Source organism: Humulus lupulus, chromosome 3, assembly GCF_963169125.1.
Source record: "Humulus lupulus chromosome 3, drHumLupu1.1, whole genome shotgun sequence".
Classification (NCBI taxonomy): Eukaryota; Viridiplantae; Streptophyta; class Magnoliopsida; order Rosales; family Cannabaceae; genus Humulus; species Humulus lupulus.
Genome location: NC_084795.1, coordinates 38,374,516 through 38,446,604, shown reverse-complemented (window position 1 = coordinate 38,446,604; position 72,089 = coordinate 38,374,516). Strand labels below are relative to the sequence as shown.

Here is a 72,089-nt window from a genome sequence, read left to right as displayed (position 1 = left end):
CACTCATCTAATTAGAGCTATAAGCCCCATCATGGTTAAACAGAACCTTAAAGTGTTATTCACTCATCTGTTTAGGGCTATAAGCTCTGTATGATTATTATGATCATCATTTGATATTATTTACATATAGTAATGAGTTTTCATGCTGAGCCTTGGCTCATTGGTGCTATGTGGTGCAGGTAATGGGAAAGAAAAGCTCACCCAGCCTTGAGTGGAGAGCTTAGATGGTGATGTGTACATATACGGCCGCTTGACCACCACAACTGTAATGCCCCAAATTTCATAATAAGGTTTAGGACCTTGATTAGGAGGCCGGGAGGGCCATAATTGATTTATTATGTTATTAGATGGTTATATGCATGTTTATGTGAATTATATTATTATATGATGATAAATACATGCATATGGGTCCACATTTAATTATAAGGGCATTTTGGTAATTTGGCCCGTTGAGGGTGTGATTGTGCATTTTCATGCATGTGGGTGAATTATAAATAATACCACATTATATGTGGATTTGTTCGAGCCATTCGGCATGAGACGATCATGGAATGCAAGTTATCGGTCTAGTCATAACAGGGTTAGTTTTGGGGCTCGGGGTAAGTCTCGGGGTAATTTGATGACTTGAACGTTGCCGGGAATTAAAGGGTAACGAGATATGAATTATTAACATTTGAGAATTTTGAGAATAGCGGGAATAGGAGGGTGTTAATTATAATTAACGAGATAGGCGGGAAATGACAAATTTACCCTTGGGAGCCTTTAGAAACCTTTATTTGACCTAGGGGTATTTTATTCTTTTCACCCCTAGGATTGATATAAGCCATTAGAAGGCTGTGGAATTGTAAAAAACAAAGCATCATTATCATCCTCATCTCTCTCCCTCGTGTACCTATTCTTCTCTCCTTCTTCCTTTTGATTTTTGAAAGCCAACTTGAAGAAACAAGCTAGGAGATCAAAGGTGGGAGCCTAGAAATTTAGTTCATCCATTGAAGAGGACTCAAATCCAACTTGAGGTAAGATTTCATCCATGAACTTAAGCTTGACCCTGTTTTTCTTATGGTTTTTAGTCAAGAGATTTTGATGTGGTTAGTTGGGAAATAATGGAATTTTTTGGGTAAGATTTCTTGGGTTTTGATGAGGGTGTGATATAGATGAAGTTTTGGGGTTGAATTGGATGTTTGGGATTGGTTTGGAGGTTTGGTTTTAGGGGAAATCGCAAGGAGGGAAACCAAAACATGTTCTGCTTTGAAGATGGCGCCCCAGCGCTAGGCAGGGCAGAAAATCTGGGCTTCTCTGTTTTGGGGCAGCGCCCCAGCACTAGTGCATTATCCAGCAAGCCTATCTTAGGGCTCGGGATGACTTTTAAGGCTCAGGGGTTGGTTCCTTTACCCCGTTTGGGTAGATTGAGATTCCCGAGAGTGCGGGATGGATCCCGAGAGTGAGGTTTTAGATTATGAACCTTTTTATGATTTATTTTATTGATGGGATTCCATATTTGGTTATGACTAGGTGACCGCTAAAGGATCAAATGATTGATCGTTCTCAATGGTCGTTCTTTTACTAATTCTTGCTCGAACTCGAGGTAAGAAAACTGCACCCTATGTATATGACATGCATGGTTATTCTTGATGCATGTTGGGTGTTTAAATGTGACATGCATGGTTATTGTTGAGGCATGTCAAGTGATTAAATGTGATGCATGTGTTGCACGAGAAACATGTGATTAGGGCATGCTATGAATATTGAATATGAGATGGTTCAGAGCTTGAGTCTCTGTGTTTATGCATGATCCTAATTATGCTAGCAATTGTTAAGTAAGCATGCTGAATGCCTTGTATTTGGATATTTGACATATGATATATGTTTGGTAGCATTGCTTACTTATGCATGGCACTGACTAGTCAGGGTCGGCACTGGTCGCGTATTACTGACCTAAGAGCTGGAAAATGGCATAAGCGTCATGAACGCAGGGCCAATAAAAGATTAGATCTAATCGATATCAGCGTTGAATGACTCTAGGAGCATTAATGTTGGACCGACCCGAAGGTCGATGAAAATTCTAAGCGCTTGACTAGTCTAGGACTAGTTACTCAGAGTCAGGGCCAAAGGCCTAGGTGATTGTTTTTCACGTGGTTAGGGAGCGGAATCCCATGGTTGTGACTCTATGGTCATGTGGTAGGTTATATTGGTGACTAGTTCATCGAACATCTATCTTGACAAGCTAGTGAAAGGATCACTTATTCGCAAAGCCCCGGTGATCCTATCGTTGCATGGCTAATGGGAACAGAACCCACCTTAGTGACTATTACAACTGTCACTCTTCTATTTTGGACTAAAAGTCCTAGATGATTATTATGATCATCGGCTGATGTTTTATATTCATCATTACGTGAACTTATTTGCCTGCTTGAACAAGGCTGTATTTGCTAGGCGCGTGCCTTATGATTTGATGATATGTTATTACTGTTCATGAGCATATTGAGTTTTCTTGCTGGGCTTCGGCTCACGAGTGCTTTGTGGTGCAGGTAAAGGAAAAAGAAAGCTGGACCATCCTTGAGTTGGAGAGCTTAGGTGACGATGTGTACATATGCAGCTGCTCGACCGCCACAACCGAGGGTTGAAAGAGGAACTAGGGTTAAACCCTGTTTTGCCGCTTAGATCGGGTGGTCGTAAATATTTTCCTGCAATAGACCTTTAAATTATATTTTTGGAATCCCAATGTATACAGTAAACGTTCTAATGAAACGTTATATCTTAACAAAACTTTTTAATCCCTAAACCGCTAATCATACTTAGTTACACACTTATGGCCAAATGACTCGATTATCGAGTTTAGCACTGTTTATAATGCGCATCGTAACGGTCCCTGGAGTTTAGGGCATTACAACGGCCAAGGATTTTCTCAGAGTGTAATGCCCTAAACTCCAGGGACCGTTACGGTGTGCCTTGTAAACAGTGCTAAACTCGCTAATCGAGACATTTTCCCAAAATCGTGTAGCTAAGTATGATTAGCGGTCTAGGGATTAAAATTTTTGGTTAAGATATAACGTTTCATTAGAACATTTATTATATATATTGGGATCCCAAAAAAAATATAATTTAAAGGTCTATTACAAGAAAATATTTACAACCACTCGGTCTAAGCGGCAAAACAGGGTTAAACCCTAGTTCCTCTTCAAACCTTGGCCGTGGTGGTTGAGCAGCTGCATATGTACACATCGCCACCTAAGCTCTCCAACTCAAGGATGGTCCAACTTTCTTTTGCCTTTACCTGCACCACATAGCACCCGTGAGCCGAAGCCCAGTAAGAAAACTCAATATGCTCATGAACAGTAATAACATGTCATCAAATCATAAGGCACACGCCTAGCAGATATAGCCCTAGTCAAGCAGGCAAAAAATCCACGTAATGATGGGTGTCCAGGATAAGAAATCCTGCCCTCCTAAGTGAATGACTATTAAGTCAATCTAAATCAGATAAGTGATTTAACACTGGTGGTTCCGGTAACCATACCGGGCTGATAGCTCTGAATAAAAGAGTGACAGTGATACAAGTCACTAAGGTGGGTTCCGCTCCCTTTATAAATTAGTGATCCTTTCACTAGCTTAAACAGGTTAGGTGCATGATGATTAGTCACCAACATAACCTTCCTCATGACCCTAGAGTCATAACTATGGAACACTGTTCCCTAGCCATGTGACAAGCAGTCACCTAGGCCTTAGGCCCTGGCTCTGAGTAACTAGTCCTAGACTAGCCAAACGCTTATACTTTTCATCGACTTTCAGGTCGGTCCAGCATTAATACCCCATATGAGTCATTCAACGCTGATATCGATTAGATCTAATCTTCATTCGACCCTGCGTCCTCGACGCTTATGCCATTTCTGACTCTCGGGTCAGTAATACGCGACCAGTGCCGATCCTGAACAGTTGGTGCCACACACACAAGCAAGCAATGCTACCAAACATATATCATATGTCAAATATTCGAATATAGGGCATTCAGCATGCTTACTTAACAACTGCTAGCATAATTAAGACCATGCATAATCACAGAGGCTCAAGCTCTGAACATTTTCATATTCAATATTCATAGTATACCCTAATCACATGTTTCTCGTGCAACACATGCATCACATTTAATCACTTGACATGCCTCAACAATAACCATGCATGTCACACATTTAAGCATCCAACATGCATCAAGAATAACCATGCATGTCACATATACACAGGGTGTTGTTTTCTTACCTTTGGTCCAAGCACAGGTTACCAATAAATGAGCCACAAGCACGATCCCGATTCCAAGCTTCTAGTGATAACCTAGTCACAACTACAAATGGTGATCCAATGATTTCAAGTTCTAAAACCAATCCCGGTACCAAAACCTAGCCTCCGAGACATCAAATTCTACTAAACCGGGTAGTAGGAACGATCTCGAAGCCTAAGGTTTGAGTTCCCTTAACCAAAACATCAATTTGGCCATAACACAGCACAAAGCGCCGCGGCCCTCCCGGCAAGCGCCGCGGCCCTCAGGCTAAACAGAACCTCCATCTACTTCTTCAAGCCTGGGCCGCGGCGCCCAAGAACAGGGTTGCGGCCCAACCTTGGACCAGCCATTTTCCCCCGTTTTCAACCTTTTAAAACCTCCCAAAAACCTATCCAAACATCTCCAAACTCAAAAATCAAAGTTCCCAAACATCCCCATGATCCAAAACCCATAAAACACAAGTCTCAAATCACCCAAAAACTCATCAAAACACAAAGTCCAATTCAAGCTTAAAAAACTTAAAACTTGAATTACCTCTGATTGAGTTGTTTCCAACTAAATCCTCTAGCTAATAAGCTTCTAATCTTTCCTAGGATCGCTATGCCTCGATCCTCGCTTAAATCCGAATCCTAGAACTCAAGTTATCCTTGAAAATGCGATCGGGAGACAAAAATGGAACTTTGAGGGAGAGAGAGCGTACAGAACGTTCTTTTATTCTTTTAAAAGATTACTTCAAGCTTAAGTAGCTTCAACCAAATCCTAACGCTCGGGGTCTCGAAAACCCTCCCGGGGGCAAAATAGTCAAAACCTCCAGAATTTCCCCCTGATCTTACTAACTCCCAATTTATCACCAAATATTCATTCCCATTACCCAATAACACGGTAATGCTCTAAATACCCCTTGACTCACTCTGAGTCAAGAATAAATCCCGTTGTGACTTTCCCACTAGCTTACCTCCTAGGATCATCTCGTGCTGGGTAACCTTGGCATAACTAAATAATAATAGATCACCACACACATATCACATATATGCCAAATATTCCCGAAATGGCCAAAATACGAAAATCACCCAATTACTCAAAAATGAGTTCACATGCATATTTAATACACATAAACATGCATATTATCATTTAATGACACAATAAATCAATTATGGCCCTCTCGGCCTCCTAATCAAGGTCTTAAACCTCATTAGGAAATTTGAGACATTACACAGAGGAACTAGGGGGTTAAACCTCATTGTCAATAACTTGTAAACGTTTTTATGGGCCCATAAACAGTTTTATGTTTTAAATAAAATATATCCTTTCCTTTTGATTGGTTTTCTACCTTAACCTATTAATAACAACTAGATGCACGTTTATAACCAAAGAACTCGATTAGCGAGTTAATCATGGTTCACAGCTCACAGTAACGATCTTGGAGTAACCAGGGCGTTACATTCCCAAGATGTAATTATGGGCTAGTTCGTAGGGTAAGCTGGTAACGAACAAGTCAAAGAACTCAAATAATAAAATCAGTTAGAATACTAACCACTTAGAATTGAGATTGAATTGACCTATGGTCAACCATATGATATGACTATAATAGATAATAACAATATGTTTACTTATCCTGTCTACTGTCAATATCGGTCCAGTCCGATGCAACATATACATCCGATCTTATATACTTTGCTAATGTTCTGGAAAGAACATAACATTACAATGTCTAAGTAGATCATATCATAGATTGGCAAGTCGATGTAAATCTTGTGCCCTGACTAATCTTAGGAGTAACTTATTTTGAACATATAATCATATCTATATTCCACTATGACTACGTCACTATAAATACGATTTGCTATATGATCGGTATTTAATAAAAGTTTATATTAAAAAAATAATCACGAAAATAAAACATGTGAGCAAAGTGATCCTCGCGGGCCTATACATCCTGTACAGGAGGAGGAACTAGCCCGTGCCTTCTCCAGCCGAAATCCTATACTTGTACAGCTTTTAGGTCGTACTGAAGAAGAAGCAGGGAAACCTCAATGGGTACTATACCCTGATGAAGTACACCAACCTAACCCTGGTGTATAAGGCTCCCCATCACAATGAGAGCCACACAAAGGATTATAAATACCATTTTTTCTTCACAAATGGTTTCCTGATGCAAACCAACCCTACCCTTATCCTCGAGTTGTCCAAGGTTGGTAAGTATCTCTATCCTCTCTCACTCTCGTCCTTCGATGCTAGTTATCCTTCCAATATTTAGCAATTCCTTTTTGTTAGGTCCTTACGATGAACTCCCTTCGTCCAAGTCTACGACGACCGCTTGCAGGCAAAGAAGCATCTTCCAGACGCAGAGCTAGAGCTGAGCTAGCTGGTCACGAATGAGAACTTAATTGTTGTTGGTCTTCTTCAACGAGGACATCACATAGGCAACATTGACCTGTCTCAGTATCAAAAATCCAAGCATTCACGGGATGTGGCTTCTCACCACATAAATTATGTTGATGGACTGGTTCACGCCCAATATAAGCAGGGTTTACTGAAGGAGAGTTTTGAGAACGCTCAAGCCACTCAAGCAGGTGAAGAAGCTCAGGAGGACCAAGAGCTTGAGGAAGAGCTCCAAGCAGGGATCGAGCCTTCCTCAAGTGAGATTGTCCTTCACTTGTTGATACTTTACCACCCTAAAAATAAGACAATAAGTTATATTTTGACTTAAAATAATGATAGAAAAAATTTAAACATGGATAAGTGAGAGTTTTTACATTTTCCTTAAAAAGTTTGAGCAATTCAACAAGTCGCTTCTTCATGTTGTGTCGTTCTTTTTCAAGTACTTCAATCTTGTCTTGACACATATGAACAAAAATTGATTTTGATTTTGACATCCCTCTTCCTTGGCCAATTTGACGACCAGATTTCGGTTCACCGAACAATATTGTTAGTGCATCCTATTCGATATTGTTTGCATTTCAAAATTTGGGTTTTCACGTATAATGTCATCTACTTGTCCCTACATATCATTTTATAAAGTGAAAGTACAAGAGTAAAATTAAGAATAAACATCCAAAATTATGAGTAAGAAGTACTCACCAAAAATTCAAAAGTTGTTGAGTTGATTGGCTCACCATTCTTCCTAGTATGAGCTTTCTGAAATGTCTGAACCCTAGTTATTTTGCCACCTTGATTTTTTTTAGTCTGCATATTACATAGAATATCATGGAGCAAGTTAATTAATGAAATTAGATGAACTTAAGTTAACATATCTTTTTCTAGTTTATGAAATACCATATCATCAATTGTTTGAGCATATCCTTTTTTGCTTAAGGAGTGTGGAATAGTTTTCTTTCTTCTATCTGGGAATTTAGCCCGTAAAGCCTACTTAAGAGGGGTGTTGGCTCAGCAGTGATAAAAAAACTAAGTTGACATTGAATTAATTAGTTATATACATACCATATGCTCTTTAATAGTTTTCAGTTTAATAAAGGCCCTCCACTCTACGCCGCTCTTGATGCAATCTGGTTTTAGTGTTTGTCATTCACTTTCAGTTTTAACGCTGATAATGTCTTTGACAAGCCTAGATTTTGAGGCTCTCCATAGGTCAACCATCATTTGAAAGCAATACTTGTTTTCCCAATCTTGATGTAAATCATACTTGGCCTACAATAATATATAGAGATTAAACTTATACATAATATATTTAGGAAGTAAATTATCTAAAATTAAATGGTAAGGTTACCTTAATAGATTCCCAAAGAACATCTCTCATGATTGATGTCATTTTCCTCCAATCAGAAAAAGTGTAAGGAACAATCTCTCTCACAAGACTACAAACAAAAGATGCAAATTGTATTGAATTATCACCAATTGGTTGGCAATTAATGTTCCAATTGATTTTTATCAATTCACCATTCCTTCTAGTAAGATTAGCTAGGATAGTTCTACCTCTAGTCTTCTTGGTAATCATCTTCAATTCTTCATTTGCATTATCATATTGAGGTGTTGCTTCAAATTCCTTTTGAATTGTAGCACTTTTATTTTGTAATCAAGCTGATTTTCTACAAGTGTCTAGCTTTTGTTAACTTACAATAGGAGAGTTAGTTATGCTTTGGTCAAAATGTGCCTCTATCACTTCAGGTGAGTCAATTAGAATCATGCGATGAGTTGTTGTAATGACCCAAATTTCCTAATAAGACTTAGGGCCTTGATTAGGAGGCTGGGAGGGCCATAATTAATTTATTATTCCATTAAATGATTATATGCATGATTATGTGAGTTATATTAATATATGATGATAAATGCATGCATATGGGTCAACTTTTCATTATAAGGGCATTTTGGTAATTTGGCCTATTGAGGGCATATTTGTATATTTTCATGCATGTTGGTGAATTATGAATGAGGCCACATTATAATGTGGATTTGTTCGAGCTATTCGGCATGAGACGATCTGTGAATGCAAGTTAGCGGTTGGGTCATAACGGTGTTAATTTCGGGGCTCGGGGTGAGTCTCGAGGTAATTTGATGATTAGTACATTACCGAGAATTATAGGGTAATGGGATATGATTTATTAGTATTTAAGAATATTGGGAATAACGGAAATTGGAGGACGTTAATTATAATTAATAAGATAAACAAGAAATGACAATTTTTCCCTTGGTGGCTCAAAAAGGAAATAAATAGGCTTGGGGGCATTAAGGTCATTTGACCTTAGGATATGTTTAAAATCAGAAAGCTATGAATTAAAGAAACCAAAAACAGAGCTTTTCTCCTCTTCCTCCCGATCATCTTTTTTCTCCTTCTGCCTTTTAAATTTTGAAGCTTCTTTTGAGGATTCAAGCTAGGGAATCAAGCCTTGAGGGTTTAGGATTGTGTTCAGCCATTGAAGAGGGTTTAACCTTGAGCTTGAGGTAAGATTTCAGTCATGGAAACTTTGGTTTTGCTCTATTTTTAATTTGTCTTTTCAGTTGGAATTTCGGATTGGATAGTTGAGAATTTAATGAAGTTTTTGGGAAAGATTGATTGGGTTTTGATGCCTAGGACTTGTAGAATGGGTTTTTGGGTTCATTTGTGAGTTTGGTTGAGGTTTAGAATCAGGTTTTTAAGGTTGGAATTTGGAGAACTCGAAGGGAAAAACCAGGGCTGAAATACCCTGGTTCTGGTGCTACAGCGCCCAAGGATGGGCGCTACAGCGCTGTCCAGGGCATGGCAGCTATGGTTGTAGCACCATAGCGCCCGAGGGGGGGGGGGGGGGGGGCAGTGCTACCCTATTTTTACAAGGAATTATTTTGAGCACTTTTGAGGGTTTTTGGCTCAGGGTTTCAATTCTTAAGGCTCGGGATCGAATTTATTAACCGTGTTAGTAGGATTCGAGGTTCTGGGAGTGAGGTTTAGATCACGAACCTTTTATTGCTGATTTTATTAATGGGATTCCATATATGGTTATGACTAGGTGACTACTAAGGGATCAAATGATTGATCGTTCTTAAGGGTCGTTCTTAACGTATTTCACGCTTGAACCAGAGGTAAGAAAACTGCACCCAGTATGTGACATGCATGGTTATTAATGAGGCATGTTGAGTGCTCTATATGTGGACATTGATTGCATATTAAATGCTTAGCAATCTTGCTTATCTGTGAATGGAACTGACTTATTAGTCAGAATCAGCAATGGTGTCAGTATTGGCTGTGAAGCTGTGACTCATTAATCAAGTTCGACAGTAGTACTGAGCACTGGTCGTATGGTATTGACTTATGAGTCAAGAACGCTATTAGCGTGTTTAATGCAAGCCGAAAATATTAGATCTAATCGACATAAACATTATCATCATAAGCATGAAATTCTTGATCGACCTTAAGTTCGATGAAAACTAAAAGCGCTTGTCTAGTCTAAAGTCTAGTTATATAGAGTCAGGGCTATAAGCTCAGGTGACTGTAATGTCACATGGCTAGGAGGGTGTGGGACCCCAGAGATAGACTTATTAGTCATCTGTACAGAGATAGACTTATCACTCATCTATTTAGAGAGTGACTTATTAGTCAACTATTTAGAGATAGACTTATCAATCATCTATACAGAGATAGACTTATCAGTCATCTATTTAGAAAGTGACTCATTAGTCACATATCCAGAGTGTGACTCATTAGTCACCTATACAGAGTGTGACTCATTAGTCACCTATTCAGAGTGTGACTCATTAGTCATCTATCTAAGAGAGTGACTTATTAGTCAACTATGCAGAGATAGACGTATCAGTCATCTACACAGAGATAAATAGTCATCTACACAGAGATAGACTTATCAGTCATCTACATAAGGGTAGACTTATTAGTCATCTATACAGAGAGACTTATTAGTCATCTACCTCAGAGATAGACTTATCAATCATCTAATAGAGATATACTCATTAGTCATCTATACAGAGTGTGACTCATTAGTTCTAATGCCCACGTCACTATGGCTGCTTCCTAGAATGACGACTGGCCCTGCAAACCAACACAAGTCTTTCCAGCGTTCTTTGTCCTTACTCGCATGGTTCCTGGGAAAACTTCCCAGGAGATCACTCATCATGAGATTACTCTAGGTCAAGCACGCTTTACTTTGGAGTTCTCAAGTGATGGGCTACCGAAAAGAAGATGCATCTTGTTGACATAGGTAGTACCCATCAATCCATTTAAGCCCTCTTCAACTGTGTAGTCCCATACCTACACAGTCTTAGAATCATCACACCTGACCTTCCCCAGGCGGTGTGGGATTGCACAGCTTTACTCGGTCTTTCCCCTTGCGGATCACGGGATCTGACTGTCATAGCCGCGGCCCAAGCTTGCTGAAGAAGAAGGGAGGAGCTGCAGGGCCGTTGAGCCATGACATGGAGTAGGAGGCCCGCGACCCGTGTTGGGGTTTGGAAGGGTGACCGCTTCTGTTTGAGGAGGCGGGCTGTGGCATGGTGGTGTAGGGCCGCGACCCTTAGTGGCATTTTGGCCAAAATTGGGTTTTTGGCTTGGGGAATCAAACCTTAGGCCTCGGGATCGTTCTTACTACCCGGTTTAGTAGGATTTGATGTCCCAGAGGCTAGGTCTTGGTCCGGGAACCTTTTGTGATTCATTTTATTGATGGAATCCCATAATTGGTTATGACCAGGTGACCGTCAAGGAACTAGAAGGTTGATCGTTCTCAAGGTTCGTTCTTTTACTAATTCTCGCTCGAACCAGAGGTAAGAAAATTGCACCCTATATGTGACATGCATGGTTATAATTGAGGCATGTTGAGTGTTTAAATGTGGACAGTGATTGCATATCAAATGCTTAACAAATCTTGCTTACTTGTAAATGGCACTGACTTACTAGTCAGAATCGACAATGGTGTCAGATTCGTCAGTGAAGCTATGACTTACTAGCCAAGTTCGACAGCGGTACTGAGCACTGGTCGTATGTTACTGACCTATGAGTCAGGAGCAACATAAGCGTCATGAACATAGAGCCGTTAAAGATTAGATCTAATCGACAACAACATTGAATGACTCATCATGAGCATTAATGCCGGACTGACCCCAAGTTCGATGAAAACTAAAATCGCTTGCCTAGTTCCATGACTAGTTACTTAGAGCCAGGGCCAGAAGGCCTAGGTGACCGTATCATCACATGCCTAAGGGTACGAAACCCACATTAGTGACTCCATGGTCACTCAGTTTTTTTACATTGGTGACTTGCTCATCAGTCACTTATCCTGTTTAAGCTAGTGACTCGATCACTTATTTGTAAAGGGTACGGAACCACATTAGTTACTTTTACAACTGTCACTCCTCTGTTTAGGGCTATAAGTCCTGGATGTTTATCATGATCATCATTTGATATTATATACATGCAGTATTGAGTTTTCTTGCTGGGCTTTGGCTCATGGGTGCTATGTGGTGCAGGTAAAGGGAAAGAAAAACTCACCCAACCTTGAGTGGAGAGCTTAGTTGGCGATGTGTACATATGAGACCGCTTGACAACCACGGCTAAGGAGTTTCTCAGAGGGACTAGGGGTTAACCCTATTTTTGCCACTTAGGTCGGCGGGTTGTAAATTTTACATTATAATGACCATTTTGTATTGTAAATAACTTGTAAACGTTTTTATGGGTCCATGAACAGTTTTATGTTTTAAATAAAATATATCCTTTACTTTTGATTGGTTTTACACCTTAACCTATTAATAACACCTAGATGCATGTTTATAACCAAAGAACTCGATTAGCGAGCTAAGCACAATTCAAAGTTCACAGTAATGGTCTTGGAGTAACCAGGGCGTTACAATTTATAATGCCCACGTCACTATGGCTGCTTCCTGGAATGACAACTGGCCCTGCAAACCAACACAAGTCTTTCCAAAGTGCTTTGTCTTCACTCGCATGGTTCCTGGGAAGACTTCCCAGGAGGTCACCCATCATGAGATTACTCCAGGTCAAGCACGCTTAACTTTGGAGTTCTCAAGTGATGGGCTACTGAAAAGAAGATGCATCTTGTTGACATAGGTAGTACCCATCAATCCATTTAAGCAATTTTCAACTGTGTAGTCCCATACCTACACAATCTTAGAATCATCACACCTGACCTTCCCCAGGCAGTGTGGGATTGCACCGATTTACTCGATCTTTCCCCCTGCGGATCACGGGATTCTAACTGTCACAATCACCCCCCTTAGGGGTTCGATGTCCCCGTCAGCCACACTTATGGCTAGGTCAAAGCTCTGATACCATTTGTAATGCCCCACGTCACTATGGCTGCTTCCTGGAATGATGACTGGCCCTACAAACCAACACGAGTCTTTCCAGCGTGCTTTGTCCTCACTCGCACGCTTCCTGGGAAAACTTCCCAGGAGGTCACCCATCGTGAGATTACTCCAGGTCAAGAACACTTAACTTTGAAGTTCTCAAGTGTCGGGCTACCAAAAACAAGATGCATCTTCTTTTCGGTAGCCCATCACTTGAGAACTCCAAAGTTAAGCGTGCTTGACCTGGAGTAGTCTCAAGATGGGTGGCCTCCTGGGAAGTTTTCGCAGGAAGCGTACGAGTGAGGACAAAGCACGCTGGAAAGACTCGTGTTGGTTTGTAGGGCTAGTCGGCATTCCAAGAAGCAGCCATAGTGACGTGGGGCGTTACATTAGTCATCTATACAGAGTGTGACTCATTAGTCACCTATACAGGGTGTGACTAATTAGTCACCCACACAGAGATTGACTCATTAGTCATCTATTCAATAAGCAGGTCCCCGGAGATTGACTCATTAGTCATCTATTCAGACGCATGACCCCATAATCATTCATTTGGATTTGCTTGCATGCATGAGTAGGATTATTATTGCTAGGCATGCCTATTATGATTTAGTAACATGTTATTACATGTTCATGAGCATATTGAGTTTTCTTGCTGAGCTTCGGCTCACGAGTGCAATGTGGTGTAGGCAAAGGCGAAAGAAAGTTGGACCATGCTTGATTTGGAGAGCTTAGATGACGATGTGTACATATGCGGCTAATCGACAGCCACAACCGAGGGTTTAAAAAGGATCTAAGGTTAAACCCTATTTTGCCGCTTAGGTCTGCTGGTTGTAAATATTTTATTGTAATTAACCTTTAAATTATATTTTGGGATCCCAATGTATACAGTAAATGTTTTAGTGAAACGTTGTATCTTTAACCAAAATTTTTAACCCTAAACCATTAATCACATTTAGTTACACGATTATGAACAAATGACTTGGTTAATGAGTTTAGTACTGTTTAAAATGCACATCGTAATGGTCCCTGGGTAGTAGGGTGTTACAGTTGTTGTCCTTGTACTAAGAGTTAGTGGTGTGTCAATGACAACCCTAATAGCTGGTGCAACCAATTTACGTAGAGAAGTCTTTCTTTTACGAATTAGGTTGTGATGTAGCAAGTCATCACCACCGAGTTGATACTTCAAGGCTATAACGCCCCAACTCCAGGGACCGCTACAGTGCACATTGCAAACAGTGTTAAACTCGCTAATCGAGTCGTTTGGCCATAAACGTGTAACTAAGCATGATTAGCGGTTTAGGGGTTAAAAACTTTGGTTAAGGTATAACGTTTCACTAGAACGTTTACTGTATACATTGGGATCCCAAAAATATAATTTCAGAGTTTATTACAAGAAAGTGTTTACAACAGGCCGTTCTAAGCGGCAAAACAGGGTTCAGCCCTAGTTCCACTTTCAAACCTCGCCCAAGTATTGGTCGAGCAGCTGCATATGTACACGTCATCACCTAAGCTCTCCAACTCAAGGATGGTCCAGCTTTCTTTTGCCTTTACCTGCACCACAAAGCACCCGTGAGCCGAAGCCCGGCAAGAAAACTCATATGCTCATAAACAGTCATATCATGATACCAAATCATATCTGGCATGCCTAGCTTCATAGCTCTATTCAGCATGCAAATGAATTCAAACAGATGCTGGGGTATCCAAGATAAGAAATCCTGGCCTTCTGATTGGAGGACTATCAAGTCAATCCTAATCAGATGAGTGTCGCAACACTTGAGGTTCCGATAAACCATGCTGAGTGATCGACAAGCGAGTCACTAATTCAAGTGGAAGGGTGGCTGTTGGGTAAGCCTCTAACCTTCAACAGGTTCTGGTAAACCATACTGAGTGACCAACAAGCAAGTCACTGGGTCCTCAGTGCCCAAAGCCATGCATATGATGATCAAAATGATCATACAGAGCTCATAGCTCTGATCAGATGAGTGAATATCACTTTGAGGTCCTGGTAAACCATACTGAGTGACTGACAACCAAGTCACTAGGGGCCCAGTGCCCATAGCCGTGTAACAACATCGTTACCTAGGCTTTCCTGCAATGGCTCTTATCAAATGAGTGACTGACAAGCATGTCACTTAAGGGGCCAGTACCCATAGCCATGTGACCTAACAGACACGGGGCTTGCTGGCCCTGGCTCTAAATGACTAGCCTTTGGCTAGATAAACGCTTGTTTATATTCATCAAACTTGAGGTCGGTCCTACATTAATGCTCTTTGAGTCATTCAATGCAGAGGGTCGATTAGATCCAATCGACATAGCTTGCACTAAACACACTAGGGTTGTCATGACTAGTGAGTTAGCACAATGTGACCAGTGCCCAGTACCACTGCCGAACCTGACTAGTGAGTCACAGCTTCACAGTTGATACTAACACCTTTGCCAATTCTGACTAACGAGTCAGCCCTGTGTGACAAGTGCCCAATACCACTGCCGAACCTGACTAATGAGTCACAGCTTCATAGTTGATACTAGCACCTTTGCCAAACCTGACTAATTAGCCAGTACCATGCACAAGTAAGCAATGCTATCATTATGTATCATATGCCAATTATCCAAGAACAGGGCATTCAACATGCTTACTAAACAGTTGCTGGCACAATTATGATCATGCACAAACTCAGAGACTCAAGCTTTGACCAATCTCATATTCATCATTCATGGCATGCCTTAATCACATGTTTCTCGTACATCACATGCATCACACTTAAACATCCAGCATGCCTCAATAATAACCATATGCAAATGGGCAAGATTGCCAAGCATTCATTATGCTATCAATGTTTACATTTAAACATCCAACATGCATCAATCATAGCCATGCATGTCACATATGGGGTGCAGTTTTCTTACCTCAGATTTGAGCTAGAATGATTTAAAGAACGACCCTTGAGAACGATCAACTTTTAGTCCTTTAGCGGTCACCTAGTCATAACCAATTATAATCCATTAATAAAATAAATTAATAAATGGTTCACAATCTAAAACCACACTCCCGGGATCAATCCCCCACTCTCGGGAATCTTAAAATACTCAAACAGGGCAAAGAAACCAAACCTCGAACCTTAAGGATCATCCCGAGCCCTAAAATAGGTTTGCTGAAAAATGGACTAGCGATGCAGCCCTACTAAATGGCGCTGCAGCCCTATCAAGTGGCGCTGCAGCCCTAATAAATGGTGCTGCAGCCCTATTTCCAAGTCAGAGAGCCCAGCTCTGAGCCCTGCCTAGCGCTGCTGCGCCCTAAATGGCGCTGCTGCGCCAATTACAGACCAGAAACTTTCTGGTTCATCTTCTTTGCGATTTCTCTTGAAACCAAACCTCCAAACCAATCCCAAACATCCAATTCAACCACCAAACATCATCTATATCACACCCTCATCAAAACCCACTCAAACTTACACAAAAACTTCCATGAATTCCCACCACTAACACCTCAAATTCCCAACTGAAAAACCATAAGGAAAACAGAGTAAAGCTTAAGTTCTTGGATGAAACCTTACCTCAAGTTGGATTTAGACCCCCTTCAATGATTGAACCAAAGTCCTAAGCCCCCACCTTTGATCTCCTAGCATGATACCTCAAGTTGGCTCTCAAAAATTGAAAGGAAGATGGAGGGAAGAACATGTACGGGAGGGAGAGAAAGAGATGAGGTTGATGCTCTGTTTTACACTTTTCCACAGCCTTCCAAACTAAATGAGCTGATATAAATCCTTAAGGTCAAAAGACCATAATGCCCCTAGGCCAAATAAATCCCTCTAAAGGCTTCCGAGGGTAAAACCGTCATTTCCAACCTATACTGTTAATTATAATTAACGCTCTCCAATTCCCACTAATCTCAATATTCTCAAATGCCAATAAATCATACCCCATTACCCTTTAATTCCCGGTAATGTTCTAATCATCAAAATGACCCCGAGACTCACCCCGAGCCTCGAACTTAATCCCGTTATGACTAGACCGAAAACTTGCATTCCCATGATCGTCTCATGCCGAATGGCTCGAACCAATCCACATATAATGTGGTAAAATTATAATTCACCCATATGCATAAAATCACACAATCACGCCCCCAACGGCCAAATTACCAAAATGCCCCTGCATTTAAAATATGAGCCCATATGCATGCATTCACCATCATATAATAATATAATTTACATAAACATGCATATAATCATTAAATACCATAATAAATCAATTATGGCCCTCCCGGCCTCCTAATCAATGTCATAAACCTTATTAGGAAATTTGGGGCATTACAAAGGCTGCTTTTCTTTTTTTTTTTGTCTTTGCGTATTCGTAGTATAGTCATTTTCTAGTTGAAATCACTACACCAAAAAAAAAAAAAAAATCACCCATTACTAAACATAAATGTACATTTTAGATTTTAAACATAAATCCCAGTTAATTAATTCCTCACCATGCTTAAGATAATAATAAAATCAAAACACTTACAAGCCTTAGAGTTAGGTATGCCTTGAAATATGTCCCCCAATCAAGCACTTGCAAGCCCTTGAATCATTACAGCTACAAACCTCTGAATCATTACAGTTACAAATTACAATAACCTTAATTCCTATATCTATAAATGTTGACACATGATTGAGCAATACACTAATATAATCAAAACAGAAATACACTAAAAAATCATAGATTAAGAAACAATTGAAAAGGATACCAGTGACAGAGCAATATCAAAGAGCATAGCAATATCAAAGAGCATAGATTATTGCTAATAGAGAGAGAGAGAGAGAGAAACAAGGGAAGATTAACAAACATACACAATTATATTAAGCATGAACTAGATATGAACAGAAAATAGTAGAAAGAACCATACATCAATGGTAAAAATTCATTATTTTTCATATCTAGCCCAAAACACCCTCTATTTGAAGCATTTAAAGCTATATACCAATTAGATGACTCATTTCCTCTTGCATAAAATGTTGTTTTAGCTTGTGATGCTAATATATATATGGATCCCTAATGGATTGAGCTTGCACTACACTAAAGTTCAAAAGTGTATAGTACTCAAGCTTCTTAACACCACTTCGAATATTTTCCCAATCACACAAAAATAGTGGCACCTTAAAGGTGCAATAATCAAATAAAATTATATCCTCGAAAACTCTGAAATACTCTTCTTTATCATCTAATTTTCCACTTTCACGAGCTTCTAAGTACACACTGCTTTCTTGAGTACTTTTCTCAACTCTTTTTTTGTGAAATCGTATCCCATTGATCATATAACCTTTATAAGAAATGACAATGCAACTTGGGCCTTCAGCCAATTGAGCATACATGTTATCTGCCTTCTAACATGTAGATAACTGTTAAAAAAATATTTATTTTTACATGAAAGTTTGTAAAAAACAAATCAAAATATAAAATTAAAATTAGTTATGTTTGTAACCTTCTCATAAAACCACAAAGAAAATTCTTTTGAATGTCGATTCCACAACAAAGTTTGATTATTTGTTCAAGTTTGGGTTCTTTTCTTTCAGCTCATTGATATGCATATTGACAAATGGTGCTACAATACACGAGTTGAATAGCACACATTGATGTGCTATTGTTGCATCCAATTGGTCAAGCTCAAAAGATTTTCCAGCTAATAATGGACGTTCTTCTATGATTTCATCATCTTGAACATCACCAGAATCAATTCATCATTATGATTTAAAGACGTCTCAGAAAAGTGTACACATTCGATGGAAAGATAACGATTCATAATACATCCTTCTGGGTGTGCATAATTTGATACAAAACCTTTTAGTACTTTCATGTACCTTTCAAAATGGTACATCCATCGAAATTGCACAGGACCACATAGCCTAACTTCTCATGGTAGATTGACAATGAATCATTAAATCAAAGAAAAAAGGTGGAAAATAATCTTATAGTTTGCAAAGAATTTCAACAGCTTTAAATTCCAACTTCATAATCTCCTCCTTGTCAACCACAGGCTGACGCATTCCATAAAAAAAGCTTAGAAAGTCGAAGAATTGTCACTCAACAACCTTCTTCCATTAAACCTTTTATCGCAACAACTAATAATTGTTGCATTATCACATAATAATCATGAGATTTAAGTCCCGCCAGCTTTTGTTTCTCCACATCAACACAATTGCTAATGTTAGAACTATAACCGTAAGGCAATTTCAAGTCAAATATCCTCTTAAAAAAACTTTTTATCAACTTTAGATAATGTGTAGGCTGCAGTAGGAAGAAGAATGATGCCCTTTTCTTCATAAGGATGGAGATGCGTCATGATACCCATCTCTTTCAAATCTAATCTCGATTCATAGTGATCTTTTGACTTCCCTTTGTAATTTAACAATGTCTTGAGTATGCTTTCACAAATATTTTTCTCAACATGCATAACATCCAAGTTATGACGAACAAACAAAATCTCCCAATAGGGTAGACTAAAGAAAATAGACTTTTTTTCGTCCACATTTTTTCTCCCTCACGACGACCCCTCTTTCAACCCTTTCCAAAACAATAAGTCAATTTTTTCACTTGCTGGACCACTTCAATACCAGTCAATATAGTTGGACATTTTGAAGCTTTTCACTTAACCTGGATGTGTACTTCTTCCTTCGATAATGGTGTTGTTTTGGTAGAAATATGGTATGATTGCAATAAAACATCTTCTTGCTATGCTTCAACCAAACAACATTTGTATACTCACCACAAATAGGACAACCATATTTTCCTTTAGTCACACATCCAGCCAGATTTCCATAAGCAAGAAAATCATTTATGGTCCATAGCAACATTGCCCTTAAATTGAAAAATTTCTTCGTAGAACCATTATATGCATAAACGTCCTTCCATAGTTCAAGTAATTCATCTATTAAGGGCTCCAAATAAATATTTATATCATTTCCAGGTTGCTTTGGTCTATGAATCAACATAGATAGAAAGGTAAACTCATCATTCATGCACAATGAAGGTGGTACATTGTATACAACGAGCATTACAAGCTAGCAACTATATGCAGAACTCATACTTTTATAAGGGTTAATGCCATCAGCAGCAAGTCCTAATCGAAGGTTGTTAGGTTCAAGTGAAAAATCTGGCCATTTTTCATTAATTGCATCCCAAGCCTCTGAATCTACTGGTGGTGCATCTTCCCATATGTGCTTTTATTAGTAAAATGCCACTTTAAACTTGTAGCTGTCTCCATGGATCGAAACATCATTTGAAGCCTTGGTGTAATGGGAAAATATCTCAACAATTTTGTAGGTTGGCCTGGTAAAATCTCATTTGTATGCTCATTTTGTTTCCATTTCCAAGAATTGCACTTGGGACATTCTTGGGCATTGATATTTTATTTTGTCAACAAACAACAATCATTAACACAAGTATGGACATGCTTATAGTTAAGATTAAAATTCTTTAGAAACTTGTTAACTGCATACATAGATGTTATAAGTAGATTATCTTCCAACAACATAACTTTGATCATCTCCAACATCTCAGTGAAACCAACATCTGAGAATCCATGCTTTGTTTTCAAATTATATAGGCCAACAATAGATGAAAGTTTAGTGTACTTTGAGCAACCTTCATACAAAGGTGATTCTGCTTCCAACAACAGCATATTAAAATCTTCATCGCTATTATCATAATTTAAATCATCAACATTGGTCGAATATGCTTCGACATCATTAGTTGAATATACTTCAGCAATTTGAAATACATCATTTGAAGACCTAATATTTGTCATATGATGGAACCATGTTTTGTAAGATCTGTCCATGCCATACACTACCAAGTGTTCAACAACTTCATCTAAAAGCTGATGTCTTAAATTTTGGCATATGTTGTAAGGACAAAGAATATTTTTCGGAAAAACAGCATTATTTATTGCAGTCTTCACAAACTCCCTAGCTCCCCTCTCATATTCCTTTGTAGCTCTACAATAGTCAGAGCATATTTCAATATTGAAGTCCTCTACTCAAACTTAAACTTAAACTTAAATCCTAAACTATATATTTTTTTGTATTTACAAACCTGTTAAGATGGAGCCAATTTTTATCCATCTGCATCATAAAACAACTATAACCTATCAATATCATCTATTTGATTTATTTTAAGTAACATAATTACGAATACATTCATATTTAAACAAATCATATATATACATAAGGAATCACAAGAACTCAACTAATTAAGTCACATTATTAGGATACATGTAACTCAATAAAGCAAAGATATTTTTTTAATGCTAAAAATGTCAAATCCAACCCTTATAAAACTGTGAGTTCTCTAAAAAAAAGCTACATAATTAGGGGCAACATAGGAGACCAAGTAATATATATGATACATGATATTATGCAAAGTGATATATGTGGTATCACTAGATCTGTCAGTAGATATATATACAGTAAAAAGATGCATGAGATGAGAATATTCAGAGAAATCAGGAAATGCAAAAATTATATTATTGTACAAGTAGTTGCAGTTGAAACTTGGTTTGAGGTTCATGGTCACAAGATTAATCCACCACCATTGTGGATACTTCCTAGACTACTTTAGGGTTATTCTTATATTTTAAGTATAAGTGATACAATTGAATTGATTCACATGTGTAATTGTTAATAATATATTTGAACATAGTGATAAAATTGATAATTTGTTTTGTACCCAGATCAGAACTAATATTTATTCAACTTATTCTCCTTATGTTTCTCCATTTTAATAATATTTTATTAAACATCTCTATCATCACCCTCAACTACCCAAATGCCACTAACAATATCAATTCCATTTATTGAAGAAAAATGAAATTTATACCATCTTGGTACTCTAGTTGCTTTGACATATATGCATGAAATTTTTTCAAATATACAAGTCTATTCAATTGGAAATAGTCTAATTAGATCCCAAGGAGCATTTACTCATTCTTATTCATCCACTTTTATCAAATTTACACACAAATTTCTTAATTCTAATAGGCACAAAGCATTAGAGCTTGAGAGAGAAATATATGTTAATACAACTCTCAGAAGTTTCAATCTACAATCGAAAATATGTTAATTCAGAAAAATTATCATCTAAAGCATTGTCATTCTCAATCCATAAACCAAATGAATATAATAGAACATGAACAAAGATATAGAATCATAATCACTCTCATTCATCCCAAAGCAAGACAGAAGCAATTAGACTAAAGAAAGCAATTAAATTCCGTTGCCAAAAAATAGGGAAGAATAAGGCTAAAAATAACAGGAACTAAAAAATAAGATTATGGTTATGGCTAGGTATATGTCTAGTAATGAGTGTTTGGAAAGAGATATGACAAGAATCATGAGGCTCCATCTAAAAACCAATTGGTGATTAGTGGAGTTACACATGTTCTTATTAATGGTTCAATATTCTTATACTTATTCTATGTGAGACACAATAGTCTAATATCCCCCCTCAAGATGGTGGCGATTTTTCGCTCACCAATCTTGAATCACCTGATCACAATCATGAGTGTTTGGAAAGAGATATGACAAGAATCATGAGGCTCCATCTAAAAACCAATTGGTGATTAGTGGAGTTACACATGTTCTTATTAATGGTTCAATATTCTTATACTTATTCTATGTGGGACACAATAGTCTAATATCCCCCCTCAAGATGGTGGCGATTTTTCGCTCACCAATCTTGAATCACCTGATCACAATCATGAGTGCTTGGAAAGAGATATGACAAGAATCATGAGGCTCCATCTAAAAACCAATTGGTGATTAGTGGAGTTACACATGTTTTTATTAATGGTTCAATATTCTTATACTTATTCTATGTGGGACACAATAGTCTAATATCCCCCCTCAAGATGGTGGCGATTTTTCGCTCACCAATCTTGAATCACCTGATCACAAGTAGCCCATTTTTTTCAGCTCGCTTTTTTTTTTTTGATCTCAAGTGTCTTTTCGCACTATGCGGATCTCGTGCGGCTTGACTCACTCTTTTGGATCGGTGTGAATCGAATGCCCGCTAGGGAATTGGCTCTTGATACCATGACAAGAATCATGAGGCTCCATCTAAAAACCAATTGGTGATTAGTGGAGTTACACATGTTCTTATTAATGGTTCAATATTCTTACACTTATTCTATGTGGGACACAATATTCTAATAAAATATAAAGATAGATTTAATACTCAAGATTATAGAAAAGGTAGTTGCAATCCAAGAAAATTAATAGAGTGATTGTTAAATCGCCAAAGCAATCAATCAAAGTTGGTGGAGCAATCGTAAAATCGCCGGAGTAATAGTCAAAGTCAGAAGAACAACTATAAAATGGTCGGAGCAATCGTAAAATCGCTGGATCAATTCACCTGAGCACGTTGTCGGAGCACATCATTGGAGCCAATCACCTGAGCACATTCCCAGACCAAATTTCCATTGCCATCCCCATTGCTAGACTATTCTCGTCAAAATTTCAATTAATCGGCCCAAAGGAAGCTAGAGAGTCATTCACAATAAATCAACACAGAGGAAGCTAGAGAGTCATTCATTATTGTGACATTATATTAGGCCTACTTTTCTTGTAACACTAAAGCATGTGTTACTGGGCTTTAAAAAGACTTTCAATTATAGTCCAATTTTAAAAAATTCCTTGATGCATTATGAAAACTTATATTTGTTGTAGTGTAAGCTTAAAACTACTATCAAAATCCTAAAAGGGTTTTTTTTACTAACGTACAACAAAATAAAAAATAGGAAGATTTACACTCACACACCTTATAATATAAATAATTACTAATTTGAAACTGATATTTTAATATACCCATATTATAATATTAATTAACTGAAACAACTAAGAATCAAATTTTATTTACCTATTTATTATACCAACTTTTTTTTTATCATAATATATCACATTCAATATATTTCCTTATATAACATTATATTTTTCTAATTATATACTTACTAGTATCAAACGACATTACTAATTTAAACAAGTATATCATTATAATTATTTAACTATCGAGTATCAAACGATATTGATGTATAAACATATTCTAATTAAAGATGACACCAAATAAGTTTGATGGTTTAGCCACTATTCATATAACAAATGTTATCATTAAAACCAAGAAATATAAAAAATGGATAAGGTCTGTAATTTTCGTATTAGATTAGATGAAAAATAAAAAATAAAAGTAATAGAAACATTAAAAAGCTACCAAATGGTACCCAAATTGATTGCTTTGCTCAATATTGGACTACTTGGTGGCAGCTTATGATCTTCAGTCTTTATATTACTCTTCAAGTTGGTTACTAGTACAACAATGAAGTTGTATTGCTAATAGACAAACTAATAGCAACAATAAAAACTACCTATTAGTATCCAACATTTAAATATGTTGCAGTATAAATCCAACAATAAATTTAGATTTATATACTCAGTGATATATATTACATAAAAAAAGTTACCTATTAGTATCCAACATTTAAACATTATAAACTACTCTTTGTTATCATACTTACAAGAGCTATTGTTTAGTATCCAAGAGAGTCTCAAAAACTACTTTTTGGTATCAAAAGATAATAATAGTAGAAACATACTCTTAATAAAAATGAGACCAAATAAGTTGTATGTTATATCCATTATAACAAATAGGATATGTTTAGAATAAACAGCTACCAAACAGTATCCAAAATGCTTGCTCTTCACCTCCTTGGATTATGCAGTCAATGACTACTTGTTTTTTAATTTATTACTAACCTTGCAATATAACCATAGTGTTTCTTTATTAATAATAAAACCAAATAAAGTAAATAATTAGTTATATGAATTAATAATAAGTTTACTGGCTCTTTTTACACTTGGAATAATAAGCAGGGACCGGAGGCTAGAATTCACTCGAAGATTGATAGAGTTTTAGCGAACCAACAATGGATTGGGAAATATGAGCAAGCAGAGGTAGTTTTCCTTGCTGAAGGTAATTTTGATCACTGTCCAGCCATATTAACTGTTTATCCTGATTTCAAGGTGGGGAAGAGGCCTTTTAAATACTTCAGAATGTGGAAACAGTTTGAAGGTTATGGTGACATTGTTCAAAAAGGGTGGCAGAGGAAATTTTCAGGGACTCCGATGTATAGATTGGTTTCAAAGCTAAAGGCGTTGAAAGAAGATTTTCGTAGCATGAACAAATATAAAGTTGGGGATATTAAAGCTGCTGAAATTCAAGCTTATAATGTAATGCTAGCTTGCCAAACTCAGTTGCAGCAGAAGCCACTTGAAGAAGCTATTTGTCTAAGAGAGCAGGAGGCTCGAAAAGCATACTCAGACATCCATAACCAAAAAGCTAAAATTTTTTGGTTAAAAGAAGGAGATGAGAACACTTCGTTGTTCCATGCCAGCCTTCGACAAAGGAGAGTAAACAACAGAATCTATTCCATTAAAGACATGAACGGAGTTTGGGTGGATGACCCGAATAAAGTCAGAGATGCTTTTATTCTTTTCTATTCTAGTCTGCTGGGTTCGAAGTTACAAAACAGGAAGTCATTCAACAAAAGACTTATCAATTTTGGGCCGGTTCTTTCTGAGTCTAGGAAGGAGTTTTTATTGCAAGATTACACTGTTTTGGATGTCAAGGAGGCTCTTTTTGATATTCCTGGTAGTAAGTCTCCTAGACCAGATGGACATAGCAGTTATTTCTTTCAAGATAATTGGGAGCTGGTTAAAGAAGAGGTTTGTTCAACTGTGCTATCCTTTTTACATTCAGGTAAATTACTAAAAGAACTGAACTCTACTTTACTTACTCTTATTCCTAAGACTAAGTGTCCTGATGGAGTGAGTGATTTTAGACCTATAGCATGTTGTAATGTGCTATATAAGGTGGCATCAAAGCTGATATGTTCTCGGCTAAGGCTAATTTTACCTGAATTGGTAGCACAAAATCAAAGTGGTTTTCTTCAAGGACGGTTCATTGCATATAATATCATGGTAGTGCAAGACTTGGTGAGACACTATGGGCGGAAAGGAACAAGACCGAATTGTATGATCAAGTTAGATCTTCGGAAAGCTTATGATACACTAGAATGGGGATTCATTGAAGAAATGCTCTCAGCTCTGAATTTTCCAGCAAGCTTTATCCGATTAGTAATGGTATGTATTCAAACCCCTCGTTTCAGTTTGTCTTTCAATGGATCTATTCATGGTTTCTTTGAAGCTAAAAGGGGTTTGCGCCAAGGAGATCCTATGTCACCTTTGATTTTTGTGCTCTGTATGGAATACTTATCTCGAATTTTATCAAAGGTGGGACAAAAAGAGGACTTCAAGTTCCATGATCGCTGCCTTGAGTTGAGAATGAATCATCTCTGTTTTGCCGATGATGTGCTATTATTTTGTCATGGGGACTTTAAGTCCATTTATTATCTTCTCCAAGGTTTGAAACTATTCTCGATGTCGTTTGGCTTACAACCAAATGAGTCGAAAACTGCCATTTACTATTGTGGTATGGAGGATATGGAGATCAGGAGAGTTTTGGATGCTTCCGGATTTATTCGAAGTGAGATGCCATTTAAATACTTGGGAATACCAATCTGTGCAAGAAGACTTTCAGCATTAGAATGTGAAGTGCTGGTGGAAAAAATGGTTCAAAAAATTAGAGTTTGGGGATCTAGGAACATCTCTTTTGCTGGTAGATTGACGCTAATAAACTCTGTCCTCATTTCCCTACACTCCTATTGGGCACAAATCATGATACTTCCAAAGAGGGTGTTCAAGAAGATTAATGCAATGTGTAGGTCCTTCTTATGGCGAGGTGTTGCTGAATCTTATACTCCGGGGTATATAGCTTGGGAGCAGCTTTGTAAATCTAAATCTGAAGGGGGTTTGGGGATTCGAAACTCTTTACTTTGGAATACAGCTGCGATTGCAAAATATGTTTGGGCTATTGCCTCAAAGAAAGACAATCTTTGGGTGAGATGGATTCATAGTGTATACCTAAAAAATGAGAATTGGTGGGACTATAGCGCTCCTACTAATGGCAGTTGGTATTGGAAGCAAATCGTGCGAGTTAAAGAAAAATACAAGCTTCTTACAAACTGTCATGATCTTATGACCGGGAAATATAGTGTCCAAAAAGGATACAAGATGCTCTGTGTAGAACAAGAGAAGGTGCCTTGGCATAGAGCGGTTTGGAATTGCTGTAATGTTCCTAAACATAGTTTTATAACATGGCTGACAATTCAAAACCGTCTGCAGACTAAGGACAGATTGTTTTCCTTCAACATATGCCAAGACACTTTCTGTTTCATCTGTGGTGCTGCTGTTGAGTCAGCAACACATCTGTTTTTTGAGTGTGATTTCAGCTCAAGATGTCTCCTAGAGATCAAGCAATGGTTAGGCTGGAAAGTGAGGAATAGACCTTTGTTGGAGCTGTTGCGGTGTATCTCGAGGGCTAAAATGCAGCGTTTCAATAAAGAGGTTTTGAGGACAGCAGTAGCTGGTTTGGTGTACCAAATTTGGGTAAATAGAAATGATTGTTTTTGGAACTAGAAAATGCAAACAATTTCAGCTTGTGTACAGGGGATTAAATGCAATGTAAAGCATAGAATTACTAGCATTAGAGCTAACCATTTTACACAGAAAGAGAAGGAATGGTTTGATACTTTATAAGTTTTTTTTTCTGTTGTATTTAGCTTTTGTCCAGGCCTTTGTTTATAGGTGCTGAATAGAATGTAATGGATGTTTGAAGCAATAAAATTGATCTGATTCATCAAAAAAAAAATTAATAATAAGTTGGTTAATTATGTTATTTTAAGAAAGTTAGTATGTTAGTGAGTATTTAAGGAAATAACAAAGTTGGTATGTTAATGAGTATTTTAAGAAAGTTGGTATGTTAGTGAGTATTTTAAGGAATTAATCATGGTATGTTAGTCGGTTATATATAAAAATAATTAATATGTTTTGGGTATATATTTTTATCTATAACAAAGCTGTAATTATTTAATTCAATGCGTATAGATATGTAAAGTCCCCTAAAAAATATACAATAATAAGCCACAATTTTTTATTTATATTTTTAGTGTTCTAATATGCAATAATTAAACATAAATGTGGCTTAAATTATGGAAAGTCAACTAAAATAACAGATTCAACTTTCTATAAATAAATTATTAAATATTTAATGTGAAAATCAATAAAAAAAAATAAATAGCAGCTTTTAATTTACATTCTAGGCACCGAATTCATTGTTTGAATTGCATAAAAATCACACCACTATATGGTAGTGGCAGAGGATAACAAAATAACTTGCAAAAATAGTGTATTTCAGCAAATGAAAAAAGTAAACCAGAAGGTTTTTATTTGAAGAGCATCTTATATGGAGAAGATCATACTAGTGACATGCCAAAATAGACAACAATAGATAAATATGAAAGTACTCACTCTTCAAAATCTTAAAACAGAGCGAATAGATCACTAAAGCATCCATATTACAAACTTGAAAAACAGTAAGTTCACAGAAAAAATAAAATCAAATAATTAAACCAAACAATATATTAAGATAATTACACGAGAAAACAAACTCACATTTATAAACCAAATACAAAATATATAAACCAGTAGGTTTGCTTATAGTAAACTTGATATAAAGAAATAATGGTGTTAGTATATAGTGACACAGAATCAAAGTGTAATCACAAATTCGAAAAAAGACAATAGATCAAACAGTATATTAAACAATTATAATAGATAACTAATAAATGAAAATCGATACATAAACCCAAAATTTTAGTTTAATTAAAACTTATTTAAATTTTAAAAATATGGTGTTAATATAGTCACATGCAATCCTTTAAAACATGATATCACATTATATATAATACAATACCAAATAAATAAACTAAATAGTATATTAAGACAAATATATAAGAGAATAAAAATAAATTTATAAACCTACAGCAAACATAAAATAAACCCAAAATATAAACCAATAAGTTTATTGAACCGAATCAACTCAATAAAATACGTTTACAAAAAAAATGGAAAAGAGTTAAAATAAACCACATACTAATACTGATATTATTTGAACTTATCAATTTTAAACCAAATGGTTAAGACAAACCCACAGAAACACACACACCCTTTAGAACACAAACACAAAAATGTAACACCGAAATATGAACCGTCTACCAAAATCTAAATCACATAGAAATACTAACATTACTTGGACTCAACAATTTTAAACTAAATGGCTTAAAAAAAAAACCTTGAGAACACAAATCGAAAAATGAAACACCCAAGATTAAACTACCAAAAACAACTATGCATTGCCCCTAAAAAGAATAAAAACCACAAATGAAACCCAAACCATAAATTTAAACAAAATCACAACCCAAAATCAACACCCCAGTAACCTAAAAAAACAAACCAAATCGATTATAAATATAAAAAACCACATCAAAATGAACTTAGGCATGTGGAGAGAGTTGAACCATTAGTTTAGTGGGTATGCACTTACATGTACATGAGTGAAGGAGAATAATAGATAAATTAGCGTGGGAGATAATAAAATGGGAAGTTACTTGTTTTTTCTATTTTACAAAAGAAGTTACTTGATTTAGTTTGAGTAAAAAGTGGAAATAATATGTAAATTCCCATTTTGAATTAATTTGAAATTGTAATTGATTTATTATATAAATGTTAATGATTTTAAAAATCGTAATAATTTTGTTAAAAAATATACTTTAAACTATTAAAAGTTAATAATGCTATAAAATGTGGGATTAGTATATTTTTTTTATATAAAAAAGTGATAGTCCCTATTATTTTTGGTAAATGCATGTGGCCCAAATGGAAGATTCTTTAATGATTTTTATAGGGAAAAGTTGAGAACTACTCATTTTTTAGGAGTAGTTAACTAAAATTAGACACTAAATATATTTAGTTGAACTTTACTCATTATTATTACGAGACTTCCCAAATTACCCTTATTTGAGCATATAGTTCTAAGTGTTGTTGTAATGTGTATTATATGTGTCATATTATAGTCAAATTGGAAATGCATTATAATTGTAGCATGTTTAAGGAGAAAACAAAAAAATGTAATTGAAGGGGTATAATTGGTACATTAATTGAAAATTTGGGTACTAAAATAAAAGTTAAAAATAGTGGATAAAAATTAAAGTAGAATATTTAAAATAGGTACCAGGTCTAATTTCCACTTTTTTATAGTGATTTTACAGAAAATACTTAATTTCACCCAAAAAATTATATTTTTACAGTCAATTTTTTTTTTTTCAATTTTACTATTTAAAGCAAATTTTTGTATTTTTACGACTTTATCTTTTTTCTATTTTTGTTTTGTTTTCAAGTTGTTTTTACGTTTTTTGTTGATGTTTAGTTGTTCTGATATATATATATACATATATATATTGTTTTTTTTTGTTTTTTAGTATAATGCAGTGAATTATTTTCAAGTTGCTTTCAAGTTACTGTTTAATTGTTTTTTTTTCTAAGACCGTACTTTTGTAATTATAATACTTTGAAAATTTAAGTACATATATTTTTGGTACCGTAAAAAAGTAAAAAAAAAACAAAAAATATATATGTTTAAGAAAAAAATCTCTTTTTTATATTGTGGGCAACATGTACATATGGGTTTGCTATTTGGCTAATTAAGTCCCAAACCTGCAAATTGATATGATCTAATACAATTTTTATAAGTTTGTATTAGTGATATGAGTTGTAATGTGTAGAAGCCCAGTTGTCAAAAAAACCAACTAATGATGGACTAATTGGTAATTTGACAAATTAAGTTATTAGCATAGTGTGTTATGGTCCATAAGGAGTTATTAGTTTTCATATTACGGTGAACCGTTCTTATATATCCAAGCCATCAGAGAGAACTGATTGATATTTGATAATCTTCATACAAGATTCACCATTTTAACTCTTTGAAGAATCTCCCACCACCATTATTACAATTGGAGCATGTAAGTTTCCTATTCATTAATATATATACATATATATTTATATAAATATTCATACTCATCTAAACCATGCATGTTAAGGCTTGAAATGTTGTCAGGACAGAGATATGAATCTATATGTGTAATTATTCCATTTGGAATGTGTGTTTTGTTCCTAATTGTATATGCATATCTTGTCAAGTCAATTCATTTTACAATTTTGTTATGTAATAATAATACCCAGAAATATGCAAATAAAAAATATTGAACAAAATACATAGAATTATGATCATAATTATATAGAAACACAAAAAAAAAAAAGTGTGGTCAGTATATGAATGTAATTGTAGAGATCCACCACAAAACAATAAACAGGATAGGGTAATGCAGAACTATATATATCACGTTTTATGGATGCCAATCAAACTTGCTAGATTTTCACCAACCAGAAAGAACCAAAGACAAATGAATATAAGAGAGCAGCAATATTGGAATATAGTTAACAGTTGTCAGCGTGATTTATATTCTCTATTTTTTTTTCTTTGTCACTTTTCCCTACTATATATCACGTTTTATTGTTGCCAATAAATATTATTCAAACATATAATTATTTTTATAGTTATCATATAAATTTTAAATAAACAAAAAATATTATAAAAATAAATAAAAAAATATGTAATATAATGTATGACATAAATATATTAAAAAAATTAGAGCAAAATATAAAATTTATTAATTTTTAAAAAAATATATATAATAGAATGAATTATATTTCTATATTATATATAAATATTTATATAAATAATCTCTACATATATGATTTCTAAATACAACATTGACATATATATATATTTATAAGGCTACATGACATATGTATAAAAATTACAATATAATAGAAATAAAATAAGAAAATAAAAAGTCATAATGTAAATTGTAGTATACATGCATCAACTATTTTGATTGATTAATTAATTTTTATTTAAGTTTATGTTTATCCTATTTTTTGAATTTGACAGTGACAATAAGAAATTATATATTATATATTTAATATAATATTAATATTATACGTGGATTTTAAAGTGTTTGTTGCTAGTTGATAGATGATTATATTATATTATATATTTAATATGATATTATTCTAATACGTGAAGTTTAAATTTAAGTTTAAGTTTAATTAAATTTTATTTAAGTATAAAACGTATGGTTTTTTTATTATTTTTAAATAATAATTATTATTGTAAAATATCTTAAAAATATTATATTTTAATTTGTTTAATTACTTATTTATTTAATATTATTTAAGTTTAAGTCAATATCTCAATAATATCTTAATTTAATTTTTTTAATTATTTACTTATTAAATTTTATTTATATTTAAGTTATGTTTACAATTTATTATTAAATATAAAAATATTTTATTAAAATTAACGAAAAAAATAAAAAAAAATGGTTAAAATTAAGAATTTTGGTTATATAGAAACTTTTTATATAAAAGATATATCTATTACTATTAACGCTCTTATTTCCTATTTCTTTATTAATAAAATTAAGTAATTTATTTTACAAAATACTAAATAATACTTTTAACAGACATATAAGTATTATAAAATGATTATACACGTAATGTATTTTGCTATCTTTATAGGCGGTGGATTGAGCTTTCATAATATATTCTACAACATATATAATTTATTTCTTATAATGCATTTGTCTTTAATATGTACACTGCCATTTATGTGGCAATTTGAGTCAAGACACGATGACACGACACGACACGATACGATTAAGGTAAACACGAATATGATACGATTAATAATTATGTCAACACGAATATGACACGCTTAATAATTGTGTCAACACGAATCTAACACGTTTACACGAATTGTCAGCCTTACTGCCACTACCACCACCTTTGTCTCTCTCCCCCGTTTTCCTCCATTTTTTTTTCTTTTGTCATCTTCTTTCGATTTATATTTATATATATATATATAAAATGAAATAACAACCAAACACATAACCAACATATATCCGTACAACATATACAAATTTGAATATACATATATATATATATATATTAGATGTAAAATATCGTGCAATGCACGTTATATTTTATATTATTTTAGAAACAATGTAATATTCAAAAAATTAATTAGATAATAAATAACATAATTATTAAAATGTACAACATGATTTAAGTAGAAATTTATTGTCGTATTACGTGAAGAGCTACTTTGAGGTACTTTTTCAAATAATAATTGTTTCGAAAACATAATATATTAAACTTATAACTGGTTAAAATAACCAAATTCAATGAAATAATTGAATTCGACAAATTAGACACAAAGGATTTCGATGAAGCAACGACTGTGGCGAACACAGCAACAGCACCGGGGGTGGCGCTTTCCCATTGCCACCGCTCTGATTGCGGCTGTAATGCTGTCATCCGAAATTTAGTTTGACGCTCCCAACATTTTAGGTGCGGATTCTAACGAGTTGAGAGTCAATTCGGAGACGACGTCGTGTCATGTTTTCTTACTGGATTCATGAAAGTTAAAGCCTTCTCTTATAAGTTATACGGCATCGTATTGGGTGCTGCGCGTGGACAAAGACCACAGTCCGTTCTGGTTTTAGTTCCCACGTGGACCATTTTTATATTTTCTTCAGTTTATTGAATATCATATTAACCAAAGTCACCATTTTGTTAAAAGAGAATTAGATAACAGAGCAAATAATTTAACATAGCTAATTTCAGTCAAAACTCCAAAAGTTGAATTAAATGAGGTTGGTATACAAGATATCGGACTAATACCACCATGAGATTCCAATGCTATCTTCATTGCCTTATTATATTCATACCTTAATCATGGGACTTTTCAAAACATGCCTGGAAAAAAAAATTACTTGGCATAAATCCCAAGTACGAATTCATGAACAAAGAAAAACCAGCTTATAATTGGTGCCAGAAAACTTGTAAGAATCATAAAGTGTGAACTACCCTTAAAATTGCTTTCAAATTACAAAGGAAAAAAAAAAAGCAAAGCTTTGTATCAAAGAATGCTTTGCATATGAATATGAAGAAACCAAAGCAACAATTCTGATTCCTTGGCGATCAAATGGCGATTCGAGCTGAATTTTTATTCTTATGTAAATCTTTTTTTTTATCTTCTTTACAAGTTTAATAGTAGATTGTAAGAATTTATATTTCAAATTTACGATGGTGTTAATTTAGGATTCATAAATAGATAAGATGATTTTTATTGTATCTACAAATGCTAATGGTTGTGTCCTATGACAATGATTGTATATTTCTCAACTGTTGCATTATTTAACTGAATTACAGATTCTGTTAAAATGTTAATAACTAACTGTTAAAGCATACCAAATTCTGTTAAACCATATTAAATTATGTTAAATACAAAATAGCGTTAGATAACCATTTATATAATAGGTAAGATATTACTTTTTCATTAGCCATTCATTATTTTGTCTTGTATTCTTTGTCTTTTGTTATTTCTTCTCTTTGGCTCCTCATTTCATTCTTCCTATTTTTTATTATTATTTATGTTTGGTTAAATACATCTTCTCACTGTTGTTGTTAGAAATACCATATTAATTATATAATACCATAAAATTTAGCATTATCTCGTGATATGAAGTAGCCATGAGGTGGCATAAATATAAAATAGGTGTAATTATATGGGGTAGCATCAAAATCCAAAAACGTGCAAAGTGTAAAAAATGAAAGAAAAAAAAACAATTAAATTATTATGCACCTTCGAAAAAAAATCAAATATGACTCCACTTATTATAATTAATTTGAGACTAATACACTTATTATTGTTATGCAAATCTTTGTCTTCTATACATTATTTAGTAGAAAACAAAAATTCTAAGAGACTTTTCTTAAAATAATAAAATTAGATATTTTTTTATTGATTATTACATTTATAAGAAAATGTAAGAGTAGTTTTCTATACTAAATTTTAAATTGAAACAAATCTTTTCTATATAATAAGTGTGTAGATAACGGAAATGATTGGTTTTAATAGTTTTTTTTATTTTTTTAATGTTAATTTTAACAGAATATTCTTATATTTAACATAATATTTTTATATTTAACAATAGTTTGTAAATACTTAAACTTAAATAAAATAAAATTAAAAATTAAAAAATTAAAAAGAGATATTTTTTAGATATTTTACAATGATAATTATTAAAAAATAATAAATAATTAAACAAATTAAAATATGATATTTTTGAAATATTTTACAATGATAATTATTTTAAAAAATAAATAATTAAACAAATTAAAATAGAATATTTTTGAGATATTTTACAATGATAATTATTTAAAAATAATAAAATTATATATATTTTATTACTTAAATAAAATTTAATTAAACTTAAATTCACTTATTAGAATAATATTATATTAAACATATTATATAATCTACTGTGAATCAGCAACAAATTATTTTTTAAAAAAAAAAAACTAGCAAGAAACTAAAATTTAAAATCCACGTATAATATTAAATATTATATTAAACATATAATATATAATATTTTGTTGTCTCTCTCAAATTTAAAAACTAGAACAAACATAGACTTAAACAAAAATAAATAAATTATTTGATTAAAATAGGATATTTATTTGAAATTTATATGACATTAATATAAATTTAATAAAAATAATTAATAAATTATATAAATAAAACTAAGTAAAAACGTGCATATTGCACGTTGTTTGCATCTAGTAAACTAATAAATATGTTTTAATTATGAAGCCCAACATTTAAAAAATACCTTATCAAAAATATTATAAAAATTACTAAAAGTAATTTATCATTAAATGTAAATAATATATATTATGTGTAGCCAAATTTAAAAAAAATTGGTAAATTATACGTCCCAGCCTCAGGCACGTATATTTTAACTAGTATATATAAAACTATTTAGTTAACAACAGTATAATAAATAATCTAAATCGTTTAAATGAGATTTAAATTTATAATGGTTTATCAACACTACAAGAAAATTTAATATTAGAGGTGGACTGAAGTGTACAGGTTATTAGCGGCAGACTAAGGAGTCCGTCGCTAATGATGTGTAAATTTTTTAAAAAAAATATTAATTTTTATTAGCGATGGACTTACCATTATTAGTGACGGATAGTCCGCTGCAAATACACTAAAGTAAATGTCCGGGAAAATAAATGTCAGTTTGATACAATTGCTATTAGTATAGTTCAACTACTACTCAATATCAATGACTTTATATATATAATTATATATTTATATAGGGAGGGTTATTAGGTATGGGCGTCAATTTACTAATTTTCAGAAAATTCTAAATAATTTACAGTATAAAAATTAAGACTCAAATATATAGTATGTTTATCAAGCGTATAAAAGAAAATACAATTGACTGTTTGAACCCGATGTCACTATAAATGATTCATAATTTATCAAAACTGACGACTATTGGTGGGGTTGATCTGTCATGTGCCCATTTGGAAAAAAAAAAAAAACATTATATCTTGATTGGTTGTGGCTCATTATATCTTTAGTAGAAGTTTTTGTTAGGATTCTTTCTATTGATTATTGTAAACGACTTGATATATTTCTATTGGTAAATTTTACTATCTTGTAATAGACGATGTTCGATTGACATACTAATCAATATTTTCTTTATTTTTTTTTTAAACAAAACGAAATATGCAAATAAAATAAGAGGAAGAATGAAAATATGAAAAGAATCAAAGACCCAAAAGCTCTGTTCCAAAAAAATATCTATATATGTAATAGATATGCATTCATGTAAAACTCATTTCTAAATAAAATTTGGACTCCAATAGCTGGCAACGCCTCAAGAAGGAGGAAAAATATTTGAATTGCCTGCTGGAGAAAAAAGAAGTTTACTGGAGACAAAGAAGCAGGGCGGTGTGGTTGAAATGCGGTGATCGCAACTCCCGCTATTTCCATCATAAAGCTTTGTTGAGAAAGAAGAAGAATAGAATTGAAGGCCTGCTTAATAAGACAGGGTCGCTCCAAAGTGAGGCTGAGAAAGTCGAAGAAATAGTGGTTGATTACTTCCAAACATTGTTCAGATCAACTAATCCCTCCGACAATACAATTGAGACCGCCTTAAGTGGGATTCAACCAAAAATCTCGGAGGCCATGAATGAGATCTTATTGGGGCAGTTCTCTGAAGAGGATGTTCGATCGGCGATTAAGGGTATGAATCCTATCAAAGCCCCTGGTATTGATGGGCTCCCCGCCCTCTTCTTCCAGAAATTCAGGAGCTCGGTTCGGGGCGATGTAGTCAATGTTTTCCTGAAAGTTTTAAATGAGAATTTCCCTCTCCATCAACTCAACGAGACTCTGATTACACTCATACCAAAGGTGCCGAAAGCTAAGATGATTGAGGATTACCGCCCTATTAGCCTATGCAAGGTGGTCTACAAAGTTATCTCCAAATGTTTGGTGGAACGCATGAAAAGCTCTTTGGCTGGCTGTTTCGAATTCCCAAAGTGCGTTTGTTGCGGGAAGAATGATTCATGATAATGCAATTATTGGATACGAAGGCCTGCACTGCATGAGAAAGGATCGCTTCGGGAACGGAAAGAAAATGGCATTAAAGCTTGATATGTCCAAGGCGTATGACAGAATTGAGTGGAGATTTGTTGAGAAACTGATGTTGAAGCTGGGCTATCATGAAGAGTGGGTTAAGAAAATCATGGGGTGCATTACCTTAGCTTCCTTGTCCTTCCTGATTAACGGGGAAGTCAGAGGTAATGTAACTCCAGAGCGCGGTCTTCGCCAAGGTGACCCTCTCTCCCCCTTCATCTTCGTGCTATGCGCTGAAGCTCTCTCTGGTCTGATTTCGGAAGCTGAACAGAGTAATACTATAGAGGGCATCTGCTTTGGAAGAAGAGGGGTGAAAGTTTCTCACTTATTCTTCGCCGACGACAGTATCATGTTTCTCGATGCAGATGGGAGGGGGTGTAGAGCTCTGAGAAACATCCTCAGTTGGTACACTGAAGCCTCGAGACAGGTGATTAATTTCAGTAAGTCAGAAGTTTGTTTTGGAAGCAGAGTTAACGAAGATACAAAGAAAGAAATAGTAGGGCTGTTTGAAGTTAAAATCACAGATCATTTTGAGAAGTATTTGGGTATCCCGGGATTGGTTGGCAGATCGAAGAGGGAAACCTTTAAATCTATAAAAGGCCGAATCTGGAATAAGATAAAGGGCTGGAAGAGATCTTTGTTCTCGGCAGCTGGGAAGGAAGTCTTGATAAAGGCGGTGGTGCAAGCTATACCGAATTATGCCATGAATTGTTTTAGACTCCCTCTGAATTTGATAAATAATATTCATAGCATTGCTGCCAAATTCTGGTGGGGCTCTTCCGAGAAGAAGAGGAGAATCCATTGGTGCAAATGGGAAGAGCTGTGCAAAAGAAAGTTTAGAGGAGGCTTAGGGTTCAAAGATATGGAGCTCTTCAACAAAGCTATGCTGGCTAAACAATGCTGGAGGTTAGAGAGATTTCCGGACTCCCTGGTTGCTAAAGTCCTCAAATTCAGCTATCATAGTGACTGCGACTTTCATCAAGCGAAGATGGGTTCAGCCCCTTCCTTCATTTGGCGGAGTCTTCTCTGGGGAAGGAAAATTATCGAAGCGGGCTCACGATGGAGAATCGGGTCGGGAGAGGATGTTAGAATTGTGGAGGACAAATGGATACCAAGGCCTTTCAATTTTACCTTCCTGGAAAAACCGGAACTGCCAGCGGGAATTAGAGTGGTTGACCTGAGAAAAGCTGATGGGGAGTGGGATGAGAGCTTCATCCGAAACATATTTACTAAGGAGGATGCGGATAGCATTTTAAGCATCATTCCAGGACCACTAGACTCTAGAGATAAGAGAATACGACATTATAACCGTAATGGTGACTACTCGGTGCGCAGTGGTTACCAAGTGGCTGTTCGTGAGAAAGAAAGGGCCGAAGGATCTGATAAGAGGGAAATTGAAAGCTGGTGGAAAAAAGTGTGGAGTTTATGAGTCCCTCCCAAAATCAAACTCTTCCTTTGGAAGCTAAGCAACAAGTGGCTTCCCACTAACAGTGTTCTGTTTTGCAGGAAACTTAGGAAGGAGCAGGGGTGCTGTAGGTGTGGGGACTCTAACCAGAGAGAGGATTGGTATCATGCAATCTGGCAATGCTCAAGAAATCGTCAAATCTTGAAGGTGGCGGGTTTCAACAAGATCACGAAAAGAAGGAATCTTGAGGACCCGATTTCCTTCCTGTCCAGAATTTCCCTTCAGCTTCCCAAAGACAAATTCAGCTTCTTTTCTATCTTGGCTTGGCAATGTTGGAACTGCCGAAACAATGATGCTTTCAAGAAATGGAACTCGGAGGCTAAAGCGGTGGTGGAATGGGCGGCCAGCTATCTAGAAGAGTTTGCTCAAAGCCATGACACTGCTCTAGCCAAGACCAGCTCTGCCCAGCAAAGGTGGTCCGCTCCTATGGAGGGAGAGTACATAATCAATGTGGATGCAGCAGTTAACAAGTACCAAGGTTGCTGTAGCAATGTAGCTGTTATCAGGGATAGCATGGGAGATGTGATAGCTTCAAGCTGTAAGTTTATAGAATGTGCTTATGACCCTCTAGTTGCTGAATTACTGGCCATTCAACAGGGTATCAACCTCAGTAAGAGGTTTAACATTAAAGATGGGCTGTTAGTCTCGGATTGTAGCCTTGCAGTCGGTATGCTCAATAGACCACCGGAAGAGGGAGGTGACTTGGACTTACTGGTGGCCGAAATCAGGAGGGAGGCAGCAAACCAGAGTATCCGGTCTATTCAGTTTGGTCCCAGATCGTCGAATGGTGTGGCACACATGATTGCAAAATTTGCATTGATATCTCAAGAGACTAACTGCTGGGAAGGCAGTGTTCCCCCGCTAGCGTCAATTGCTCTTGCAGAGGACAAAGGCCTCTTGGCGTGCTGAGTCCCGCTGTTGTTTTGCTTTCCTTTTGCTGTAACTTATCTCAAAAAATAAAATAAAATAAAATTTATTCTATCATATAGGGCAACGTCGTGTGTTTTTCATGGATTGATTCCATTTTTTTTTTAGTAAAATAACTTCCATTAAGTATGGTATTAAAAATATTGAACAAAATACATAAAATTATAACCATAGTTATAGAAAAACACAAAAAGAATAAATTGTGGCTAGTATATGAATGTAATTGCAGACAGAACTGTATTAAAAGCTCCACCACAACAAAAAACAAGATAGGCTAATGCATGAATATCTAGATAAAACTAGCTAGAAGTTCACCAGAAAGAACAAAAGAGAACAGCAATACTTGGAAAATAACAACCGTTGTCAGCGTGATTTATATTCTGTATTTTAATATCTTTTTTTAAACTTTTCCCTACACTATATCACGTTTTATAGATGACAATAAATAAACATATAGATATAGATATAACCCAATTTTATATTGGAATATATTTATATGGTGTACATTGTAAGTATAGCAGACATCCTATAAAAAAAAATAAGCACACATGCAATTGATTGTTTGAACTCTGTTTTCGACACCATAAATTATTCAGAATTTCTCAAAAATTGAAAAGATGTCTACTATAACTACAATATACATCGTCATATAAAAAAATTTGAATTAAAATTTTTTCACATATTGAAAACAAATGTACCCTACCGATAGGTCCGTTGTTAAGAATTTCCATATGAATATGTATAAACAAGATATTATGTAATTAACAGCGGTATAGTCAATAATGTCAACTATTGAAATATATCAATTTGACACATCATTTTGTGCATTCGATTCGATACAACCACTATAAGCCTTATAGTTCCGCCAAATATAAATATATACCACACTATAAAGTATATTAAGCAGCGATAAGTCTTAGAGCACTCCTAATAGATGAGCTAAAATGTCTAATTATTTATAATATAGAGAAAAAATAGTTAAATAGTCTTCCAATGAGCGATGTAAACTTATATTTATTTTTATCTAAATGAATAGTATTTCTCTATATGTAGTGAAACACTATTCATCAAGCTATAAATATTTTATTATTTTTTTATAAATTTTTCTATATATATATGGAAGACTTCTCTATGGTTACTACCTATAGATGAGTACTAACAATTATAATGATTTGGCAACATAGTGACTTAGTATAGCAAGTCACCAATAAATAAATATTTTTTTCTACATTAATTTTGAATTTAATTAATTTTTTTTGCTATAATTAATGATATTTCGAACCAATGAGAAACAATAGCTATATTTAGAAATTGACATGCATTTGAAAAATGAAAAGCTTACAATATTATATTTTCATAATAAATAAACATTTTTCATAAGGTAATCTTTCCAAAAATTTGAAAAAAAAATCAAAATTTACTTTTAGAAATATTAATTAACAACTATAAATATGGATCATTGATCTTAATCTAATGATTAACATTAAAGTAACCATCCATGGGTAGTAACAGTTAAAAGTACACCCATATTTATATTTGGCGGAACTATAAGGCTTATAGTGGTTGTATCGAATCGAATGCACAAAATGATATGTGTCAAATTAATATATTTCAATAATTGACATTATTGACTATACCGCTGTTAATTACATAATATCTTGTTTATACATATTCATATGGAAATTCTTAACTAGGGACATCACTTTTTCACCTATCGGTAGGGGTACATTTGTTTTCGATATGTGAAAAAATTTTAATTCAAATTTTTTTATATGATGATGTATATTGTAGTTATAGTAGACATCCCTTCAATTTTTTGGAAATTCTGAATAATTTTTGGTGTCGAAAACAGAGTTCAAACAATCAATTACATGTGTGCTTATTTTTTTAGAGTGTCTGCTATAATTATAATGTACACCATATAAATATATTCCATAATAAAATTAGGTTATATCTATATCTATATGTTTATTTATTGTCATCTATAAAACGTGATATAGTGTAGGGAAAAGTTTAAAAAAATATATTAAAATACAGAATATAAATCACGCTGACAACGGTTGTTATTTTCCAGTATTGCTGTTCTCTTTTGTTCTTTCTGGTGAACTTCTAGCTAGTTTTATCTAGATATTCATGCATTAGCCTATCTTGTTTTTTGTTTTGTGGTGGAGCTTTTAATACAGTTCCGTCTGCAATTACATTCATATACTAGCCACAATTTATTCTTTTTGTGCTTTTATATAATTATGATTATAATTCTATTTATTTTGTTCAATATTTTTAATACCATACTTAATGGAGGTTATTTTACTAAAAAAAATGGAATCAATCCATGAAAAACACACGACGTTGCCCTATATAATAGAATAAATTTTATTTAGAAATGAGTTTTACATGAATGCATATCTATTACATATATAGATATATTTTTTTGGAATAGAGCGTTTGGGTCTTTGATTCTTTTCATATTTTCATTCTTCCTCATATTTTATTTGCATATTTTGTTTTGTTTAAAAAAAATAAAGAAAATATTAATTAGTATGTCAATCAGACATAGTTTATTACAAAAAGATAACACTCATAGTAAAATCTACCAATAGAGATATATCAAGCCGTTTACAATAACAAATAGAAATAATCTAACAAAAACTTTTACTAAAGATCTAATGAGCCACAACCAATCAAGTTTCCAAAATGTTCGAAGTAAATTATGTTTTTTTTTCCAAATAGGCATATGACAGATCAACCCCACCAATAGCCATCAGTTTTTGATAAATTATAGTGACATTGGGTTCAAACAGTCAATTGTATTTTCTTTTATACGCTTGATAAACATACTATTTGAGTCTTGATTTTTGTACTGTAAGTTATTTAGAATTTTCTGAAAATTAGTAAATTGTTGTCCATACCTAATAACCCTCCCTATATAAATATATAATTATATATATAAAGTTATTGATATTGAGCAGTAGTTGAACTATACCAATATCAATTGTATCAAATTGACATTTATTTTCCCGGACATTTACTTTAGTGTATTTGCAGCGGACTATCCGTCATTAATAATGGTAAGTCTACCACTAATAAAAATTTACACATCATTAGCGACGGACTCCCTAGTCCCTAGTCTGCCGCTAATAACCTGTACACTTCAATCCGCCTCTAATATTAAATTTTCTTGAATTGTTGATAAACAATTATAAATTTAAATCTCATTTAAACGATTTAGATTATTTATTATACCGTTGTTAACTAAATAGTTTTATATATACTAGTTAAAATATACGTGCTTGAGGGCTGGGACGTATAATTTACCAAATTTTTTTAAATTTGGCCACACATAATATATATTATTTACATTTAATGATAAATTACTTTTAGTGATTTTTATAATAGTTTTGATAAGGTATTTTTTAAATGTTGGGTTTCATAATTTAAATATATTTATTAGTTTATTTGTTTCAATTTAAAATTTAGTATAGAAAACTACTCTTACATTTTCTTATAAATGTAATAATCAATAAAAAAAATATCTAATTTTATTATTTAAAGAAAAGTCTCTTAGAATTTTTGTTTTCTACTAAATAATGTATAGAAGACAAAAATTTGCATAACAATAATAAGTGTATTAGTCTCAAATTAATTATAATAAGTGGAGTCATATTTGATTTTTTTTCGAAGGTGCACATTAATTTAATTGTTTTTTTTTCTTTCATTTTTTACACTTTGCACGTTTTTGGATTTTGATGTTACCCCATATAATTATACTTATTTTATATTTATGCCACCTCATGACTACTTCATATCACGAAATAATGCTAAATTTTATGGTATTATATAATTAATATGGTATTTCTAAGAACAATAGTGAGAAGATGTATTTAACCAAACATAAATAATAATAAAAACAATAGGAAGAATGAAATGAGGAGCCAAAGAGAAGAAATAACACAAAAAGACAAAAGACAGAGAATACAAGACGAAATAATGAATGGCTAATGAAAAAGTAATATATATATATATATACATATGTATATTCAAATTTGGGAAATATGTTGGTTATGTGTTTGGTTGTTGTTTTATTTTGTAAAAATTTTTATTGTCCTATTTAATAAAATTGACAAAATTAATTATGGAATGTATTTTCAAAATATATTGTGTGATATTTTTGAAATGAGTAGTTTCTTGTTTTGTGGTGAAATGTTTTCTAATCAGATTATACTATATATGTTAATAAAATAAATATATAATTTCCTATAAAAGAATATCTTTTTTTGAATTTTGTTTATATGGAAATTATTGGAATTTATTTTTATTTATTAATCTGATTTATTTGTCTAGAAACTGTGTACAACTTGCAGAGATAAATTATATTTTGTTTATTTATTTATTTAAGGAAACTGGGTTTAAAAACTGTCCAGGATCAATGAATTTGTTTGAACGGATTGCCACTAGTCTGTTTAAACAGATTCTGACTTTCTTGTTTTGGAAGATTTTCCATTTATTGGCTGATTGGTTTCTGATTTGTTTTCCACGACCTAAAGGGATTCTAAAGGGTATATAATCATCCTTAGGTCGTTGATTTTTGATCATCTCTCTTGTGTATTTTGTTCCAAATATTTTCAAGTTTTATAGAGATCTTTTTATTATGTGAACAACTTGAGTCCAGCAAGTTCTTAGTGGTTTATTACAGTGTAATTCTGTATTGTGTTTTTTTGTGTTAATTGTGCAGGTTGAACACACTTAGACATTGTTCATCAAGCTTCACGAGAAGTCTTGTTTGTGAGTCACTTTTCGGGAGGAAAAGTGCAAGTGTTATGATTTGAAGAGAGTTCAAGATCTTAGCACTTCAGAAATTTGATTAGGAGTTTAGATTACAATAGTTGCGACAAATTCAAGAGGGAATCTTTATTTGTATAAGTCAATTTGGTTTTGTAATTGTTTAGATATTCTTCTAATAAATTTTATTCTCTGGGCGTGGCACCGTGGACTAGTAGCAATCTGCAAAGATTGCTGATACCACGTATAATTTCGTGTGTTCTTTACCTTATATTCGTTTTTATCTTCTGGTGATAAACTGTTTAAACACATCTGGTTTCTGTTCAAACAGTCTCTGTGTCCGTTTAAATATTTCTATAACAGTTCAGCAATTAATTATTTAATTTAAATAATTAAGTTGGTAATCATAGAAAATAGAGTTTCACAATTATATATATATATATATATATATATAAATCGAAAGAAGATGACAATAGAAAAAAAAAAATGGAGGAAAACGGGGGAGACAGACAAAGGCGGTGGTAGTGTACATATTAAAGACAAATGCATTATAAGAAATAAATTTTATATGTTGTAGAATATATTATGAAAGCTCAATCCACCACTTATAAAAGATAGCAAAATACATTACGTGTATAATCATTTTATAATACTTATATGTCTGTTAAAAGTAGTATTTAGTATTTTGTAAAATAAATAAATTACTTAATTTTATTAATAAAGAAATAGGAAATAAGAGCGTTTATAGTAATAGATATATCTTTTATATAAAAAGTGTCTATATAACCAAAATTCTTAATTTTAACCATTTTTTTCGTGAATTTTAATAGAATATTTTTATATTTAACAAAATATTTTTATATTTAATAATAAATTGTAAATATAACTTAAATATAAATAAATAATTAAAAAAAATTAAATTAAGATATTATTGAGATATTAACTTAAACTTAAATAATATTAAATAAATAAGTAATTAAACAAATTAAAATATAATATTTTAAAGATATTTTACAATAATAATTATTATTTAAAAATAATAAAAAACTATACGTTTTATACTTAAATAAAATTTAATTAAATTTAAATTTAAACTTCACGTATTAAATTTAAATATCATATTAAATATATAATATAATATAATCATCTATCAACTAGCAACAAACACTTTAAAATCCACGTATAATATTAATATTATATTAAATATATAATATATAATCTCTTATTGACACTGTCAAATTCAAAAACTACAACAAACATAAATTTAAATAAAAATTAATTAATCAATAAAAATAGTTGATGCATGTATACTACAATTTATACTGCGACTTTTTATTTTCTTATTTTATTATTGTAATTTTTATACATATGTCATGTAGCCTTGTAAATATATATATAGAAGATTTCTCAATGATTACTATATGAGTGTGATACTATTATATTTAATTATTTCAAGCTATAAATATTTTATTATTTTTTTATAAACTTTTGTATATATATATGAGTGTGATATTATTATATTTAATTATTTTATTTCTTAAAATGAATAAAATATTTTTTAAAAAATATAATATTTAAATGATATAGAGAAAAAAAAGAGAAGTTGGTGTATGATATAATGTAAAAGTTTGAGGTAAATTAAAAAAAAAAAGTTTTGGTGATGTATTTTGTAAATAAGAAATTGTTTATCATTTATTATGTATACAATATTATTCCTTTTTTTCCGTTTCACTTGCATGCTGTACCACATACATATTGTTGCTAATAGTTTTATGAAAAGTTAATTAAAAAATTGAAAAGACTTCTTTTTCTTGTCGTTTTAAACCAAAAACCAATGTTTTTGTCAAAACAAGAAAACCTAAATCAAATTCAAAATCAGAAATTAAATAGCAAATCCCAAATTTGTTCACACCCATCTACAAACAAAATCTAAAATGACAAAGAAAATTGACAAATCCAACTTCATCACAAAAATTGACAAATTAACGTGATATAGCTATATCAAACACGTGATATTGTAGTTTATAGGGAAAAGTACTGACAAAATTTAAAATATTAAGGTGTGACAAAATATAAATAATGGCGATATATCAGAACGATTGCTATAATATTCCAATAATGCTGTTACCCTATCTTGTTTTTGTTTTTGTTTTTGTGGTGGAGATTCTAGATATATTTCCTTTTCTGGTTGTTTTAGGCGGGATTCAATGATCTTGGCTGATAGCTTGATTTCAAGTGCACTTGGAATTTTCTTAACGAAATAATTTGATTTTGCAGTCGTCGATGATTATTTGATTATATTATTATTAGCATTATAGTGAAATTAATTAGTTAATAGTTAGTAGTAAGGAAAAATAATTGACCAAAATTTAGCAATGATATATGAGGGGGCGAGGCTTGTCAAAAGGATTGGAAAGATTTAGTGATTGCGAAATACCAAAAATAACCCACGAGCTACCCTATAAATAGGCATTACTTCTCTTCCATTATAAACTACACTTTTATCTCAAGCATAACTCCCTGCAAAACTCAAAATGAAATTAAGCATTTTTATTCTCTTTTCACTTTTTTCTCTTTCTCTTTTGCAAGTGATTGTCTCTCAAGAACAAAAATACGAATGTGGTTGGCAAAAAAACAATGAATTGTGTGAAAATAACCTTTGTTGTAGCGAATGGGGCCATTGTGGTTTCACAAAAGCCTACTGTACTGATGGTTGCCAAAGCAACTGTTGGGATTCACCACCACCCCCAAGTCCGAGCCCACCTCCTCCCAGCCCACCACCACCACCACCACCACCACCACCACCACCACCTGCAAACCCAGAAAGAGCTGATCAAAGATGTGGAAAAAATTATAGCAACAGTCCATGTAATCCAGGAAGGTGTTGCAGCGAGTTTGATTGGTGTGGTAACTCATCTCCTTATTGCCAACGACCTCATTGCCAATACCAATGTTGGGATAGTGCGCGTTGGGTTGATCTCCCACATGCTTTGCCCCGACATGACAATACTTCTACTAATGCTGTACGCAACATTATTACTGAACCGCTCTTTAATGAGATGTTTTGTAAGAGATAACAAATTGAGCAGAGAGAGAAAGTGTAAAGATTGAGAAAATGGCTCCAATGAAAGAATTGAGAGCCTTTGCCTTTTTATATAGCTGAATGCCACGATAGTTACAAACTAACTAACCATTTTTGGTTAGTAACAGTAAGAATAACAGAATGATAAAAAATACAGCTAAGGCATAACAAACTCACTGACCACTATAACAGAATATACTCTAACACCCCCCCTCAAGTTACACTTGGTTGTCTAAGTGCTAACTTGGACCGAAAATCTTGAAACTGAGTAATAGGGAGTGGTTTAGTGAGAATGTCAGCAACTTGATGAGTAGCAGAGATGTGGCGAATATCAAGTTGACGAGCAAGAACTCTGTCTCGAATGAAATGGAGGTCAACTTCTATGTGCTTCGTACGCGCATGGAATACAGGATTCGAAGCCAGAGATGTAGCACCAAGATTATCACTCCAAAGAACTGGACATGAAGAAAGAGGCAGGCCAAGTTCTGTAAACAAAGATTGAAGCCAGATGAGTTCAGTAGTGGCAAGAGCTATTGCTCGATATTCGGACTCCGTGCTGGAACGGGCGACAACAGATTGTTTTCGTGAGCTCCATGAAATTAAGTTACCTCCTAAGTAAATGCAGTAGCCGGAAGTGGAGCGTCGATCATCAACAGAGCCTGCCCAGTCAGCATCAGTGTAAGCAACAAGACTAAGACTGTTAGATGATGTGAAGTAGAGACCGTGGTCGATTGTGCCAACTAAATATCGAAGAAGTCTTTTACAAGCTGACCAGTGATCCATGGTGGGAGCCTTGAGAAACTGAGATAGTTTGTTAACAGCGAATGAGATATCAGGCCTTGTGTGAGTGAGATACTGGAGTGCTCCTATAACACTTCGGTACAGAGTTGGATTATCAAGAGGTTCGCCAACAGTAGCAGACAGTTTGTGACTTGGACACATTGGAGTGGGAGTGGGAGAGGCATGAAGCATGTTTGTCTTGTGAAGAAGACCAGTAACATATTTTGCTTGAGTGAGGAACATGCCGCCAGAATTCCTAGTGACTTCGAACCCGAGAAAGTAGTGGACTGGGCCAAGGTTCTTGAGAGCAAATTGATGATGAAGAATGGAAATAACTTGGTTGATATAGATAGAATCCTCCCCTGTTAAAAGTATGTCGTCTACATATATCAAAAGAAGTGTAAGCTTTCCATTTTTGTTAATGTAGAACAGTGATGTATCAGCCTTGGAATTGAGAAAACCCCATTGTAGAAGAAAAAATTTCAACTTATCAAACCATGCCCGCGGAGCCTGTTTTAAACCGTAGATAGCCTTGTGCAACTTGCAAACATAAGTGGGATGCTCACTGTCTTTAAACCCCGGAGGTTGAGCCATAAAAACACTCTCTTTAAGGTCCCCATTTAAAAAGGCGTTGTTTATGTCTATTTGTTGGATAGGCCAGTTGTGAGAGGCGGCAAGAGAGAACATTACCCTTATAGTAGAGGGTTTGATCACTGGACTGTATGTTTCGAAGTAGTCTAATCCAGGAGTTTGTTGGAACCCTTTGGCAACCAGTCTGGATTTGTATCTGTTGACAGTGCCATCAGCCTTATACTTCACCCGATGAACCCATTTGCAGTCAAGTATCTTCATATCTTGTGAGGGGGGAACCAATGTCCAAGTTTTATTGTCACTAAGAGCCTTGATTTCACACTTCATTGCATCGAACCATAAGGAATCTGCAAGAGCTGCTTTGAGGTTTTGAGGTTCTAAATTTACTGAAGAGATAGCTGAGAATGCCTTTGGTTTGTGTATACCAGCCTTTGATCGTGTGGTCATGGGGTGTTGATTTGTGGTGGAGGGGATATTTGAGAGTGGAAAGGCTGTTTGTGTGTTTGATACTGGAATGACGGGTAAGGGGGGTTCATGAAGGCTAGATATTATGGTGGTTTCAGTTTGAGGTATGGCTGTATCAGGAGGGGTAGGTAAAGGGGCAGGTGATGGTAAAGGTGAAGAGGTGGGAATAGGAGATATTGATGGCATGACAGGGACTGTATAGGCAGTAGTGGAAGGTGTATTTTGTGGTTTATTAGGCTGAGAAGTTGAGGGAAACAAAGACTGATAAGGGAAAGATTGTTCATCAAACTTAACAGTTCGAGCAATGTATATTCGGCCAGAAGGGTGTAGACATTGATAGCCTTTGTGACAAGGACTGTAACCAAGAAGAAGACATTGAGCAGTCCTAAAGGAAAGTTTATGGGGCTGATAAGGGCGTAAGAGAGGATAACAGCCACAACCAAAGGCCTTGAGAAATGAGTAATCAGGTTTTTGATGAAATAGTACCTCAAAAGGTGTTCTCAGCTGAAGCACGGGTGTTGGGAGCCTGTTGATGGTGTAAACAGCTGATTGAAAAGCATGCCACCAGAACTTGAGAGGCATGTCAGCTTGAGCTAGTAAAGTGAGGCCCATATCGACAACGTGGCGATGCTTTCTCTCTGCTCGGCCTTGTTGTTGATGAGTATGTGGGCAAGGGTGCCTAAAAACAATTCCAAGATTGCTGAGAATGGATTGAAGAGGCCTGTACTCACCACCCCAGTCTGTCTGCAAAGCTTTAATTTTAGTGCCAAACTGTCTTTCAACATATGTATTGAACTGAATGAAAATGTTAGTAACTTCAGACTTGGTTGTTAAGGGAAAAATCCATGTGAATTTAGAGAAGTCATCAATGAAGCTAACATAGTACTTATATCCATTTATTGAACTGTAAAAGGAAGGGCCCCATACATCTGAGTGAACAAGATCAAATGGAAATCTAGTTTTTGGAACTGAACTAGTAAAAGACATACTATGAAGTTTACCAAGTTGACAAGCTTGACAAAAAGGTAAATTGGTACATTTGGTGCTACACTTTATTTGAGACAATACAGTACGCAAGATTTGTAAAGAGGGGTGGCCTAATCTATGATGCCATGCCTGAGCTTCACTGTAGGCAGAGTTGATGGAGTTCTGTGCACAAGTCAGAGCAGTAGGTAATGTTGGAGAGGTCCTTGATCTGTGACTGTTATAAGCGGCCTGAGACAGATCAAGATGATATAGACCATTCTTAGGAGAGCCCCGAAGAAGTACTTGGCCCGTAGTCTTGTCCAAAACGAGACATGTATGAGCATCAAAAAACAGCACAATGTTATTATCTGTAGTAAATCTTGAAATACTTAACAGATTCCGTGTTATGGCAGGAGCATGTAAAACATTGCTTAAAAGAAGTGAACTGTTTTTACTAGTAGTGGGAATTCTAGTGAAACCAATATGAGAAATTGGAATCGAAGAGCCATTACCTACTGTGACCTTGGCCTTTCCTTTGTAATCAGTGGACTGGGACAAATTTTGATTGTCGGAGGTGATGTGATGAGTCGCTCCGCTGTCAACATACCAACCATTGTCACCAGAATTGTTGTTGGAATCTGAGAGAAAAGCTTGTGAGGGGTGGCCAGCAGTTGAAGTAGAAGAACTGAGTGCTTGATTGTCACTGTCATAGCGATGATAACACTTGGGTGCAAGATGACCAATCTTGCCACAAATTTGGCATATAGGCCGATTGCCTCTGCCACGACTCAGTTGAGTACCACGGCCACCATAGTTGAAGCCACGGCCATTAGAGTGTCCTCGGCCAACGTTAGTACCTCGAGCATTGGACATTCGATTTTGATTATTACTGGATTTGAGATTGAAATGAGCAAGATTAGCATGGACCTGATCAAATGTTTGAGGAGTGGTCTGCTCAATTCGCATTTCTTGGTTTTGAAGCATGTACTGGACTTCTTGCATCGTTAAAGCATCAGCCCGTGCAGTGAGAAGAACAACAACGGTTTCATATTCTGGTCCCACTCCACCAAGAATATACATTGCAAGTTCTTGATCGGAGAGTTTCTGACCTGCGGCAGAGAGAGAATCAGCAAGATTCTTCATCTTGAGAATGTATTCATCGATGCTGAGGGAGCCTTTCTTTGTCGTCTGGATCGCAAACCGAAGCTGAAGCTGCCGAGCCTTAGATTGAGTGGCAAACAGAAGTGAAAAGACTGTCCAGAGTTCGGCGGCGGAAGCACAGTGAAGAACATGACCTAGCATAGGTTCAGAAAGAGAATTCATGAGCCAACTCATGAGAAGAGCATCACAACGAATCCAATGCTCAAATGCTGGATTTGGAGTGTGAGCATCATCAAGAAACTGATCTGGCCGAGGTGTGGTACCAAGAAGTATTCCATCGAGACCGTGAGCACGAACAGAGGGGAGAATGAGAGATCTCCAGTAGGAGTAGTTATGGCGATCCAATCGAATGTTGAGAGGAATGAGATTATTGTTGATCTGAAATTGCGGATTGTGGTGATGAGCAATTGGAGCTATGTTTGGGCGAGGATCATCATGAAGATGGTGAGGCGCAGGATCGGCCATGATACTGATACCATGTAAGAGATAACAAATTGAGCAGAGAGAGAAAGTGTAAAGATTGAGAAAATGGCTCCAATGAAAGAATTGAGAGCCTTTGCCTTTTTATATAGCTGAATGCCACGATAGTTACAAACTAACTAACCATTTTTGGTTAGTAACAGTAAGAATAACAGAATGATAAAAAATACAGCTAAGGCATAACAAACTCACTGACCACTATAACAGAATATACTCTAACATGTTTAAGCACAGAAAAGATTGCCCAAGTCAAGAATTTTACAACTATGATTCTTTTATTATTGCTGTTTCTTCTTTTCCTGATTTCGGCACAACTGGTGATGTGGTGACTCGTAAAAGGGAGCTCGCTGCCTTCTTTGCTCATACCTCTCATGCAACTACAGGTTAGTACGTGGTGCAATGATATTATTAATGGTCGTTTTATATTTGTTACGTATTAATTTTATATGCATATAATTTGCATGTGTATGTAGGAGAATGGACTGATTCAGTAGATCCACATGCATGGGGATATTGTTTTATCAGTAAAACTACCAGTGGTGATGATTATTGTACTTCTTCTCATTGGTCATGCGCTTCTGGCAAAAAATATAATGGTCGAGGACCATTTCAACTTGCTCAGTAAGTACTAGTTCGTACATATATATATGTTTACTAATTATTATAGGTATATATATACAATTCTTTTAGAAAACCAATACAACTATGCATATTAATCATCACTTATTTTTCATTTATAACACTACATAGGGATATTCCATTTACCATATCTCTCTATATAAAATAATATTCACCTAATTAATCATCATAATAAAACTATATTAATATTGCACATATGCATGCACTCTTTATACAATTCAGAGATGATTCAATTTGGATTTTAATATTCTTTGTTGATGATCATTCTTTGAGCAGCAACTTCAACTATGGGCTTGCCGGTGGAGCACTGGGAATAGATTTGATAAACAACCCTGATTTGGTAGCAACAGACTCAGTTGTGTCCTTTGAAACAGCCATATGGTTTTGGATGACTCAACATGACAACAATCCTTCATTCCATAACATTCTTATCAATGCTAATTCTGGACCTAATCAACTCCCAGCTTATGGTAATAACAATAACGGTTTTAGAACTGATACTGATACAAACATTGTTGGGTACTATAAAAGGTATTGTGACATGTTAGGAGTGAGCTATGGAGACATCTTGGACTACTTGTCTGACTTTCCAAAAGCTTCTAGCATTTTAATGCCTGTCCTCTGAAATCCATTAGAGGCAAAACTATAAAAATAGTGGCTTTATTATAGAATAAAGAAAGCCTACTATTTTGCCTCCTATATTATAATATTTGCTTCTGTATCAAATAAGGAGCTCGACTTGGTATGTACGTTGAGCTTATGAATAAAAAAAAAAAACTAGCCTCTTTAATATTAAGCACTTAATATTGAGTTACCATTTATTTTTTGTTTTTTGTTTGTTCTGAGAAAGTGGTTATCCCGTCTCACTCACCAGGACTATAAACCCTCGCGACCAAACTCTAAAGACTTCACTACTACAAAATTGTACTTAGACGACATGCATGAGATGATGTTTGTGGTAAAACTGTCGTGTCATGTTATAAATATACATGACACAACAGTCGCTCACAAACTGTTGTGCCATGCAAATTAAAACTCACATGAAACGACAGTTCCAATGAGACTGTTGTAACATGTCTATTTTTAACATGAGACAACATTTCTACTTAAACTGTTGTCTAATGCAATACAATTTTTCTAATCAAGTACTAATTTAATTTGTATTTTTTAATATAATTTAATATATTTTATTTAAATATATTAATTAATAATTTGCAACACACAAAATAGATACTAGTTAAAGAATGAGTTTTTTTTTTTAAATGAGTTATTCAAATAATTCTTTAAATTTTTTAATATTTTTTTGTAATATTAATTGCTAATTGAATTACTTATTATATATTTAATAAAATAAGATTTCTTTTATTACAAATTCATTAATGATGGTGCTGTTTGGTAACACTTAAAAAAATAGGTTTTTATTTAGTTAATCAAAATTTGAGAATTGAACATAAAACAGTGTTTGGTAACTTTATTTTTATTTATTATTTTTAAAATTTTAATTAAAATTCATTAAATTTTGAAAATAGAATTTTTTTTTCACTTTTAATTTTTTTTAAACCGTTTCGACTTTTTGTTTCTTTTTTTCTTCTCTTCTTCAAATCAACACCTCATTTCATATTGTTAAACAAAAAATAAAAATAAAAGTTATCAAACGCGTTTATTGTTTTTTTTAAAAAAAATAATAATAAACACGTTTGATAACTTTTATTTTTATTTTTTGTTTAACAATATGAGGTGTTGATTTGAAGAATAGAAGAATAAAAAGAAAGGAAAAGTCGAAAGCAGTTTAAAAAAAATTTGAAAGTGAAAAAAATCTATTTTCAAAATTTAATAAATTTTAATTAAAATTTTAAAAAATAACAAATAAAAATAGAATTACTAAACATATTTTATATTTAATTGTTAAATTTTTAATTAATTAAATAAAACATAATTTTTTAAGTGTTACCAAACAATATAAATTTTTTTATTAATTAAACACAACCGATACTTATTAAAAATTTATAGTATTAATTTTATTTTTTTCTTTTAAAACTAATAAAAACTATTTTTTAAAAAACGGATATTTTTTTTCTCTTTTTTATTTTGTAAAGAATGACTTGTTTCTAGGTTAAAAAATTGCCCCAGTAATCGTGGACCCCTCCACCCTCGTTTGACCTTGCGCGCAACACTCTAGTTCTTGGGTGCTTGTGAGGACAATTGGCATGGAACTTATGAACTCTGATTATATTATTGTTCCCACTCATGAAGAGTTAAAGACTGAATTTATCCTGTGTGTAATGGTAGAAGATGATCCTGATGATGCAGATTTTGAACCTGATTATGGCATTACAAGTGAACGCACATTGAAAAAGGTTTGCGACTATTGCGATGTACCATATTATTTCATTCATGTGATTCTTTTCTTGCTTTTATGCTCTTCCTAAAATATTGGATTAAGCAGCCAAATCCTGGGCATTATGTTTTTGATGCAATTTCTTTATCTTTTTGTCCGATTCTTGACCAGTTTTCATGATATCAAAATCAATAGAGAGGATTGCTTTACTTCTATGTTGGAAGCTAATACTAGAACGCAAACAACAAATTATGCTTCAGATACTGTCATTAGTTTATGAATGGGTATTGAGGGTTCCCAAATTATTGTTGTTATTATTATTGTTTGGTATGAAATTAAACTAAGATATTAATAAAAATGAAACATTACAAATTAAAGGAACGTGTATGAGGTCATTACAACAACCCAATCCCCACCATAATCTTCATCTTAAAAACCACGGCAGCTTCTTGGAGCAGCCTGTCCAACCTGAACTTTGACCATAAAGATAGTGTAAATGTGCAATGAACAAAAATATGATTCACACTTTCATCTTTTGTTTTTACAAAGAACACTCCAACCCAAAAAAGATAACGGTTAGAATTGTCTATCTGTCTGTGGGTTATGATATACAGTCTTACCAGCCATGTGTGTGTAATCCCTCACCTCGAATCTCCCAAAACTACTATTATCTCAATCTTATATAGCCTCACCAGCCAAACCAACATCCCAATTATACTCAAAACTATCTAGTTCTTGATAACTTTGTGCCACAGAGTATTTGGTTTGTTTGGAAATCTTCATACTGATTTTATAACAGGTGATTTATTCTTCAAAGACAACATGCCACTGCCTATACCTGCTTTTACTCTAAGTTGAGAAACCCTCTCTCTAGCAATAAATGAACAGCCCTATCTTAATGCTATCCAAACTTGTATTTTTATTAATTTTTTTTATTTTTGTTTATATTAATGGTTTCTTATAACTGGATCAATGATGCCACTATAAACTTTCTAAAGGAAGGCCTTGATTTTCTTTTACTCTGGGGTATGATTCGGCCATCGTTAAACATTTCATCTAGTTGTAGTATACCAGGTACCTTAGCTGGCTTGCTGGGTAACAATTTCTTTATCTGAATGAAGTCTGATTTTCCTTTGATTTTTTTGTTTTGTTGAATAATTGGTGAATTAATCTCAATGTAGTTTTGGTTTCTTATATTTGTATTAGTCTCGCCACAGTATATTTTCTAATGGAAGGTCTCGATTTCCTTTTTATCGTGCTATTATTCAGCCCTTGTAAAACCTTTCATGTAGTTGTAGTATACTTTAGCTGGCTTGTTGGGTAACAATCTCCATGTTTCTCTCACTCTATAGTTTGATTTTCTATGGACTTTTTTCTTTTTTGAATAATTGATTAATTAATCTTGATTTTGAGGTATACTGTTGTCTTTGATATAACTTTTATGTAATTGCTTTTTTATTGTTTTGTCAGGGTGATTCTCATTCTTTGCCTTGTATTATTTCTCTTAAATAAATAATACAAGTTCTGTTGTTTTGTTTTTTAGAAAAAAGATATAACTTTTATGACTTAATTTAGAGTTGGGAAAATAAAATACAAACACTGGACTGTACTGTGTTTATGGTTGTGCTTGTGATAAATCTTACATTTATTATTGTTCCAATGCCAATTTCTAGAGATTGGCCCTGAAAAATATGGTGCCAATGAACACTTATTTTTGTGTCTATATATTTTGTATGTTAGGTGTGGTATTGTAATGAGTTTATTTTGTTCTTTGCTCTTCATTTCCATTTATCTTTCGGTAGATTTCCATTGATAGATTAGATTTACTGAACTATTCTTTGGGTGTGCTACTGTGAAAATTGGTTCTTTCTGCATGTTAATGATGTATTTTTAGTGATACCAGGATAAAAATTGGGGAGGTGCAGAATCTGAAGAAGAAGATGACAGTGATAATGAGCTGGATATGTCTGATGAAGATGATTCTTATTATGCAAGGAAATCAAAAAGTAAACAACGTGGTAAAGGTGGACATATTGTTAAATCTACCAGAGAACGTAAATTGTATCAGGGATCTGGTCGGCAGCGAAGAGGTAAATCATCATTTGAAGATGATGAGTCTTTGGGGGAGGACTCTGAAAGTGACAATGATGTCGGTTTCAAAAGCACGAGGAAAGGTTCACATCAACGGAAAACTAGTGGTCGATCTACTTTTTTGATAAATGCAACTGGACGAAACAACAAGGTACGCACTTCTAGTAGGTCTGTGCGGAAGGTGTCGTACGTTGAAAGTGACGAAAGTGAGGATGCCGATGAAAGCAAGAAGAAAAATCTCCAAAAGGTGCAGTCTAGTTGCGTACCAGTAAGATTATTTATTTCTTTTGCTTGCACCTATTTAAGAGATTGTACTATCTAGTTCCTTGGTTCTTCACTTGCAAACTACAAAGCTTATGATTTTTGATAGTTCAGGGGTGAGAGAAGATAAACTCTTACATGGGACTTATCATGGAATATCTTGTTTGCGTTACTATATCTACAGAGGTCATTTGATGATACCCATAGGTTGAGAGAAAGTCAATTGGAAAAAAATTAATATTTGATAATAATACACATGTTCTTTTTTCTTATTATTATTTTTTTTTGCAGTAATTTTTTGTTACTATTCTTAATGTGCTATGAATTGGGCTTTTGGCGGGTTATTATTTGGAAAAGTACCTTGCCATGCCAAATTTGTAATTCTAAGTTATTTTGACTGGACTTAACTCATTGATGCAAGTTTTGTTATAAAAAAACAACTATTTGAATGCGCAAACCCCTTTGGAATAATTTGTAAAACTGTTATTGAAATTTGATAGAGGTCCTTGCATGTATAAATGGGTGGTGATTTTGGGTTTGTGTTTCTGACGCTAGATAATCATGATTGATAAGATTTAGTGGATACCCTTTTTTGCTGGTATATGATTGGCTTCTTAGGCTGTAAAATATAATTGACACCTTGTCATCTTTCTTTTTTTTAAATAGGCTTATCATCTTGTTATTAATATACAATCTGTTTCTTGTTAAATAAAGACGAGGGGATACCCTTGAAAGATATCAAAATGTGGTGGGATGAGATGATTGCAGACATGTCTTTATTTTAAGAACAAGAAATGATCTGATACGTTATTGGAATTTGGATCAAATAATGAATGAGATGATTGCTGTTGGTTATACTATAATAACAGGAATCAGAGAAATGCATAGCTTCAAAAGAGAAGAAAAGACAATTATAAGAGAGTAGAGAGAGAAGACGTGAGATGTGGTCCTGATTGTTATAAAGTTAGCATAATATGTGTTACATGCATAGTATATCACTTCCTATGAAGCATTAGTTCTGCCTGTTATATGGAAAAATAGAAAAAGTGGTAGCTACCTAAAGTTTGAAAAGCTTAGCCTGCTAGAATTCATTGTAGCTATACAGTTGATGAAGTTGTATGATATAAAAATTTACTGAAATCCTTAATCAATTGATTGTAGCTCTGCATAGTATATCACTTCCTGTGAAGCATTAGTTCTACCTGTTATATGGAAAAATAGAAAAAGTGGTAGCTACCTAAAGTTTGAAAAGCTTAGCCTGCTAGAATTCATTGTAGCTATACCGTTTGATGAAGTTGTATGATCTAAAAATTAACTGAAATCCTTAATCAAATGATTGTAGTCTTACAAATTCTTATCAATTGCTACATGAAGTTTTTTCATCTCACCAGGCTAGTTTATTTGAATTATATTTGTCGTTGGTGTTGTTTGTGTTGAAATTTTCTTCTGCCATTGGATCATACAATTATTTTATCCTTACATTATTGGGTTTACCTTTTCAAGAGGAACTTGAAGAGGAAGATAGTGATTGTATTGAGAAAGTGCTGTGGCATCAACCAAAGGGCGTGGCTGAAGAAGCTCTTAGGAGTAAAAGATCAACTAATCATGTTCTACTTAGCTACTTGTTTGATTCTGAGCCAAATTGGAATGAGATGGAATTCTTGATAAAATGGAAAGGCCAATCCCATTTACACTGTCAGTGGAAATCATTTTCTGAGCTTCAGAATGTATGTTGTGCACTTCTTGTGCTGCTTCTGCGTGTAGTTTTTGTATTAAGCCTTCTAGCGCTATCTTGTCAGTTGTAACTTGTCATTCTTGATGTAGCATTGATGTTCGGCGCTTCCCCCCACTGTTATTTAAATTTCTCTATGCATTTTTGGTTTGTGGTTTTGCAGCTTAGTGGTTTTAAGAAGGTTTTGAATTACACTAAAAAGGTAACGGATGAAGTCAGGTTCAGGAAGACAGTCACACGTGAGGAGGTAATATTTTTTTTTTTTTTTCTTTTATGAATGCCAGACTTTGATTCAGAAAGTCAGAATGTTAAGAAGCAATAAAGATATATGTTTTTTTGGACCTACGACAATCCCCTTTCTCCTATTTGATGTCAAATATGAAAGTAGTTTGTTGAATCACTAATTATTTTATTAATATAAATTGGTTGTTTATTGCAAACAAGGATAATAACTTTGCATTTAGGTAAACTGGGGTTAATCTCTATTTGAGGGTTACCTCTTTAACTTGTGGGGTGGTAGAGCTTTCTTATGCCACACCTACGCCCACACATTATGTGTATATTATATTATTTTAATTTATCATTGATTTTTGTTCCTTTAAGAAGTGAATTTGTATTTCATATTCATACGAAGGTATCTATCATATGCGGGATTTATTTTTGTTTTGAACTTGTTTGCTTTTTTTTTTGTGTTTCAGTGGTGCTTATGCTATTTAATGGGATTGTTATCTACTTTTTTATTATAAGCTATATATGGTGGGATTAGGAAGTGATTTTGTTTTTAAAGAGCTCAGTAACTTTATAACGGACCTCATTCTGTTCAAATGTTTTTTGTCACGTCCGAGACAGTCAAAACACATTTGATTTGTTATTGTTTTTCCTCTTTGCTTCATCTCACATTATTTGAAGAGCTTTTAAAATTGATGTGGACTATGGTGCCATTTTCTCTTTAATTGTTTGTTCAAGATTGAGGTTAATGATGTGAGCAAGGAGATGGACTTGGACCTCATCAAGCAAAATAGTCAGGTTCGCTTTCAATTTCTTATTTTGGTTTTATATATTTATTTCCTTTGTGTTTCCCTTACTATGTAGTTCTCTATATAATTGGTTCAATATATCTCTCAGGTGGAAAGGATAATTGCAGACCGCATTAGTAAAGACAGTTCTGGAGATGTAATTCCAGAGTACCTAGTCAAGTGGCAAGGGTTATCTTATGCTAAAGCGACATGGTATATTAAGAGGTTTGCTCTTTTGTGCAATTGTTCTTTCACAGACTCTATCTATTAATTTAGGAATGTATTCACCAAATTTTATGAAAAATAAATTATAGGAACATTGCTTTCTACTTATCATAAACACCTACAAAGATAAAACATACAAGTTTTGCTTTGCTTAAATGGAATGCAGACATTTTGATGATAGAATTAATGTGCTAGAGACTAGTAGTATAGTAGTGGGATGATCGAGACATCTTGTGATTAGCAACTGTCATATATCTGTTTGGAGTGTAAGAAAGGGGGAGATGTTGGTCAAAATGGCGAGACACTGAGACGTATAGAGAAACACGGTTGTATGTGAAAATTATTTATTAGAAGTGATTTTGTTTGTTGCGCTCTGTATTTCTTTTGACATTGGTTTTAACACAATGAAATTTACTTGGTCAAACTTATGGTACGGAAGTAGAAAATAGAAAGAAAGGGAAACTTGTAATAGCTACTTTCAAAAGATCTATTGGGTCCTTAGGGTCTGAGGTACATTTGAGTAGAGTGTATGAGTTTTTAACAAGGGAAGCATGGATCAAAATGATAAGCATCAAGCCAAACCAAATGATAGAGGCTAGTGAAAATTGACAATGAGATGGCTGCAAAGATTCATTGGTTTGAGTTAGCTTTCAACTAGTTGATTTGGCCGATCCACTTTAAAATGACTGTCAAGTTTGCAGGCTAATGTAGATACATCTAACCTAGCTACCTAGAAAAGGAAAAATTAATAATAATGAAGAGTGGTAAACAGAAAATGTTGAAGGACTACTGGGCCGTATTCATAACAGAAAATGTTGAAGGACTGTTGGGCTGTAGTAAACAGCTGTGTTTATTTTACAGCTGTATTTATTTACCTAATTTCTTAAATAGATACTAATATGATTAGGACCAGATTTAGAAGGATCATCTGTTAGGCATATGAATCCTATTATTTCCTGATTTTATGTTTTCCGCCTCTTCCTTTTCTGTGTGCTTTCCTTTATTTATTAGTGGTTTGTGATGAATAAAAGATAGATTATTGAGATTTGAGACCTAGTAGCTGAAAGGAAATAAACATGAGACGATTTTGGTAAAAGCCAAGATGGTCTGAACTTTTAATAGTCTTGTTGATAGCTTTGGCAAACTTCATATTCAATTTGGCAGCTCTAATGACATTAACTTTTTTGTTGTGCATGTTGTAGCTCTGGAGAACAGTACTACTCACACCCTTTAAGCTCATCACAGTGTTCTTGCATGAAGCAAGTCATGCTATTGCTTGCAAACTCACATGTGGTCATGTTAGAAGCTATTCACCTTTCCCCTCTTTTGTACTCAATGCTTATATTGTGAAGCTAGTTCATGCACTTAATCCTCATTTCCGTGGTTCCTGAAGTCAGTCATGCAAACTAATATGATCTCATGTGTAGGTGGAGGGAATCCAAGTCCATGCAAATGAGGGTGGCGTCACACAAACGCGTGGTGGTGTATACTTGTTGATATTACCTGCAGGATGTAATACACTTTTTTCCCTAGCAACTATTTTTTCTATGGTCCACGCCCTACTTTCAAGTTTGTTAAGTGGAAATGAAACATTGCATGCTTTTCTTTGATAGAATATTCATGAATGTATTTCCTCTGTCTGTGCATTCCTTAGTTCAATTGATTTTTTTTTTCAATCTGAACAAAAAAAGCTTCACTTCAATAGACCTTTTTTTTTTCTCAGTTCTTTATGTATTCAAGGTGTTTCTCACGTGCGTCAATTATACATGTTGGCCTTGCACTTGGTTTCTGGCACTGAACTACTCTTAAGAATTTCTTATTATTGATTATTCTTTCAAATTGCATACACCAAGTTCAATTGTAGTAAAAATGAAAATGAGGTCTTTGTAAAGTCAGTAGAATTTTTTATTTCTTTTGATATTGGTTTTACAATTCTTGTCAATTAGCATGATGTGTTTCCATGGCTTCATGCTTTATACGAAATTTTACATACTCAGATCTTGGCTCATCATTCTGGGGAATGACTTTGATACTCGCATCAACAAATCTCCTCACTGCGAGAATTGCTGCTGGTTGTTTAATTGTTGCTCTGTATTGCTAAAAACGTAAGATTGCTATTTCATATATTTCAGTGTTGAGAAATGCAAACATTATTGCATATTGTCTTCATCAGTTACTATGAAGTGAGCACTTATTAATTTTTCCTTTTAATCTTATTCATTATATAGTGGACACTCCGTGGACTTTGTATCGGTAAGAAACTTTATTGAGTTGTTTAAAAGTACTGTCAATTTTATATATTCAAATGCTTCCTTACCATTTTCAAATGCTGCCAATTTTGAGGTTATAACTTTTTTACAATGAATGATACATGGTTTTGGACCATTTACACAATCTAGATACAAAGCTCTCCCTGATGTTCAATCTGCCTTATTTTAAGTTTTAAACCTCCAGGAAGACCTTTAATTGTAGTTTCTCACATGGTGAAAAGGCATCTATATCTTTTCTTTTTTTTTGGTCTAAACTTTGTGCTGAACTGCGACATTACATTATGATTCTCAGAAAGTCGCAGAAAGAGGAGGATATGGAGGAGAGAGGTATGAGCAGCTGGAGTTTCAGAAGAAAGCTAGGCAATGTTACAAGGCTCTCCATGATGCTTCTTGGAAGGTAATTTTGTGTTTCGTTTGGTGACAAGTAATAAAGTATAATGCAACTTTAAAAGTCATCTTTTTTTTTAATATTGATAGTCACATATGAGGTACTAAAACTACTAATCTATGTTATTTCATTTGCTCATTAGTAAGGATTGTCAATAGTACCAGTCCCTTGCATAAGTTCTTCATTTGTTTATATATTTAGGAGAAGTAATTTATAAGTCATTAGCAAGTGCATATGAATATATTTTGTTTGAAGTTACAAATTGTAATATATAATTATTCTCAAAAACACCTAAAAGGTTGGAGAAGCAAGGTTCTTTAAATTGAGGCTTGTCTTACATATTACGCATTTGCCTCGATGAATTTTTAAACCAACTTATGATTCTTACTCTATAAACAGAGCATTACACTTTAGCTTGAATTTTTATTGTTAACAGTCAACTTATGGTCATATAAAATGTTGTGTTACATGTAATTACCTTCTTTTTCAGTTCCGAGTTTCTTTAATCGGTGATTGTCCAGAGTTTTGAGTTTTCAATAGATGATAAAGACGCCAAAATGTCATATAACGGAGCAGATAGATTATATAGATCATCTTATGTTAAACGAGTATAGTATGAAATATATGAATTTTGAAATCATAGCTAGAGTAATTTTTGAAATCAGAATTAAAAAAATATACTAACTGTAGTATTTAGTTAGCACTTACATAGTTCTCCCAAGTGAGTTCTATATTCCAAGTGAGTTAGCACTTACATATTTTGATCTTGTAATTTTTAGATTTGGAACATACTGAGTTTTATTGATTTTGTCTGCCCGTTGATTCTATCTGAACTATATTGTAATTACACAGGAAATTATGAATGAATATAGTTATTGAAAATAGATAAATGAAAAAAAATTCTCATATTCTACATGGGACGTCGGTCTCCACAATATTGTCGTTTTATGTATTGCAGGGAACGATGCTTGCACATAAATTGTCATCTCATGTACTGTAGGAGGATGACGCTTGAGTAGGAACTGTCGTCTCATTTACTGCAGTGGATGTCACTTGCACAAAAACTGTCGTCTCATGTACCACAAGAGACAACGTTTGTATAGGAACCAACGTCTCATGTACGGCAAGAGATGACACTTTTATTTAAACAGTTGTTTCATGCTTTACATGGCATGACATTGCATGGGATGACGTTATTAGAACTGACGCACGAGAGTCCATACGACGGTTTAAAACCATTGTCCCATGTCAATTTTGTAGTAGTGCTTGATCCTACCAAGAAGCGGTTTTCAGAAAACTATCTCAAGTATTGATTGCAATAAATATATATATATACATATCCCATGAATTTCTATATAATAGGTAAGTACAAATGCAACGAAAAAAGTCATCAACATGAACCAGCTAAGAGAACGAATATAGAATTATATTCCAATCATTCTGCCATTAATTACACCCGCACTTTCCACTCGAAACTAGGAGAAAAACGTACTCACCAAAAATAAGAAAATATCCCATGCCCTTAGCACCATGTCTTCTTTCAGATAAGGAAAAAAGAGAAAAGCAAACTCATCATAATAATAAATTCAGTACTAGCAGCTAGCCACATCAGTGGAACTCACTAAAACATATTTCATCAATATTATTGATCACTCCACAAACACTACGATTTCCTTTTATATCTTTATTATCTAGCTCCATTTCCACCCTCGTCTATGGGTATAATTTTACCATAATTGACGTGGTGTGATTTTATAGGTGGGCAAAAATGCTTCAGCATCTTATTGATCGAAAAGTTCGTTGAGCTCAGCGCTCATCAGATTAAATAGTTAGCTGAGCTAAGTGCTCAATTGATTGAATAAGTTAGTTGAGCTGAGTGCTCACCTGATTGAATAGTTAGCTAAACTCAGCGCTCAATTGATTGAATAAGCAACAAAATAGGAGTTTTAAAACTATGACTTTATTTGTGAGACATTGAAAGTCTACAATGTTCCCCGTAGGGGGAGACGTTGTAGGTGGAGTCATTGTAAGTATATATCTCATGTCTCCCAATAGGAGAGGTGAGAGACATCTCACATCTCCTAGTGGGAGAGGTTGAAAGGTGTCCAAAAACGTTGACTTTCAACCTCTCCCAATGGGAGAGGTTGAAAGTCAAACGTGAACTTTCAACCTCTCTCACTTGGAGACGTGGGATGATTGAAAATATTTCATTTTAAAATTTTTTTAAATAATATATATTTGTATTATTAATTAGTTTGAAATGTATATTTACTAATAAATAAAATTATATATATTTATTATTTAATAATAGTTTCGTCTTTTGTTATATTTTATCATTATTATCAAATAATTAATAAAATATTTCAGTTAATTAAATTAAAAGATGAAACTATAAAAAAAATTAAAAACTTAATTCCATTTAATTTAAATCCTCTCTTCCTCATATTTCTCTACTTTGAAGATAATATCAAGAATTACAAAACACAAATACCCTTTATAAAATCAGCAAGCAAACTAAATTAATCCAAATAATTTCAACAAAAGTTAGAAGAACAAACAAAACACATATCAAGAACACCACAAGAACTAGAAGAGCACAAAAATTACAAACAAATCATCCAAAAATTACAAACTCTCCCTATCTCTTCTTTGTAGAAAAATCTCAACCACATACGCATTAGCTAGTCCCCGCGCCCAGCCCATCCTCGTGACTAGCTTCGTCGCCGTGCTCCGGTCACTGCCGCGCCCACCCTTGCCTCCGCGCCCCAGTCGACGTTGCACCCACCCTTCCCAGATGCTAGTCTCTTGACCACGTCTATGAATAAACAAAGAGTTTGTGAGAGAAAAATATAGATTGGGAGGAGGAATGAAGGAAGATAATTTAAGGGGAAAATGAGAGTTTCAAAAGAAAAGAGAGAAAGATAGAGAGAGAGGCGGAAGATAGTATGAGAGAAAGAGAGAGAAGAGTAGATATGAGAGATTAGGGTTTCTTTTATTTACTCATTTATTATTCATTTTTAATATAAAAAGTTTGAAAAATAGATATGATGAGAGAAGAGAGAGAAACATGGAAATTAAATTTAATGGGAGTGTGAGAGATGAGAGTAACGTGGGAGAGAGTGAGGATTTGATTTATAATAATAATAATAATAATAATGAGTATGAAGGATGAGAACGTGGGAGAGAGAAATTTTGACTATGAAAAAGTGATTGTCAGATCTTTTTTTACATATAACGTCTCACACTGGGAGACGTGCCACGTGTCCTACGTCTCTTAATGAGAGACGTTGGATGTCCCCTCGGAAACGTGTTTAGACTCCAAATTTTCAACGTCTTCATACACTTTTAATGTCTTATAATTTTAGTAATTAATAAAAACTTTCAATGTCTCCCAACATAAGACATTTATAATCTCTCCTAATTTTTAATGTCTTACACCAATTGTGTAAGACATTGTAGGGAGTCATTGAATGTCAAAATTGTTATAGTGTAGCTGATCTCAGCGCTCATCAAATTGAATAGTTAGCTGAACTCATCGCTCAATTGATAGAATAATTAGCTAAGCTCAGTGCTCATCAGATTGAATAGTTACATGAGCTCAATGCTCAATTGGTTGAATAAGTTAGCTGAGCTCAATACTCATTTGGTTGAATAATTTAGCTGAGCTTAGCGCTCAATTGATATAATAAGTTAGCTGAGATCAGCACTCACCAGATTGGATAGTTAGTTGAGCTCAAGGCTCAATTGATTGAATAAGTTAGTTGAGCTCATTGCTCATCAGATTGAATAGTTAGATAAGCTCAGTGCTCAATTGATTAAATAAGTTAGCCGAGTTCGACTCGTAAGGAAAAAGGGAAAAAGAATGAAGTGTGAATTAAGTCTGACACGGGGACAATAAGGACAAGTAATTTTATCTTACCCTTCATTATTTTTTATAAATAGATGACGGAGGGACTGCATTTGGGACCACCGAGCTTTAATCCAGCTAAAGTTTGTAAGGATTGAGGGAAGGAACATTGTGCTAACTTATGGATCAAAGTGTCTTTTGCAGGTACACTCTTTATGTTTTTTCTACTCATTCCATGGAAGAACGCATTTATGTCATTGGTTAAGCCAATGGAATGTGTAGATTAGTAGGGATCAACATTAACAATCTGGTAATCTGAAGTTCACAAGCATAGAAGATTCATGTGGAAGATTTTGACTGAAACAATTGGTGCCATCTATGGGAAACTAATGGGACTACAACAAAATAGGGGTTTTATGACTTTATTTGGGAGACATTGAAAGTCTATGGGAGACATTGTAGGTGGAGTCATTGTAAGTGTATATCTCATATCTTCCAATGGGAGAGGTGAGAGACATCCCACGTCTCCCAGTGGAAGAGGTTGAAAGGTGTCCAAAAACGTGGACTTTCAACCTCTCCCATTGGGAGACGTGGGAAGTCTCACCTCTCCTAATGGGAGACATTGAAAGTCCCTAGGAGATTTTCAATATCTCCCACCGGGAGACGTAGGAAGTCTCCCACATCTCCCAAGGGGAGACATTGAAAGTCTCACATGTTTAAAAAAAAAAAAATTAAATTAATTTATAATTGATATTATTTTAATTTGATTTAATAATTAATTAAATTGAAATTATATTAATTTAAATTTAAATTGATTTAATAATTAATTAAATTGAAATTATTTTATTTTTTTAAATTGATTTAATAATTAATTAAATTAAAATTATTTTAATATTAATTTAAATTGATTTAATAATTAATTAAATTGAAATCAATTTAATATTAATTTAAATTGAAATTAACATAATTAATAAGATAAAAATATGCAAGAAACACAATATTTGTTAGATATATACAAGAAACACAATATTTGTTAGACATATACAAGATTAACAAATATTGCACTATGTATGAAGAAAGAGGTAAAAAGTAAGAAAACCTAACAACGAGTTCAGTAACTTTGGATTATCGGTAACATATGTCGCCCATTATTGTCGCAACTCATCAATTTGTGCATCTGTGTATGACGTACTTGTTAGCTGCAAAAAAAATAAAGTAAAATATATTAATAAATTATTTGATTACATTTATATATATGGTTTAAAAAATAATTTGTAAATTTTAATTAATAATACCGTTATCAAGTAATGTCTGAGACTCGCATCTTCTCCTATGTCTATGAAAAATAAAAGAAACGACACTAAATAAGCACATGATAAAGTTGGATGTCTATATAAAGCCAATTGTTTATTATCTTAGATAAAATCGGCTAGCATTTCTCCTATAATAGTGACCTAACCATCTGCATGTGAATAACAAAACAAACAATTCAAACAACATACAATAAGTTTCTTCCTTATAGCTCCACAGTACACAACCAAATTTCTCAGAACCTACTTTACTAAAACACACAAATTCTCAACCTTCCGTTATCACCGCAACCCACAAGTTTAATCTCAGAACCTACTTCACTATATATGGATGAATAATGAAGATATTCAAGCTCTTCTAGCATTTGTTTAATAATATTAAAAGTAGAAGTAAGAGAATATATACGTACCTCTTGCAATTAATAATCCAAAAGCTAGCAAAATTACTTCACGTAGTAATCGAATTTGCTATTAAATCCACAAACCAATAAAATTAAATTAATAAATAATAAATAAAAAATCACTAAACATCTAGCAATATATAACTTATTATTGTAATTTTATAAACTTAATTACCTCAAATGTGTGCTTGATATAGAAATTTCGATGCAAAAAATACCCTCTAAAATCTCACCAACAAAATCACAACCTACGAAATTAAATTAATTAATATGTAAAAGATTACTAAACAAATATCACTAAATATCTAATAAGTAAATGATTGCTAAACAAATAAAAGAAAACTCCAATGAGCCACTAATTAACCTAAACAAAAAATCAATAAAACTTTTCATAACCTAAAAACTCAATATCAACAAAAACATAAAACTTTTCATATATTTATATTTTAAAAATTATTTAATAAATTTATTTTAACATAACTATATATAATCAAAATAGCTTGGATTTAAATAATTTTTTTAGATATATAAAAAAATATAGCTAAATTTCGAAATAAATAATAATAATTAAAAATAATCATAAATATATATATATTTAATGAAATCTACACAATGTGATATGTAAATTTAAAATAATTTCTACATTGTCAACAAATTATAAATTTTCTTAGAAACTAACTATGGAAAATTTAAGAAAATCCTACAATCTATGGGAAAAGTTCATAATAATGTAAAACAAACGCAAAATCGCATTTACAATTCATTTTTATGCATAACCTAAGATTTTCTTTTTTAAAAAAAAAAACTAAGTAAAATCATGAAAATAGAGAGACAACCTTACCTTTTGCCTTAGAAATCGCAGAAATCGCCTTGAATGCCTCTGTTTTGTGCATGTGTCTGAGAGGGAAGGAAAGAGGGGGTTAATACTAGTGGGGACATCCGAGACGTGCCACGTGTCCCACGTCTTCCAATGGGAGACGTTGGAAGTCATATACATCCAACGTCTTCCAATGGAAGACGTGGGACACGTGGCACGTCTTCCAGTGGGAGACGTTGGATGTCCCCACAGACATGTGTTTAGTCCCCCAATTTTCAACGTCTCCCTGCACTTTTAATGTCTTACAATTTTAGTAATTAATAAAAAATTTCAATGTCTCCCAACATAAGATATTTAAAATCCCTCATAATTTTTAATGTCTTACACCATTGATGTAAGACATTGTAGGGAGTCATTGAATGTCAAAATTGTTGTAGTGTGTCCAAAATGTTACAATGATTACTCACCGAGAAATGAAATATATACATAACAATATGCATTTTTTTTCAACAAAGGATTATAGTGTCTTTTGTAGAGTTGGATGGTGACCAGCAAAGATAAGAGGAATCTACGATCAAAAGTGCAAATGGAAGAAGGTGCAAGCCAGTCATCGCCAGCAGATTATACACAAGAGTTGCACAAGCACTATAAGAAAAAGATTCTACAGCGATGACATTTATTGCGACGACTCCAAAGTCATCGCTGTATGTAGGTAAAATCCACGAAAAATTATTTTTTCTTAATTTATTTAAAAACAAGCTACATGTCGTCATTATAAGGTCTTCAACAACACACGAACAGACCCTCCGAATTCCTGATACCCTACAGCGACGACATGTTGTCGCTGTAGGGTACCAGGGATTTGGAGGGAACACGAGGCAGGAAGTGACTCTACGGCGACGAGCGACTTGTCGTCGCCATAGAGTCATCGTGGAAAAAAGAGAGGGAAATATGTTGTTCTAGAGCAACGACATGTCATCGCAGTAGGATAGGGAGGGAACATAACCGCCAAGGGTCAGCTGCCTATTTTTCACTCCCTATAGCGACGACGTGTCGTCGCTATAGAGTCCAATTCAATCCACTGGTCAGTTATTTTGTACTCTACAGCAATGACATGTCGTCGCAATAAGACCCAAAATAAAATGTGGGAACGTGAACCGCCAAAAAATTTAAGTCAAATTTCATTGCCTACAGCAACGACATGTCGTCGCTGTAGAGTACAAAAATAACACACGAGAGTATTCGTGTACTATTCACTATCCTGCAGCGACGACATGGTTTCACTATTTGAGTGAAATAGTGCATTTGATATCAGCGATGACCGTTTATTACCTATAGCGACGACATGTCGTCACTATAGGATCTGTCAATATAACTCCCCAACCCGAGCCTTCTTCATTTTTGCAAAAGAAAATCTGCAACAAACCAGAGACCCGACGGAATACCGCCCTCCACCAGCGATCCAATTTATTTCAGGCTGATTTCTTGTTATTTCTTCCTTGTTTTGGTAATCTAAACCCATTTTATTTGTATTTTATGGTTTAAAATGTATTTTTTTTTGTTAGTATATGTGTGTATTTTGTGTTTGGTATAAATGAGTTTTTGAAATTTTGTGGGTTAATTTTTTTGCAGATTACTTGTGCCTAGCCCGAGCCTTGGGATTAGATTATTGGCATTGGATAATGCTCTAGCCTGACTTTTGGGGTATTGTTTTTAAGTTTTTTATTATTGATTAAGTGCTAAATTAAGTTTTCAATTGTGTAATTGGTTTTTTTATATTGTGTTGAATTTTGTTTTTTAGGTTAGATTTGTATATTTGTTAATTTAATTTTATTAGTATTTTTTAGGGATAGATTGTAAATATATTTATTAATTTGATTTAATTAAATATTAGATGATATAAAATATTAGATGTTATAAAAAAAATGCATATGATAGGTTTAGATATTAGATGATATAATTTTTTTTTATTAATATATGTATGTTAATTTTTTTATATGAATATGTATATAAATGTGAATATGTTTTATATGATTTAATGTGGATATGAATATTAGAATTTAATAAAAAATAGTTTTTTTAGGTTAGATAAATCTAATTAAATGTTTATAATATGATTAATGTATATGCTAATTTAGTTTAATTTTAATAATAAAAAAGTTAATTTGACATAAAGAAGTTTCATAGTTGATTAAAATTTTATTATAATAAATTTAAATATTAGGTTATAAAAAATATATTAATTTAGGTGATATTTCATTGTATTGAGTATTCTATACTATAGGTTAGATAAATCCATATTAGATGTTTATATTATGTTTTTTTTTTAATTATATATATGTTACGTTAGAGAAATAATATACTAATTTGGGAGTATGTTTATAATTTATTTTTGTTGTTTATTTGTCAATTTAAATGATGTATTAAATTTTAT

The 72,089-nt window shown here is 33.7% G+C and overlaps 3 protein-coding genes and 1 long non-coding RNA gene across 4 annotated transcripts; all 4 read left to right on the top strand.

Moving 5' to 3' along the window:
* The first annotated feature begins 52,368 nt into the window (after positions 1-52,368).
* Positions 52,369-53,672, top strand: LOC133823949 (mulatexin-like). The gene is made up of 4 exons (XM_062256806.1): positions 52,369-52,398; positions 52,493-52,703; positions 52,794-52,941; positions 53,236-53,672. The coding sequence occupies exons 1-4, from the start codon at positions 52,369-52,371 to the stop codon at positions 53,582-53,584; spliced, it is 738 nt and encodes a 245-aa protein (XP_062112790.1). The 3' UTR covers positions 53,585-53,672.
* A 1,523-nt stretch (positions 53,673-55,195) lies between these two features.
* On the top strand, positions 55,196-57,846 carry LOC133821066 (protein CHROMATIN REMODELING 5-like). Its single transcript, XM_062253578.1, has 2 exons — positions 55,196-55,316; positions 57,201-57,846. The coding sequence occupies exons 1-2, from the start codon at positions 55,242-55,244 to the stop codon at positions 57,708-57,710; spliced, it is 585 nt and encodes a 194-aa protein (XP_062109562.1). The 5' UTR covers positions 55,196-55,241; the 3' UTR covers positions 57,711-57,846.
* Positions 57,847-58,478: 632 nt separating this feature from the next.
* On the top strand, positions 58,479-60,843 carry LOC133823948 (protein CHROMATIN REMODELING 5-like). Its single transcript, XM_062256805.1, has 8 exons — positions 58,479-58,570; positions 58,691-58,765; positions 58,871-58,946; positions 59,041-59,376; positions 59,545-59,628; positions 60,348-60,407; positions 60,507-60,622; positions 60,789-60,843. Exons 1-8 carry the CDS (start codon positions 58,479-58,481, stop codon positions 60,841-60,843), a joined length of 894 nt encoding a protein of 297 aa, XP_062112789.1.
* A 1,026-nt stretch (positions 60,844-61,869) lies between these two features.
* Positions 61,870-63,309, top strand: LOC133821065 (uncharacterized). Its single transcript, XR_009887296.1, has 3 exons — positions 61,870-61,920; positions 62,050-62,134; positions 63,185-63,309. It is a non-coding gene; the product is annotated as an uncharacterized LOC133821065 (long non-coding RNA).
* The last annotated feature ends 8,780 nt before the right edge of the window (positions 63,310-72,089 follow it).

Bases quoted from the DNA above. Each gene is read 5' to 3' on its own strand.
- LOC133823949 (XM_062256806.1), top strand. From the start codon at position 52,369: ATGGCTCCAATGAAAGAATTGAGAGCCTTT. The intron at 52,399-52,492 runs GCCTTTTTATAT...TAAAAAATACAG, and splicing joins TGAAAGAATTGAGAGCCTTT to CTAAGGCATAACAAACTCAC. The intron at 52,704-52,793 runs GTTAGTACGTGG...ATGTGTATGTAG, and splicing joins TACCTCTCATGCAACTACAG to GAGAATGGACTGATTCAGTA.
- LOC133821066 (XM_062253578.1), top strand. From the start codon at position 55,242: ATGGTAGAAGATGATCCTGATGATGCAGATTTTGAACCTGATTATGGC. The intron at 55,317-57,200 runs GTTTGCGACTAT...TAGTGATACCAG, and splicing joins GTGAACGCACATTGAAAAAG to GATAAAAATTGGGGAGGTGC.
- LOC133823948 (XM_062256805.1), top strand. From the start codon at position 58,479: ATGAATGAGATGATTGCTGTTGGTTATACTATAATAACAGGAATCAGA. The intron at 60,408-60,506 runs GTTCGCTTTCAA...TATATCTCTCAG, and splicing joins TCATCAAGCAAAATAGTCAG to GTGGAAAGGATAATTGCAGA. The intron at 60,623-60,788 runs GTTTGCTCTTTT...AATGGAATGCAG, and splicing joins GCGACATGGTATATTAAGAG to ACATTTTGATGATAGAATTA.